Source organism: Malus sylvestris, chromosome 10, assembly GCF_916048215.2.
Source record: "Malus sylvestris chromosome 10, drMalSylv7.2, whole genome shotgun sequence".
NCBI classification, from domain to species: Eukaryota; Viridiplantae; Streptophyta; class Magnoliopsida; order Rosales; family Rosaceae; genus Malus; species Malus sylvestris.
In genome coordinates, this window is record NC_062269.1 from 20,022,269 (window position 1) to 20,094,357 (window position 72,089).

The 72,089-nt window shown below is 39.5% G+C and overlaps 4 protein-coding genes, 1 long non-coding RNA gene and 2 pseudogenes across 5 annotated transcripts; 4 read left to right on the forward strand and 3 right to left on the reverse strand.

The window, feature by feature from the left end:
- Positions 1-1,367: 1,367 nt before the first annotated feature.
- Positions 1,368-16,465, reverse strand: LOC126587849 (uncharacterized; annotated as a pseudogene).
- On the forward strand, positions 12,760-14,811 carry LOC126587846 (uncharacterized). Its single transcript, XM_050252931.1, has 4 exons — positions 12,760-13,935; positions 14,017-14,091; positions 14,181-14,240; positions 14,357-14,811. Exons 1-4 carry the CDS (start codon positions 13,757-13,759, stop codon positions 14,469-14,471), a joined length of 429 nt encoding a protein of 142 aa, XP_050108888.1. The 5' UTR covers positions 12,760-13,756; the 3' UTR covers positions 14,472-14,811.
- A 1,963-nt stretch (positions 16,466-18,428) lies between the features above and the next one.
- LOC126587845 (uncharacterized) lies at positions 18,429-19,249 on the reverse strand. Its single transcript, XM_050252930.1, has one exon. It carries the CDS (start codon positions 19,137-19,139, stop codon positions 18,621-18,623), a length of 519 nt encoding a protein of 172 aa, XP_050108887.1. The 5' UTR covers positions 19,140-19,249; the 3' UTR covers positions 18,429-18,620.
- Positions 19,250-21,835: 2,586 nt separating this feature from the next.
- Positions 21,836-23,312, forward strand: LOC126586945 (uncharacterized). Its single transcript, XR_007610937.1, has 2 exons — positions 21,836-21,999; positions 23,083-23,312. It is a non-coding gene; the product is annotated as an uncharacterized LOC126586945 (long non-coding RNA).
- Positions 23,313-41,448: 18,136 nt separating this feature from the next.
- On the reverse strand, positions 41,449-42,225 carry LOC126586881 (uncharacterized). The gene has a single exon (XM_050251847.1). The coding sequence runs from the start codon at positions 42,169-42,171 to the stop codon at positions 41,653-41,655; it is 519 nt and encodes a 172-aa protein (XP_050107804.1). The 5' UTR covers positions 42,172-42,225; the 3' UTR covers positions 41,449-41,652.
- A 13,192-nt stretch (positions 42,226-55,417) lies between these two features.
- LOC126587130 (F-box/FBD/LRR-repeat protein At1g13570-like) lies at positions 55,418-57,536 on the forward strand. Its single transcript, XM_050252107.1, has 5 exons — positions 55,418-55,469; positions 55,581-55,664; positions 55,883-56,703; positions 56,815-56,970; positions 57,096-57,536. Exons 3-5 carry the CDS (start codon positions 55,921-55,923, stop codon positions 57,366-57,368), a joined length of 1,212 nt encoding a protein of 403 aa, XP_050108064.1. The 5' UTR covers positions 55,418-55,469; positions 55,581-55,664; positions 55,883-55,920; the 3' UTR covers positions 57,369-57,536.
- A 613-nt stretch (positions 57,537-58,149) lies between these two features.
- LOC126584303 (F-box/FBD/LRR-repeat protein At1g13570-like) lies at positions 58,150-58,681 on the forward strand (annotated as a pseudogene).
- The last annotated feature ends 13,408 nt before the right edge of the window (positions 58,682-72,089 follow it).

Genomic DNA, 72,089 nt, shown 5'->3' on the forward strand with positions numbered 1-72,089 from the left:
TGGTTTTGTTACAACTCACATTATTTGAGAAAACCTTACAGATGATTCATGGTAGGTTTTCTCCTAACGATTCCAAAATCATAAAGGAGTGGTGCGGTCTTTTCGTCATGGCGCCGTTGCAATAGTTTGAGGAATTCATACCCATGTTTTCTTGTCGTTTGTCATTTCTAGGTCTCCAGGTGATGGTACGTACAATATTTATCTTGTGTGTCTTAATGGTGTTGGGTTTGACTTGTAAGGTTTAGGCTTTGTAAGCTTATTTTTCATGTTAGTTAAGTGTGGGTGTTCTGTGAATAAGGAATCATACTTATGAGGAGTTAGTTTTATATGCTATGTTACTTTCTTTTTTTTTTGCGTGTGGTTTTGGTGTATGTCTGCTTGGCAAAGAGTTATGAGGACCTTTTCGTGATATAGCTTATTTGCCAAAGGAGCGATGTCTTTTGCAAAGTTCATCAAAATTGATGCAAGATTTTGTGTTTGTGAGCATTATTTTTCTGTTGCGTTGGATGTGATTACGTGAGTGAGAACCCAGCTTATTGCTTAAGCCTTAACGACTTGTTGGATGTTTTCAATGAGTCAATTCAAAGTCCAACCTTTTTTCTTAGTGGTTGACTTCCATTTTAGAAAAACCATGGCAAAAGAAATTAATATAATCAGGTTCAGGAAAATTTAAATCCATAAATTTCATTTCCAAATAGCGATTGGCAATGAAAGAAAAAATAAACAATGGGTTGGATGGAGAGAACATTGGTTCAATTCCCCTCACACCGCCTCTTTCCTAAGCAAAACCAACATTTCTTCTCCTAACAGCATAACTTCTGCTTCTCGGATACAAAACAGCCTTCACATCCACTTCATCTTCTCGAAAAGAACAAGCCGTCTCGTCATCAATTCTTCCCATCTTTAACCCAACACTGTAACCCCTCATCCCCATTCCATTCATGGTGTCTGTGGGTTGTATAACAATTGGTCTTCTATGCACATCTGAACTCTCTACTGATGCAGCCTTATTATTCTCTCTCTCTGCACTACTACCCTTCGACAATTCTGTTCTGAGAACCTGCCTCAAGTCCTCATCGCTGTTAGAACTCGAAGAATTGCCACTGAAGCTCCTTGGCAAATGTGGAACTTGTGATGCAGTGTAACCACCCACACCGCAACAACTTTAACCCACCTTTCCGGCACAATCCTCCAGACCCCTCATGTAAAAATTCATGGCCTTGGTTAAGGTCCTAATGGGTGCAAAAATAATTTACATCAACCTGCTTTGCTTCTTTGCTTTGCTCGTCGTCATAACTTTGATCTGGATTTTGTATATTGGGGTTTGGCTGAAAACAAGAAAAGAGAATGGAAAATGTTGTTGTGAGCTGATGAAGGAGAGTTCCTGATACGCGTGGATATATAAAGGTGTTAGGGGATCTGAGTTTTGGACTTGTTTCAGTTGAATATTAGAGTGCGGAATGAATAAGATTACAAAATAATAAGAATATTATTAAACAAACGAGAATGCCGAAACAGCTACAAAACCCTAAGAGGCTACATTGTGACTGACTTATTCTCAAACTAAATTACAAGCAAAATCCTAAAACTAACAAGCTAAACCCAAATACTAAAATAAACCTAAATACTATTATTTTTCAACACCTCCCGTCAAATTCATGGTAGTACACGACATGAGTTTGCCAAAGTAGAAGTGGATGCAAGCTTTGTTATGCTAACTTCCGATGCCAATTTCAATACGAAATTCCATTGGTGCAAGTGCAAGATTCCAAATTCCAATGCCGATGCCGATTTCAATACCGATGTCAATACCGATGCCGATGCCAACTTTCGAACAAACAAACAAAAAATCCAACCAAATTTTTTTTCCCTTTGCCCACATGGGCTTCAAACAAGCAACCAATTTTTTCTTGTTTCTTCCTTTTTTTTAACTCCCCTTTTTTTCTTTCTTTTTTCATTCCATTCTACTTTTTCCTCTTTTTTCCTTTGCAGCAATACAGACTTGCGGATATTCCTGCAGACTGCGGCGTTCAAAGGTGTAGAAGCAGAGTCACGGGACAAAAAATGAACAAACAATTTTTTTATTCTAGCAAACAATTAATACCAACTAACAATCTGAACACGAACGACAACGGAAACAAGCAAACCGATACCAACCCGAAGCTGATTAAATCCCAAAGGATCAAACCTTGCTTTGATACCAAGTTGAATATCAGAGTGCGCAACGAACAAGATTACAAAATAATAAGAATATTATTAAATAAACAAGAATGCCGAAACGGCTACAAAACCCTAAGAGACTACATTATGACTGACTTATTCTCAAACTAAATTACAAGCAATATTTATAGAGAACTAAACTTAAGAAATCATAACTCGGATGGGCTAGGCCCAAATTCTAAACTAACAAGTAAAACCTAAATACTAAAAATAAACCTAAATACTAATATTTTCCAACAGTTTCTTGGAAGTAGGCAGGACAACTGTAGAAGTAATCCATACGGACGGCAAGGCGAAGAGAAGAGAAATCACTAATAGTGACGGGTGGACTTCTTCAACATTCTAAATCTAATGGGACATGTGAAAGGTACTAAAATATTTGTACGGTATATTTTTATTGATCGGAATATGTGTAGTTTATATATATATATACACACACACATACATACATTCACATACATATAAAAAACGATATAATCTATATTAAGAGGAAGAGGGGTGGATTTAGCTTCACAATGAGCTAATAATAATATGGTTCAAAGTCGCCTTTGACGAGAATCGAATATAAAACTTCTCACTTACAAGTGAAGAAGAATGTCATTAAATAACATGAGCAAAGCATATAATATACGTATAGTATATATTAGAATGGTGTTAAATGAAAACAACATTAGCAAAGCATATGATACAATAAATTAATCATAGTTGGGTAAAGGTGACCCTCCCAATTTCCCAAAGTTGAGGTTTGGCCTTTTTCTATTGTTCTGCTAGTATTTTGTGATGTTTTTGTTTCTCTGACACAAAATCTTTTGTTTTATAAGTCATATGGAAAGAGGTCTTCACCGGATCTCTTCTATCAAGGGCACCAAATAACGGTCCATCTGTTTTGATCTCTTAAAAGTTGTGATAATTTTTTGTCGTTGAATGAAATTTGAAAGGCCCAAATCACTTGATCTAGTGACCTTGGAAGAAGAGATCCGAAGATGATCTCTTTCCTAAGTCATACCTTCATTGGGTATAGGAAACCATAATGTGAAAATTATGCACAAAAAACAAATATGAAGTATCAATTAGTATTAGTATTTGATCTAGGACATTTTCGAAGCAGGTTTTATTATTATTATTATTTTTAAAAGTTTGAATCTCACTCATTAATAAGGTACTTTTAGTGTTAAATCTGCTTATGAGTTGTTCTTTCCTTCTGAGAGTTTCCCTAAATCTCTTTGGCTTCCACTTTGGAAGTTCCACACGTACCACCAAAATTAAAGGTCTTTACTTGGTTGGTCACTCGAGATAATATTCTAACTAACCAACATTTAAGAGAAATATGAATTTGGATACTAGTTGTTCTATATACAGTGGTCCTGTTGAAAATTTAATTCATCTTTTGAATGAGTGCTCTAGTAATATCCTCTTTACTTTCAATTTAGACGTAGAAGGATGGATTGCTACTAACATACATTGTAAAACTCCCAGTCACTAAGGGTTGGAATGGTGTAATCTTTTTTGGTTTGCGTGTTGGCATATTTAGATGTGGAGAAATTGTATTGTCTGTAAGAACAACCCAAGTTCATATTAGCATGCTCTGCTAGGTCACGATCAAATATAATGAGAAAACTTACCTGCTGCAGCCATGGTGGTTGTTAATCGTACACAAGAGGTCTGAAGAAGACATGGTTAGTTGCACAAGGAATCCTTCTACTCACTCAAGACCCTTATATTCTTATGGTGATAGAACCTTATGTCGAAGAATGTCCTCTTGGTGAGCAGGGAACTCCTACATGTATAGAAACAACGGCTGCCAAGACCCATCTATCGTGGGTGAGTTGGTTATTGTCCCGTTGTATCAAGTTCAGTGGAAAAAGGGTTAGTGGAAGGCAGTTGCATCCCAAACATTTCGAATGTGTTTCCTGAATTATAGGACGTTAGTTTTCCACGTATCAAACTCTTATTGAAGTTGTATTATCCACATGTAATTCCACCTTTATCACAAGTAGTTAAGTCCACATAGGATTCTTACATTCTCCCACATGGACGCTAACTAGTTGTGGTTTTGAAATTTCATGTACTACATAACTTCATTCCTTAGTGATCACTTGAGTTCTACGCAACTAGCATCTTATACACATTGACCAGTAATCATTTGGAGTTCGAATCTCAGGAAATAATGCATACAATAATGTTGCATTCACCCTGAAACCACAATCCACAAATTCATACCGTATAATGCTAATGATGACATACATTTATACACATTCTAAACATGGTTCTTGATGCATACCCCATTTCGTTCCCATTTATCCAGTTTACCTTTATTGATTGAAAGTGGTTTGCCATCTTCAATCACTGGATTCCTTTTCCTTTTTCCTACATAATAGAACTCAATCAAATGTTCTTTGGAACAAAGATCAGACATTTTATTGCAAGTCATAAATTAAAACCTCATACATTCAGCAATGACAAACTTAAAGCAAGTAAACTGAGCAAAAGTAAACACATATCAGGTTGTTACTCCCACACTTCAACGGAACCCAAATTGTCATGCACTCCAGAACCACTAGTATTTAAACCCAAACTGTATGATGCTTCCTTATACCATAAATGGATTTATCGTGCCTTTATTTAATCATACAAAACTCAGGTTTCTTCATGTATCGTCTTTGGACAGACACTTCGAACAATAGATTTCAATTTGCTGTCAATCATCTTTATGAATCAAATATATAATAATGATGAAGTATCACAACATTATCAAGCACTGAAATTGATTAATGCGTACAATACATTCATTGCATTTAGTTGACAGAATAAGAAACATGGTTCAACAAGAGCAACAGGAATACAAATACTTATGCATGTCAGATGTCGATCTCACTCCCACATTTCCACTTGATATGTTACCTTATTGTATAACAACCATGTAAAGGATTAAGAAAACAACCAAGATTTCAAGTCTTTGGACAAGAAAACAGTCAACTTAATTTTCTTAAAAATTTATATCCTGAAAACATGTCAAACCATTCATACATTCCTCTCTTTGGAAAAGAATATTGACACGTTATGAGTTTTAAAACCATAATTTACATAATCTAGTACCTAAAATCTTTTACACAAGTATGCACTATAAAATCTTGCTAAGAAGTTCTCGTGAAGAAGTAAATGTTTGTGCAAAAAATATTATCATAAAAGACTTTATTGTTATGATTGCAACCATCCGAAGAAGTCAAGAAACATTAGGCAAAGAAGTCATCCATCACAAAATGATTATTTAGTCAAAACCATCTAAGCAATCTTTAACTCAAAATTACCTCAAAACTCAAGCGGCCGTAAAAACAAGTGCATTTAGTCATGCATGTTTATGTCACACTTTTGAGCAAGAGACATAAACTGCCTTAAATAAATTAATGAGTGTGAAGCCCAATTTTCTTTCACTAACCATTTAAGCAATCTTTGATTATTTACTTTCATCACTAGTATTCATAGTTATAGGATCAACCTATGTGAAAACAAATCCAATAAAGCAATGCGAATTGCTGGAAAACACTTTGGAGCACTTGCATAGACAGTTCATTCCAAAACAAAAAATATTAGACAAAATTTCAGATTTGAATGCAGACCAGATGAAGTCAAATGTATATTTATAGATTTATCACTCTGACTCATGAATTGTTTCCTGCCCGCACTCCTTTTACACTATATCACTGTTAAGGAAGTCCAGAATTGGTAAATTAGTATCAAACAAAACAAATGAAACGACTTTCGCAGAGCAAGGAAACAATGACTTTTCTGGGAACTTGGTTAATACGGTACCATTGTATTCAACAGTCATATCTTTCACATAAGCAAAATGGATACGTATAATTATTATCATGTATATTTACACACATGCATACAGCATACATAAATGTATCTAACACTTGCATAATATTAGTATGTGACCCATGAAATCCCAAACAACATCGACTAAAGCTAATAACCAAAGCCACATCCAAATAATCAGATAAAGGCATCACTTACTTCATGAATGGTTTCGGCACAAGCATGCAGTATCACCTCTTCCACCATCCTATATGCTGGCTAACATAGAACAGCACCCAGACCAAAATTTCCATAAAATCTCACTTTGGTGAAGATTTAATAAACATTTGTCCAATGGTTAAATAACATAATTATTTGTTCCAGATGTTGCAGCCTTAGTTGTTTTCCGTTGGGATCATTCCTGTACAAGACTTACCAAGAAAAGCATTATGTGAAAAATTATAATCGCAAACAATTATAATCACAACCAAGAAGAGTATTAGCCAGAAACCATTGAAGCCATGTACATTAGTCCACCAAGCTGGTACCATTCGGAATATCAGAGGCAACCCAGTAATCTTCTAGACCAATATCCTCACCTTGGTCTCCATCCCCACGACACCACACTCCACGGAGAGAGTCATAGACAGACTCAAACAGGGCAGTCGAATCCAAACTAGGACTAAGAGGAGCTTAAGTCCCACTATTCAAAACTGAGTTGTAACATTGCAGCGATAACGAACGTGGCTATACAGTGATTTAAAACTTCTAACAATTTATACATCCCCCTTCTTTGGAAAGGAATGTCAACATTTCATGAGTTTTAAGCCACATAGACTTTACTGCAGTCGACCAATATTCATATCATTTTGTAGCCATATTCAAGTTCAACATAAATCCCATACTCCACTCCCCTTTGCTTTAACATACATACACAACATCGAGTTCAAAATGTATGCAAAGAGTGCAGCATCAAACAACACAGATTTATGTTACACCTTTGGGCAAGAAACATAAACTGTCAAATATGCATTATGCAAATACCGAAACAAATTTAAAGCTCTGTTTCCAAGCTCCCACTTATCAGAGTGCTCCACCATTGTCAAGCTTTTGTTTAGCTTCAATGGAATGCTTATGATACCAAGCTCATTCAGTCTGAATCTTTCATCAGTCCACAATATTTCAATATACCGCATACATATATTTGTACATATACACAATAACTGAAATAAAACCTCAACCATTAACATGGTAAAATTCACCAGCACATAAGTCCATGCTTTATTTAAAGCATAAGGCAAAATAAAATGAAAGAACAACCCTTACTTTCATACAGCAGTTGAGTCAAATGATTCAACCACACCCATGTTTGCAGCGTTATTATTGAATATCCCTACTGCCCAACTCGTCAACCAAGCTCATCAACTTTTGGCTTCATCAAATCAGTACACTTTTTACTCCCACACGACAGCACCAATTCCAAAACAGAGTTCATGGGAGCAGCCCACGGGTACAAGGCAGCAGGTGCAGTTCAAGACAGCAACCCCCTTCAACCAATGGCCTGTGTTCAATTAACCACTGTGCAAACACAAATGTCCCAGAAAAACAGAGAACTCACAAACATTAATTGAAGAATTATAGTGCCCAGGATCAAAATATAATCAACGACAATAGTAATTAAAAGAATCGAATTTGTTTAACATTCCATTAGATACAATGTCCAAATTCACAAATCAAACCATTCAAAATATTCCCTCTTAAGCTCAATGATAAATGGACTCCAAAATCCAAAATGATCAGATCAACTTTGGAGCTTTTATTGAAAGCAGTTAAAGCCCGATGATTTCTCTCAGTAACGATTCTAATCAATGCTATACTTTATATGTGTTCTCCTAGTAAAGACCATAATCATAATCTCTCAAATAAACATTGATATGAGATCACCCCCTGAAGGAACCCTCCAGTTCAAAATTTCATGAAGATTCACAGACAATGATTCCATGTTAACGTTACCATGACAGTACTTCAACTCAAAAAACCTGAAATTCACTTTCGACTTGAAAAAGGTTTATCAATTATGAGAACCACAACTCCAAGATCGGAATAAAATCAACACTTGCCACCATAAACCAAAAATCATCATAAACCCTCAAAAGAGTTTATCGAAAAGAATGGAGCAGATAGCATACATGTAGGTATGTTCTCAGCCATATATTACATATATTAGCAGTGATAAATCTCAAGGTTGAGGATATGTTTGATATCACGGTACGTTATTCGAAGAAGAGTTCTATTCGGAGAGAATTGATGTCTTGTTATGCATATTGGTTGTAACATGAATATCAAATAGATATCAAGAAACTGATTTCAATCAAATACCGATCATCGTTTGTGAAACTGAAGCAACCATGACTACCAATTCCTGAATGACAAAAGGACAATGCTACAGTGGTCTAATCTTCAAACCATATATTCCTTTTCCTGCAGTGAATAAAACTTTGGCAGCAGCATATGGCATTAGAACAATTAATCATGCTATAGAAAAACTGCAACAATCATCATACGAATTTCATACGTGCATAAAGCATTGGGATTTCTTATTAATTCATCGGACCTAGGGCTTACTAACATGGCTCTGATACCAAATGTAAGAACAACCCAAGTTCATATTAGCATGCTCTGCTAGGTCACGATCAAATATAATGAGAAAACTTACCTGCTGCAGCCATGGTGGTTGTTAATCGTACACAAGAGGTCTGAAGAAGACATGGTTAGTTGCACAAGGAATCCTTCTACTCACTCAAGACCCTTATATTCTTATGGTGATAGAACCCTATGTCGAAGAATGTCCTCTTGGTGAGCAGGGAACTCCTACATGTATAGAAACAACGGCTGCCAAGACCCATCTATCGTGGGTGAGTTGGTTATTGTCCCGTTGTATCAAGTTTAGTGGAAAAAGGGTTAGTGGAAGGCAGTTGCATCCCAAACATTTCGAATGTGTTTCCTGAATTATAGGACGTTAGTTTTCCACGTATCAAACTCTTATTGAAGTTGTATTATCCACATGTAATTCCACCTTTATCACAAGTAGTTAAGTCCACATAGGATTCTTACATTGTCTTCAATCCATCCTATCAAGCTTCCTTGGACATTGTAAACACTATTTTAAAGTATGCTTGGGAGTGGACTGATGCTAATAAGGTTTGTCATTCTAAGCCTCGCAAAATTCTTGAAAAGTTGGCTTGGATTTCTCCAAACGAGGAATGGTTGAAATTGAATATTGATGGTTCTCGCAAAGGGAAAAACCATGCTATTGGTTCAGGAGGAGTACTTAGTGATCATCAAGGCTCTTGGATTGGGGGTTTTTCAACTTATATGGAAGTAGGAGAAGTCCTTGACTTTGAACTGTAGGATCTCTTTCTAGGTTTGAAAATGGCTTTGGAAAAGGGTGCTAGGAGAATACTTGTGGAATTTGACTCTACTATTTTAGTGTCACTCATCAAATGTACTAGGCATGAGTTGCATCCCTTGGCTTCTTTGTTATATGGCTGTAATCACTTGGTTACTCAATTTGATCAATGTGATTTAAGTCATATTTATAGGGAAAGGAATATGGGTGATGATGGTTTGGCAAAGTTAAGTTTTTCTTTAGACTTCGGCTATGTTATGTTGGATGACCATCCTCCTTTAGTTGGTGGCTTACTTCTAGATGATATTTCTGGGGTTGCTAGGACTCAAGCTATTTGTGTAAGCCTTTTGGGCTGATGTTTTTCCTTGTTTAGTGGTTTTGCTTGGGCTTTGGGTCCCTTTGTATCAAAAAATAAAAATAAAATACTTACAATAACAGTGTAATCAAAAGCTTCATCTAATTAACTACTTCTTAGTTTCTAACGAAAAATAATCTTTTTTAGTGTGACTATCACATTGTAGGGCCAGCAACAAACCGAGCCAAACAGATTTTCACTTTGCTCAAGTTCGACTTACTTAATTTAATTTCCAAACATTAGCCTTGCTTGGCTTCCTTCTTCTATTAGCCGAGCTTTAAAATTTATAGCTCAACAACGAACTTAAGTTGTATCGAGCTATTTATTATAAATAAGATGGTCTGGTACTATAACACAAATTTGCAATTTGGCAACACATTTTACTAATAGAATATATAATATACAAACAATATAACAAAAACAAATTCATATATAGTACTTAAGGACGATCACATAAGTTTTCTTTTATTTATATATTTTATAGGGGATATAGTATATCAAGCTACATGTTACGACGAAAGGTCAATTGAAGATGGACGTGGATCCTCTCCTGAGCTATTGCCAGGGGATCCTAGGGATCAATTGATCCCAGCCCTTCAAAGTGATCCTATGGCCAAGAAAGGTCAAGAAGCCTTCAAATTATTTCATGCAACCCAAGGGAATTTTGTTTGCCTTCTACCATTCCCGCTCAATATCCACTTCTCTCTCCTCTCTCTCTCTCTCTCTCTCTCTCTCTCTCTCTCTCTCTCTCTCTCTCTCTCTCTCTCTCTCTCTCTCTTCTTGTTTGCGCCTTATATTCCCGCTCCCCTAATCTCCAGCTTCCTTCCTTCGAAAAAATCCAATTCCTGCATCTCCTCTCCTTCCTCCCAAAAGTACCATAATAAGCTCAAGTTCTCTCCCGTTCTGGTACTTTGAGCATTTCTCATCACATCATTTTTTCTAGGTTGTCTCTGTCTTCGAGTTTGATCAGCAGCCATGAACGCCCTCGCCGCACCAAGCCGCAATTTCAAATAATAAAGGTTAGGTTTCCATTATTGAATTTCCTTTTCATGATATTTTTGCAATTAGATTGGATTTGCTGCATGTTTATGTCTGAAAAAGAGGAGATGTTGTTCTAGATCTCATGTTTACTATGCTTTAGCTGCAATATCGCTAGCGGATTGCATGATTGATGTCAGTAATCTGTATTGCATTGCAGTAATGATTTGTTTTGTTTGGTATTAAGTGGTATAATGTCCCCTAGCAGGAAGTAGTAAGATTTAGTTTTTCATGGGGTTTATTATGCTTTACATGTAGTGCTTATCCTCCTTCATTAGAAATGTAAGATAGGTTGACGATGTGGTTTTCTTCTCTAATTTTGTGGTTCTTGTGATGTCATGTGAAATTAGAGAATTGGTGAATCATAACCATCCTCTTGGGACCGTTTTCATGTATATTTTATCCGCGCTCTCCCCTTAACTTTTCTTTAATCACCGACTGTCTCAAAGACTAATACAACATATACAACTAGTTTCAAGTGTATCCTTGGCCACTCATTAATTTTGTCCTTCTGCAAGCGTTGCTTCATTTTCTATATTGGGACTCACTGCCTGACATAGAAGAGCTTACTGGAATTAACTCCAATGGGGCTTCCACTTTGATGGCTCAGCATCTGCTTGCAGCAGCAGATCGATATGGGTTAGACCTGCTTAGGTTGATATGAGAGGCAAATCTCTGCCAGGGTTTCGCTATAAACAATGTGGCAATGACAATAGCTTTGGCAGAACAACATCACTGCTCCCAGCTAAAATAATAAGAAATCATCGTCTTGCTTTGGTCTATTAACATCAACGGGTTGCCACTGGTCTTCAATAATAAAGGTTAGGCTTCCATTATTGAATTTCCTTTTCATGATATTTTTGCAATTATATTGGATTTGCTGCATGTTTATGTCTGAAAAAGAGGGGATGTTGCATTGATTCTGTAGAAAATTTGGTTTTTTTCATTGAGCTGAAGTTGTCTGAATCTTGGTATATTTTTGTGGTAGGATTTGATAGTGAATGATATAATGGATAAACCGCATGATGGCGTAGAAGGTACTTTGGAATTGAAACCTACAAAAAATATGGAGTTTGATACTGACCAACTAGCATATGATTTCTACAACAAGTATGGTGGAATTATGGGGTTTAGTATTAGAAAAGAAAGTGTTGGCAAGAATAAAAAGACTGGTGAACTCACTTCAAGAATCTTTTCTTGTGCTAAAGAAGGGTTTCGAGCTGTAGATAAGCGAAATGATATGATTAAAAGACCAAGAGCAGAGACGAGGACTGGATGTGGTGCTCATATGGGTGTTAGGTTGGATAGGCATACGGGAAAGTTTTATGTTTATACTTTTGTTGAACAACATAATCATCCCCTGGTAAAGAAATAATATGCTCATATGTTACCATTCCAACGGAAAATGACAGCCTCACAAGCCACTGAAGTAGACTTAGCTGAAGAATCGGGGATTCCACTAAGGTTGGCTTATGAGTTAATAAGCAAACAAGCAGGTGGAAGAGAGTCTTTGGGATATATTAAGCAGGATCAAAAAAATTATCTTCGAACTGTGAGGCAAAAGAAAATGGCATATGGAGAAGTTGGAGTCTTGCTACAATACTTTTCCAAACAAATATTGGAAAACCCATCATTCTTCTATGAACTACACTTGGACAAAGAGGAGCAAATAACTAACATTTTTTGGGCAGATGCTAAAATGATAATTGATTATATCCATTTTGGTGATGTTGTAAGTTTTGATACAACTTACAAAGTCAACGATTTGGATCGACCATTTGCAGTGTTTGTTGGCTTTAATCATCACAAGGAGATCGTTGTATTTGGAGCAGCTTTAATGTATGATGAGACCGCTGCTTCATTTAGTTGGTTATTTAAGACATTTTTGAAGGCAATGTCTAGCAAGGCTCCAAGAAATATTTTTACCGATCAAGATCCTGCGATGGCTAAGGCTATTTTAGAAGTGATGCCTCAAACTTACCATAGACTTTGTTTATGGCATCTGATGCAGAATGCTTGTAAAAATCTAAATACTTTGTTTAGAGGTGAGGAAGGAGTTCACAATGCTTTAACAAAATTTGTTGACCACATTGAGGAGGAAAGTGAGTTTGTAGCTGCTTAGTATTCTATGCTTGATGAGTATGACGCACATGAGAATGATTGGTTGGCCACCACATTTAAGATTAGAAAGAAATGGGCATATGCATATGTGAGATCGGCATGGTCTATAGGAATATGAAGCACACAAATCAGTGAAAGTTATAATGCAAGATTGAAAAATTATTTGAAGTCAGATCTCAATATTGTTCAATTTTTCACAAACTTTGAGAGGGTTCTTACCGATAATAGGTACAAGGAGTGGGAAGTAGAGTATGACCTACAATTCAGAATTGCACATGTCAAATTTGATATCAAAATGTTGAAACAAGCTAGAGAAGTTTACACGAAAGCGCTATTCAAATTGTTTCAAGATCAATTTGAAGAATCTATTGAATTGTCAATAACAAATTGTGTTGCTGATGGGGATGACTTTGTATACACGGTTGAACTAGATGATAAGTCCAAGAAGTGTAAGGTGAAAAGGCAAGGTATATCTACTGTTTCTTGCAACTGTAGACTATTTGAGATGAAAGGTATTTTGTGCAGTCATGCTATTAAAGTCCTTAGAGAAGCCATGCTTATCAAGGAAATTCCTGAACAATATATACTGAACAGGTGGACTAAAGAAGCAAAAGTTGAGAGTGTGGTAGATATGTGTGGGCGTGAGATTGAAGTGGAGCCTAAATTGCAGCAAGCTTTTAGATATAAGTCCTTGTGTTCTATATTCACTAGATTATCAATAAGGGCATCTGAAAATGTAAAGGCATACCAACTGGTGATTAAGAAAGTAAATAAATTGGCAAAAATGGTTGAAGACCTATTGCATCTAGAAGTGAATGATGATGTGCATGAGAATATGCATACCAACTGTAATAGACAAATGGCCAGTTGCTTGGAGAATGTTGATGTTGCCATTCCAAAAGGGCTTAAGAAGAAAGAAAAATTTCATCGAGGAAGACAAAGAATTAGGAGTGCTTTGGAAAAAGCCTTACCAAGAAAAAAGAAGTCTGATCAGGTACTTAAACTCATTTAATTCTTTATCATGCCTATGTGCTTAATATATGTAATTAAACTTCTAATCGTTGACATGTTTTAGGTTACAATTCCACAACATACTAGTGGTACCAATGTCTTTAGTCCTTATCCACTGCCACCCTCCCATTCATCAAAGGTGAAGTACTTTTGAATGTTTTTTTAATCTTCATAGCAAGGCTTGATTAGTTGACAAATATAAACTCGAAATTGGTATGTGATATACAGGTCCCAGTTCACATGTTTGGTAATAATACCTATATGCCAATTCCATATCATCATGTTTAGGTTTGTCATCTATTTGCAAGTTGCACTCTCTATTTGATATGTGTCATATATATATATATATATATATATATATATATATATTTATTTATTTATCTCATTATGGTTGTTGAATGTAGTTACAACCACATAATACGCATATGTCGAACGCAATGCCTTGTGAAGAATCTCAGCCGTCAAGTTCCCAACCTTTTCTTCATCAAAATATCATTGGAAATAGTCATGCTTAAATAGATGGCTACTGTTTTGGGTTTTTTGGTCATCACTAGATTTTTTTGGGTAGATTCCAGATGTATAGCTATTGTTTTTTGGGTAGGATTCTCATATGTGTAGCTATTGTTTTTTGGTCATCATTGGATTTCCTGATGTGCAGCTATTGTTTTTTGGGTTAGTTTAGTGAACTAAGAAATCCAAATGTATTAGGAACTCACTAGAGAATGCATGAGTTAGGGCATGTAAAGCTAGAGGTTTTTTGTAAACCATAACTTGTTATGTAAGTCTACCTCAATTGGTTATGTAAATGTCTACCTAACGTTCATCTTTTACTTCTTGAAGTGAAACCATATCACATGCATATTTCCTTAGAGCTATGTCTATTTAGATAAGAATAGAGTACAATTCCACAACATACTGGTGGTACCAATTTCTTTTACTTCTCATTGATTCATTCTTCAAATAATGTGCTCCAACAGAGTCAGTTACACCAAAAAAAAAAAAAAGAGTACTCTGTACAAGCAATAAAACAGAGTACTTCATGGTGTTAAGGTTATGGGCAGAAGGATCTGCTGAATGGCAAGTTCTAGATTCAAAATTCGGCAAAACTTATATACTTTTCCTGCAGCAGCTATTCGTACTTCAGCCTCATTATCCCGTTGAAGCTGAACATATGAAGGCACTAGGTCCAACCTAATATATACCAACATTACCACACTCATCAATTAATTAAGAATTCAAGAAAATAGGTAGAGAGAGATCGGACAATTGATTCACATTTAAATAATTACAACATCCTAATCCAAGTAATACAGTATTCACAATAAAAGCCAAGCCACAAAATAAACTAACTACCTTGTAGCTTCTGGACCAACAATGTCACACAACTCGTATAATTGATTCGCGACCATGTCCCAAACACGCCAAGACTTATCCTGGAGAGAAATACAGATAAGTCATAGAACATCACACCACTCTCCGACAACAAGTCTCTGTATTCAAAATGATGTATGGAGAGAAATACAGAAAAGTCATTCCAATACACTGAGGTAGAGCATTCCCATAGGGATAACGTGAACAAAATATAAGTTATAGTGGATTTTGTGAATAATTACATTTTATGAATTGGAAAGAAAATAAAAGAGATAACGAAACTTTTGAATTGTGAACCTACTACCACGGCATATTATAGACACTCTACAACCCAATCCGCCAGGTCAAACCACAAGATCATGTGTCCAGAGTGAAAGCGTAATGAGAAGGCAAACAACTACAATTATAATGGAATAGGATCAAATCATCGATTAAAACGGCGATCGGGTACAAGGCTTCATCAACCATAGCCATCTTTTTCTACAAATTATGCCTCTAACTGAAATCAAAACACAAATTTCCAAAAAACTTCAAAAAAAATCCACTTCTGCATCAAATACATGTAACAATTTTCGATTGATTTCGACTTTTTCCCTGACTTTTACTCCCTAATTGAAACAAATTCCATAAATTCCTCTACTTGAAGAAAGAGCTACGGACCCTAAATTCAATAAAGCTGAAGATCATGAAAGGATTCGATTCCAAATTCCAAAACCTACATTCCAATTCAACTAAATTCTCACAAAAAAACCAAATTTCCAGCCACACATATCAATCGTTACCTGTCTAGACCCCAATTGCTATTGCTGCTGCTGATGTTGTTGATGCTGCACCGAATCAAAACCCAGTTGCGGCGTCGACACTGCCGAGGACGATGAAGATGGCGAAGCAGCATATGACGTCGATCCGGTATGGCCAGCCGGGCCCACTCCCTGGCTGGGCCCGCTTCCTCCTCCGCCACTAGATTGCATGCAGGAATTGGAATTTTTTTTTCGGAGGAAGGAAACTGGAGATTAGGGGAGCGGGAATAGGGGGCGCAAACAAGCAGATTGAGAAAGAGAGAGGGAAGAGAGAGAGAGAGAGAGGAGAGAGAAGTGGATTATGAGCGGGGGATTTGGATAAAAGGCAAACAAAATTGCCTTGGGTTGCGTGAAATAATTTGAAGGCTTCTTGGCTTTTCTTGGCCATAGGATCAATTTGAAGGGCTGGGATTAATTGATCCCTAGGATCACCTGGCAATAGCTTAGGAGAGGATCCACATCCATTGAAGATAATTAGAACTGGTTTTGTGGAGCCTAAAATAATCTCAAAAATTCTAGAGGCGACACGTGGACTTTTAATCAAGAAAGACAAGATTGCCCTCAATAAATGGGCAGACTTCTCAGATGCTCCCACGCGCAGCTCACATCCTGGAGATCTTAGCATCTGAACACAACTGCCCACAGCTCACCTGCCCTTGGCAAGGAATTAAAGATAATGATTAATTACCCAAATCCTATCTTTAATACATTTATAATTGAAGATTGACTCAAATCAAGTAAATAATATTAATTTAAATAAATTAAGGATAATTACACCATTATTTTAAGATATTATTTCCTATTTAATATCTTGGGAATATTTAGAGAATATATCTCCATTAAACACTATATGGCCGGCCCTAGCTGTATAAATACCCCATATTCTACAAATTTTGAGAGTTTTGGCAACCCGAAAAAAGCCCTAAACACTTTACTCTCTCAGAGAAACTAACTTAGGCATCAGAGATCCATTGACCTAAACCCCCTTCCCACCTCGTGGGCGCGTGAGGCTTAGGTCTTTGATCAAATGTATTGATTGTTTTGCAGGTGCATTTTTGTCAAGACTGAAGACGGCGAAAATTTGCATCAACAAGTTTGGTATTGAGGTGCTTTTATAAAAAGTGGGTATAAAAAAAGCTGAGCTCATAAATGTGTTTGATAAATACTTAAAAACACCTTATTTTCACAGTTTTGGGTGAAAAAAAAATACCGAAAATGTGAAGCAGCAAAAATGAGCTTATTTTCACAGCACAGCAGAATCAGTTTTTTTTTTTTTTTAGAGCACAACAATACCAAACCAATCCTTAATCTAAACTTAGAATAAAATATAAACTTAATTCTTTAAAACCAAAATCTCAACCATTATTTGAGTTTTAACGATAAGGACAAAATAAATAGTAAAATGAATAGTACCAGAATTGATTTTTTAGTGTAAGAATGTGGTTTTTCATTCAAGTGAATAGTACTGTGAACTTTTCATTAAAGTTCCTTCTTTTTTTTTCATCCCAAGAAAAGTTATTTAATAGAATCTAGTTTGAGCTCTTTCGTAAAAGTTGTTCACGAGCTTTACAAGCCCAACATATCAACATTCAAGCTTGGTTTGTTTTATAACCAGCGGAATATAGGTTCGGCTTGTTCTTACACGAGAGGAGATTTGACAAGCCAAACACAAGTCAAACTCAATCTAAACCCAAGCTCTTTCCAGCCGATTTACATGCAATAATCAATTTACTCATGTTATAACACGAGCATAAATGTCCATTTTTTTTTATAATATATCATAGATATCATATTAAAATATATCTTAATTTAATAACATATCAATCATGTCGTCTACTAAAATTATAACACATTGATTAATAATACTAGGTGACAACATAACTGTTTCGCTCAATAACTTCTAATAGGAGAGGCCCTTAGAAAAACGTACATAGGGGAGGAAGGCTTGGCCCAATTGGTTCGATCCCCTCCTATTATATATCAGACTCAGACTCAGACTCAAGTTAACGATTAAAATATAATGTTACTAGTACTATAATTTAGTAGTATTCTTGTTTATTTGTAAACAGAAATCTTAAGTTTGAATCTAGGAAGTGACGAGTTCGTAACAAATATTCTAATCCTTTGTATGTAATTATATATTTGTATAAAAATAAATAATTAATTAAAAATACATATTGACCCAACAAAAAGATAATTATATATATATAGAAAGTGCAATTCCGTTGCATCTTGCTAAAGTAGGGTCAGGCCGAATTAGGCATCATTTTCGGACAATTGACTAACATCTTGGCAAATATCAATCCAAACGAAAATAATATAATTAGGATTAGAAAGTATAAATTTATGGCCAATAAGGGTAAATTAAATCTAACACTGTAAATTACATTTTCGAAAATAAATTGGCATAAAAAATCAAACAAAGAATTGGAATGAACTCATGTGTTTTTTACATCAAATAAAATAATATTCCAGAAATCAGTCCTTGGTTGGCTAATTATGCAAACCCAACATTTCTTCTCCGAACAGCATAACTTCTGCTTCTCGGATACAAATCAGCTTTCACATCGACTTCATCTTCCCTAAAAGAACAAGCCTTCTCCTCATCAATTCTTCCCATCTTCAACCCAACACTGTAACTCCTCATTCCCATTCCATTCATAGTGTTTGAGGGTTGCCCAACTATTGGTCTTCTGTGCACATCTGAACTCCCAACAGACTTAATATTATTGTTCACTCTCTCTTTCTCTGCATTACTTCTCTTCGACGACGCCGTTCTGAGAAGCTGACTCAAGTCCTCATCGTCGTTAGAACTCGAAGAGTTGACGCTGAAGCTCCTGGGCAAAACTTGTGAAGCAGTGTAACCACTCACACCACCGCCACCATAACCCACCTTGCCGGCACAGTCTTCCAGGCCCCTCATGTAAAAGTTTCTTGCCTTTGTTAAGATCCTAATGGGTGCACAAACGATGTACATCAACTTGCTTTGCTTCTTTGCTTGGCTAGAGGTCCTCATTTGTAATTTTGAAGGATTTTGTATTGCGTATATATGGGATGAACAAAGAAGAGAAAAGAGATTTGAGAGGTTTGGAATTGTGAGGTGATGAGGGAGAGTTTGTAATGTGTACGAATATATAAAGGTGTGGGGGATTTGAGGGACTTGGGTTTTGGACTTGTTTCTTGGAACTAGCCAGTAGGCATTAGAAAGTCTAACTGGGACGGCTAGCCAAAAGAGAAAAAACATTAATTGTTAATTGCGACGTGTGGACTATATCAAAATTCAAATGGGGCATGTGAAGGGTTCAAATAAGTGTATAATATATTAGAGTGGACTAGTACAACTAAGTTTACTGGTCTTTTGTATTTTATTCTCATCCCCCTTTATCACAACATTCTCTTTAGGAGTAAAAGGGAAAACTTGTTGAACTTAAAACTGCTTAGCTTGCGTGATGCGCAGGGTAAATGGCTAATTAGCTAACTATGTCTTTCTAGTGAATGTGGGCGTACCAATTTGCCACCGAACTCGATCGGCAAGTAGAATAAATGTGGTGATGGTGTAGATCCGATATATGAGCGATCATGGCCAAATAAGAAACACGTCTCGGCCTTTGGGTTCTAAAATCTATGCACAGGCCCTTTAAGTGAAAGGGATCCCCATCTTCTTTTTAAATGGGGATTAGTTGTGGAACTCACTCCACATCGAATTTCAACAATCCTAACGGTCTATTTTGTAAATCTCGATTCATAGATTATCTTTGCAAAAATTCTATTTAATTTGAAACCATTTGTCTTTTTAACTATCACAATGCAATTTATATGTTTTCTTAGAACAAAGTCTTTGTGAATTAATTTTTTTTAACTCAAATAGATGCCTCAAATATTTTCGGTTTTGCTAATCTTTTGCAAGGATGATCCATGAGGTGTAACGTGAAAAATAGATAGTTGGCATCGTTAAAGTTCGATATAGTGTGGGCCTCACAACTAATCCCCATTTTTATTATTAAATAAATAAATAAAAATAGGGTTCCCTTCCCTTAAAGGCCTCCCATATATTTATAATCGTTATTCACCGAACCCATTACCTTGAGAATACAAAAGTTGCATTGTGTGAGTTGCATTTTGTCGGAAAGTTCAAAAGTTTTGAATCAAAATCAATGAGAATTCAATGGTGCTTGTGGGAGATATCTAAGATGAGCCAACATCATCAATACTTTAAATTCAATGCTTTAATTTTTATACTCTACAAGATCCGTTCATTGAATCATTTTATCAAATATTCCAAGTTTATCATCTCTTTCCAAGAGTCTTATAGTCAAGAAATTGGTGGATATTTAATGACGAAATTAGTATCTACTAAATTATAGTGCGTTAACAAATACATTGTTTATATTGACGAAGATGGAAATAACCGTTAACTGAAATCCATTATCCAATGGGTATGGTTATGGATAAACTTCGTTGGTTAATTTATGGTTATGAATATAATTAATTTTCGTGGTTATGGAGATATACATAGCATTTTCGTCCCAAACCGAACCGTTGCCAATCCTAGTCTAGCAGTATTAGTCTTTACTTAGAAGTGAGAGACCTTAAGTTTGAATCTCGAAAGTAACAAGTTCATAATCAATTTTTCTTCCAAACCCTTTGTATGGAAATATATCTTTGTATAAAAAATTTAATAATTAAAAATATATTTGACTCAAGAAATATTTTTTTTTGTATAAAAAAAGTCTAACTAATTAAAACAGGGGAAGAAAAGGAAGGGCAAGATAATTTACAGAGTCAATTCCATTGCATATGGCTAGTAGGGTCAGGCCGACAGGCAGATCGTAGCTCATTGCTTGACGACTTGTTCAATGCTGTCAATAAATAAAATCCACCTTCTTGTTCCCTACTTTGATGCCACTAATAACGAACCATATCATTTTCGGACAATTGACTAACATCTTGGCAAAACCAATCCAAATGTAATATAATTGAGTGAGCTACATTTACTACGTATTTGTACTATCTTTTGTATCATTTATCTAATAGAAGTATGGTCCACCAACATTTGTGAGTTTCATTTCTATTAGATAAATGATACAAATGATGGTACAAATAATTAGTAAGCACTAGCAAAACCACCTTAAGGGCTACCCAAGTAGCTTTCGGTGAAATTTAATGTAGCCCACCATATATATGATTAGTCACTAATCTTAGTTCTCTCAATTTAATTATATAAAACTATATAATACTGTTTACAAACCATATCTTTTTCTTACATCATTTTTCTCATCGTTTCTTGTACACAAGGTTCTAAAAAACGTTAAGCTCTAGTCAGGTGGTGGATTGGGGCCTAAGTGGTTAGGCGGGGCTTAGGCGACCTAGGCGGATTTACATAAATTTATAATATATTATAAAATATGAGTATATGTGTATAATTTTAGGATTTAGGACTTTTTTTTTTTGTTAATTTGGTAACATTTACTCACCCCATTATATTAATCAATGTTGGACTTTGCTTTTCATTTGAAAAACAATTGGACATATGGGTGGGCATAAAACCCGCAAACTGCATCGAATCGTATGAAAAAAAAAAAACCGAAAAGAATCGTGTTGACTAGAAAAGTTTGAAAAATTAGTTTCACCAAGTTGCAAAGCAGTGGATCCCATCCCAATTAAGGCTCACCCACCTCACCCTCACCTCACTCACGGCTTCACATCCCCCATTTCACTCTTTTAGACTTTCATTCTTTTTTCACTCAGCCAACCACCTCACTCACAGCCTCTCATCAGCGATTCCTCAGGCAGCCCACAACCTCAGCTCTTTGCGACAGCCCTCGTCATCCCTCCTTCACGAAAGCTCACGACTCTTTGTCTTTCGTCCTTTCTCGGTATTTTCTCTATCTTTTAGCATATTTGAGATTAGGAATATGGTTCAGTTTTACTGGTTTTCCATTTTCTCTTGGGCTAAATTAAATTTACTCTTGTTTTGCTGTCGTACTACTGTATTCTTGTGAGGTTAGCTCGTGTTGAGTGATGTGCGGCCTAAATTGTAATAGTATCACTTAAAACTACCATCTGTTGGTAATCAATAAGAGCATCTATTATTTCTGCCAAGAATTAAAGGGTAGGGCTGGACATTAGGTAGATTGGGCGGGGGGTTTACCCTCAACCCGTAGGCCGAGCCAACATGCTCGGAATACCAACAAAGATGCATAGAAAACTAGGAATCTTAGAAGAAATTTAATGGAGTGGATATGGAGGATGCAACGGAGAGAACTGAAGTTAGGGATTATGGAGAAAGAAAGCGGCTTATGATATTTTAGAAATCAAAATGCTAAGGTGTGGTAAAGACCACAAAGTTCTAACTTGCATCCAGTAAGAGCATACCATGTGGCATGTGTTAAAGATAAAAGCTTGTTTTAATGCTATGCGGGTGGGGTTGCGTTTTTATAAACCGACGTTGGTAACACAACGTTAAAGAGAATCAAAATCACATGGGCTGTTAAGGACAATGCCCACACCTTATGCGTGAATGTATATTCCTATAATTTAGTATATGTGTGAATGGATTTGTTGTTTGTATTGAAAATTGGATTGAAACTTAAAAGGGGAGGGAAGGGAGAGGGGTGGGTTGGTGTTTTACAATGATGAGAGAATACAAGGTGTTGATGTATGTGCTTACTTTCTTATTTTTTAATGAGTTCTTGATTTTTATATGTTCTGGTAAAAAGGAATGGCGGCACATTTAGTATTGAAGCTTCATAAACTATTTAGTCCTAACTTATCACCTTTTACTACTGATGGATGTATGTAACTTTAGTTTTTTAGCACCTTCCTTACTAATTTGAATTGTAAGCTTGTTGTTTGATGTATGTTGTTTGCTTGCTCTCTGAAATAAGAAATTGTTTGATTTTGCTTGCTCTCTGAAATAAGTTGTTTGATTTGATTATATGTTGTTTGATTGTGTACAGGAGCTGCTGTTTGAAAAAGAATCTGCCACTGCCAAGGACATTTGGATTTTTGTTTTTGCTTGTTGTTGTTGCCAATATCGAGAGACCAATGCATATTTCCTTTAATGCTATTTGAATATTTCTTTTTGCTTGCTATTGTTGCTGTTGCTGCCAATATCAGGAGACTAATGCTGCTTTGAGTTCTTGATTTTTTTGTACGTTGACTGACCAATGCATATTTCTTTTAATTGTCTCTTTTTGTTGACTTGGTGTGACCAAAGACATTTGCATTAAAAAGTATATGTGTTGTATGCAACTTCATATAATTAGTTTTAGAAGATGTATTTGAATGCATGATGATTTGGTGTTCAAATAATTTAGTATTCAGAACCGTAAACCGGTAAGAACCAAATCGGAACCGGTGTAGACCGAACTGTACGGTTCTAGTAATAATTTTAAGTGGAACCGAATCGTTGATATTTTTCGGCTTAGGAGTGGAACCGCACCGAACTGCATTGTGCCCACCCCTAATTGGACCTGGTTTCCCCATTAAAAATTAAATTTATTCCCTTATGTTTTAGTCATGAAAAATTACACATGTGGCAAAGTCAAACAAAAATCCCTCTTTCTACTTAATTTTTCATTCTTCCCGTGAGCAGGAGGATCTTCGCCGAATCCTCTTTGTGAGGATCATGGGGATCCTCCAATCACATTCGTTCATCGTACATCATGCGGTCAAAAATTATTGTAAACTTCTTTATTTAAAATTGAATATAAACAATACCTGACAAAAACTGGTTGCACGATGTACGATGAACGTATGTGATTAGGGGATCCGTCTCTTTCCGTGAACCCATGACACAAAAACTCAAAATGTGAAATCCCGTCCCCGGAATTTCACTATTCATTATGTATCTCATAATTTAAGTTCGTATTTCACGTTTACATCATTGTTATTACTTAATTTTAATTCTGTAAATTTTGGGAATTAAATCAAATAGTTATCGAGTTTGAATTTTTGTAATCAATCTTTATCTTTCGTTGACTTTTCAAAGTTTTAACTAGTGTTTTTAAATAGATCTCGAACCCACGAACGCATAGGTGAAAGCCGTTTGCAAGTCCGAGTTATAATGGTATAGTTACAAACGTTTGAAGTTGTGAACTATAGATTGTGGGAATTATTTAATTCCCACATGTGGGTTAAAGGTTAAGTTAGATTAAAAAGGGGAAGGTTTCTGAAAAAAAGAGGGGAGAAAGGGAGATAGGCTGTTGCTAACCCGTTTTGGAGGTGAATTGGACCCGTTAACCCACAAATTTGACCCGCTTGTATCTCCTTCATCCAATCTCCGTTTTGGGTGATCTTAGTGTCCATGGAAAGCTCTTGGCGAGCCCTACATCTTTGTAGTGTTAGATTTCCCATCTTATTATCCATTTTTCCAGTTCGAGGTAGCAAAGTTCTGTGGGTTTCCGGCGATTTTGTCATTTTTCCGGTGATTTCGGCAACCATTTCTCAAGTGAGATATTAAACTTCATGTATTCTTCATAATCTTCAAGTTGGTATACTTGGTTTGTGCTTTCGTATTCGTTTTAGAATTGGGTGTTTAGAACCCTAGAAAGCCGATTTTCTCCGATGAATTTGGATGGTTTCCGGTTAGAATTTGTCGTTGGCCTAGTTGTGAATAATGTTTCCCTTGTTGAGCTCTAGTTACCACGTAAATTTGAGCCTTTTTGGTTAAGGTTGAAAATTTGGGTTTTCAAACCCTTCACCATAACTACCATCGCGTGTGGTGGTGCGTGAGACCGTTCACGAGTGTTGTCTAAGTACCAAATACCTTCTAGTGACCCTATGAACCTATGTCTAGCTCGGTTTCCCGAAATTCAATTGTTTGGTGTGGTGATCAAATTGGACCACCACTTGTTTGTGTGATTGATGACAATCCAATCGTTAGATCGTCGTACAGTTTTGTTAGCACCATAGTTATTAGTTGTTGGACCTTTGAGAACTTTTGGATTGGAAATCCGATGTGCGGATCTTCTGGATTGAATAACCTTAGATTGTTGACCTTAATGGACCTACCTTATCGACGGTTGATGTTCTTGTCAATGTGCTCTACTCTAGAGTGTCGTTTACCTCTAGTTTGTTGTTGAGGCTTGATGGAGCTTAGTTGGCTCATCACGATGACGTGTCGTTCCCAGTTGACGTGTGTCTCAATACATGTATTAGTGGCACCATATTGAGTTATACTTGTTTATTAAATGTGCTTTCTATTGAATTGTTATTTTTATTTTTAGCATCAATCTATGTTTATTAATTGTGAATCGACTATAGCTTGGAAACGTATATGAAAAGTGGTTATATATGTATGATGTGTATGATTGTTGTTATGACAATGTGATCCTAGAATCTTATTGGTTGTATTCTGTAGAACTTATATGATTGTGTGACATATTAGTTGGTGGCCATGAGAAGTTGATGGTGCAGGTGACTACGTTGAAACTCATAGGGGTTGAGTTGTGTGTTAAATTGATTGCACCATGTAGCAGAGGTACATGGATGGTCTTGCTTGGTATATCCACGATGGGGGACTATACACATTATAGGAATGATCATGCTTGGTATATTCGCGATGGGTGATTACTACCTAGAGCTACAAAATACAATCCTGCTTGGTATAACTGCGATGGGGGACTGCTAGGGGTGATCATGCTTGGTATATCCGCAATGGGTGATCATTGCCTATGTTATTAGATTATGCATATGGTTCTGCTTGGTATATCCGCGATGGGGGACTATATGTATTCAGGAGTGATCATGCTTGGTATATCCGCGATGGGTGATCACTGCCTGCACGATGAGATTATGCCTATGGTTCTATTTGGTATATCCAAGATGGGGGATCATACGCATTTTAGAGATGTTGATGATTAGTTGTACTTGGTATATTTCGATAGGCAATCATAATTTAGTTTAGATTCCGTTGAGAGATGGTCCGGAATCCCTCATACTTTGCAATTTCGTTGAGTGATGGTCTGGAATCGTATCCAGCTTGGGTTTCATTTAGTGGTTGTAATGCATTGTACTTTGCGATTCCGTCGAGTGATGGTCCGGAATCGTATCTACTCGGATTCCATTGAGAGATGGTCCGGAATCCCTCATACTTCGCGATTCCGTTGAGTGATGGTCTGGGATCGTATCCACCTCGGGTTTCATTGAGTTTGGATTGAGATAGCTTCAAGGACGTAGGCTTCGGCCGAGCTGCATCCCTCTAGCCCTAGTTTTTAATGTACATATGAACGATGGATTTTGAGAATCTTGTGCTTTGAATTAGAAAGGTCATTGGATATCTGGGTGACTCATTCGAAGTTGTCAGTGACTTGATTATGATTTCATAAAGCATGATTCTATACTTGATGTTTATAGATTGTGATCGATGACACTAATTTTACATGCGAGAAACCGATTGATAAGTTTGGTTCTGTTAAGTGATCCAGAACCCAATGTGGTTGGATTCCGTTGAGTGGTCCGGAATCCCTACTCTTGCTCATTTCCATAAGTTAGACTTGTACCCTAGATTCGAGTGAATGAGAATTACCCACAATAGATCTTGTGAATATAAATTAGAATTATCAAGTTATTACTTGAAATCAGGCAGGGAAATATGTAGAAGTCCTTTATTAATTTTGTGCATTGAGGTATGATTTGATTGACCGATTGACATAATTAAATGTTAATATCGTGCCTCCTTGATATCATGGAATGGGTTACTTGAGATGATTGTGGAAGGACGTTGAATATGATTGTTATTAATACGACTAGATCAGTGATCAATGCGACTAGAGGATACTATTGTGCCTTGTTGATTTTTTGATATATTACATGATATGAATAGCAATTTTATGTTGAAATATAATGATTTATATGATGGATGAAATAGAAACCTTGATTGTCATGCGGGTTGTTATGTAGTTTGAATCGAATAATTCATGCTTGTCAAGTCCAAATGTTTGATTGAGGAATGTTATGCATTTTGGTTTGAACAGAATGTGTTATATGTCGAGTTATAGCGAAGATGAACTACAAATGGCTTGATCCCTATTGAGGGTACGTAGGCAATCTAATGAGGAGGTTAGATGCAGCCATAAAGTATACGAAAATTTGCTATGTGAATCGATTCTCGAGTTGTGATTTGTCATATTCCGGAGGCGGGGTATGTTTGAGATACGGGTATTTGGTGGCGTCACGTGTCGATCCTGGACGTATGTCTGGTTCGGGGCGTGACACAAAACCTCTCTCTCTCTCTCTCTCTTGAAACCTTTGGCAAGCAACCATAGTTTGCGATGCAGATGTGAGATGCGAGATGCAATGTGGGAGTTGGAAATTTGAAGTTGCAGATGCGATGAGAGTTTGAGGTGGCGAGAGTTGTAGAGCCTTCGGTGGTAGGGAGAGTTATGAAGCACCTTGTGCAATGGCAAGAATTTCAGAACGCCTAGAGGGCCACCTAGCGATGTTTAGGGCGCCTAGGTCCCCGCCGATTTTTCAAACGATCTATCCCAAATCGCATGAGGCTTCCACCATGGCCGCCTAGAGCAATTTTTAGAACACTGCTTGTACGTATATGTTTCAAGTTTGGATTTGTTTGAATTTTAACACTTATTTTTTTAATAATGAAAAAATTATTTGGCTCACTTTGTGAAAATTTCCTTAAGCTAATTGATAATATGAAAAATATAGTATCAAATTTCTTTGTTTATAAAAGATTGAACTCTTTAAGCTAGCACGCTGTTGACCTTAGAAACTACCAAGCCTACGTGGCGCGCAGGTCGAGTAATCTATAAGCTAACTACGTCCTTCGGTGAATGCGGGGCGTGCCAACTCATCGGCCGAGCTCGACCGAGGAGTAAATTTTGTTGATGTTGCGTTGGGTGCGCGGCTGACTTCTGCGTCTTGCGATTGCGGCCGAGAAAGAAACGCGTCTCGGTCTCTTGGGCTCTCGAACCTGAAGACAAGGTTACTATTCTTACGAAGTTCAGTATCAAATTCGGCTCCCAATGTGCCGAATGTAATAATTGTAACACCTCACTTTGCCGAGAAGGCTGATGAGATGACCTCGACCAATAAGGATTCGAAAATCCTTCTCGACCGAGACTTGGATAGGTAATCAACCATCCTCGCCGTAGTGCTGTTGATGCCAACGGAAGATGCTGCGAGACCAGTTGATTCTACGGTGACAGAGCTATCTATACCGACTTAAGATATCACCGGTTGCTTTCACAGTGCTGTTGATGCCAACGGAAGATGTGTCAGCGAAAAAGAAAGAAAAAATCTCAAGTTGTTAAGTTTGCGCATGGCAGTTTTGTATTGATTTGCAGGGGTCTTGAATGATGCGCAACCTCTTCTATTTATAGCAATGGCTCCCCCCAAGGTCGAGTTAAAACCTACTCGGACTAGGTCTTCTTCTCCTGATCAGCACCAACTCGACCAGTCCTACTTTCACTAGGACTGTGAACCTAGTCCTTAACAGAACCAGATTCACTTCCAGGTCCTGCCGAAACTCCTTATTGCACTAGGACTCGACTTCTTGCGTTATGACCTAGCCGACCTAGGTTTGAAGGCCCACGTACTGAACAATCCATGGTATTCTTGTCGCAAGGCCTTCCGGGCCGAGAATGATTCTATACTCGGCCCAAACTATTATTTTGGGCCCAAACATTGCCCCCTCGCTTCTGAGGTCCTCGGCCTGAATTCGTTGGCCGAGGTTCGGCCTTGAAGAAGCGAATGTAATCCTCAAAACCCTAGTGCTTTATTTCCAAGGCGCATTTATTGAGCACGATTGCACGATCTTGATCCTGCTAACCAACTCACCACGTGGCGTCTTCTAACACGACCAACCCCAATAATGACGTCTAAGGCGTGCGGCCACCTGAACCGTCGTGCCATCATGACCTTATGGCTGAACCTAGCCACTCTACCTCAATCTACGAGCCGCTTGTCATCGTGCAGACGTCGAAACGTCTTTCGCCATTAATCTCGCCATCACACGCAATCGTGCGCCCCCAAAACCTGAGACCCTCGGTCTTCTCTTATCATCGTGCAGACGTCGAAACGTCTTTCGCCATTAATCTCGCCACCACACGCAATCGTGCGCCCCCAAAACCTGAGACCCTCGGTCTTCTTAACTGCATTTCCTAAATGTTCATCATGATTAGCGATTCCTTCGGTCGATTTTACCCTTTGTTTTTGAAATTCGAACGATTGCCCTTCCTTCCAAAATCCTATAAATACTGAGAATCCCTCATTCATACTTTACGCTTTCAAAATCTCTCTGAAATTTCTTGCCCTTGTTTTCCAGCGTAGTTCTTTTTCCAGGTCTTCGTCTCCAAATCCCCCAACTCAGAAAAAAAACCTTTTCCACCGTACCTTTTAAATTTCCTACAATGGCCTCCTTCATCTCTAAGCTCTCAAGGGAATGTGATCAATGTCAAAAGATTCTTGATCGAAGCTCCATCAAAACCATACGGTTTGAAAGTGACATGAGCACTTCTCACCAAATCTTGGGTCCTCTTTTCAAAGCGGCAGTACCGTCGGCCATTACTGGACTTCTCCAGGAACACTGCCTATCACCTTTGCTCAAAGGGTTTGAATGGTCGAGATGGGATGCGGCGAAACCTCAAGGCTCCTGGCCTTCGACCACTACAACCTGGGCAGCTTGGGTTGTTCGAATGGAAAAGCTCTTCGGCGAGCAATGGAAGGCCCTTGGCATCTACGACGCTATCCTCCTCTCATCTATGGATGTCGTTCTCGACAAGGAGCTTCTCCTAGCCGCCCTGTGCTTCTGGTGTTCGGCCACCAACACCATGGTTCTCCCCTTTGGTCCCATCGGCCCCACCATTCTTGATGTCACTGCCATCTTGGGCACCTCGGCAACTGGACTCTCCGTCGATGCGGCCCTCTCTGGGTACTCGTCGAATCTCGACTTAAAGACGCTTTTTAATCGACGGGCTTTTGAGACGTTGAGCCGTGAGGGTCAAATCCCGTCGAAAGAAGACGTTCAGAAACTCCACAAGAACTTCTTCAATTACAACACCCTCTATCTCCATTTCACCGGCCGAGGAGAAGAGGCCCTGCGAGAAGGGGAACATGAAGCTTTCCTCTTCTATTGGTACAACAAGTACATTTGTTGTACCAAGTCGAACAAATGCTTGGTCGAGAACATGCCGGTAGCCGAGGCCCTGACTAGTGGTCACGTCCTGTCACTTAGCTCCAACATTCTTGCCCATCTCCTCCGCTGCCTGGCCGAGACGACCCTTCACAAGATCGACCCACACCAGAATGGTTCCCTCTGGGTCTTCCAACTCTGGTTGCAAGTTTACTTCGCCTCCCTTTGGCCGGCCATCGCTGATTTCTCGCCAACGGAAGCGCTCGGACCTCAGCTGGCCTCCCGACCGACACCCCCTCACCAAGCCGAAGAGGTATTTAAGTACCTTTTCACCCTTGATGACCTTTCCAACGACGAATTCCTGATATGTCGTCGTCGAGACTATCCTTCCTCCATCAGGCTACCCACATCCATGTGGGGCATAGACGAAGATGCCGACCTTCGTCAGTCCTGGGGGTCGTTCGTGCTCACTCGCGACCTTCCTCTCGGCTGCGATGGGAAACGAGCGGGTTGGGAAGTGTACCATCCTAACTTCCTTGCTCGATAACTCGGCTACCTCCAAAGCTGCTTGATCCCCCTTCTCTCCTCCCAAACCGTCCTAAGCCGTGGACGTGAACCTGGTTCCTCAGAGAAGGAATGCAATATCGCCACGAGGGTGTTCCAAGAGCAATGCCAGAATTTTCGCTTTCGACCAGCCACCCCAGAAACCCTTTGCACCGACACCTTCTGCGATTGGTGAGAGGAGTATACCCAGGAGTTCTTTGGTGCTCCGGTCGAAGGTGTGTTGAACAAATGCTTCGGTGATTGACCTAAGAAAACCTCGGCCCCCCAAGCTCAAGGTAACTGTTCATTTCTCCCCTTTTTCTTTCAACTTTGCACATTGATTTGCCCTGCTGATTTGCTTTTACTCTCTCAGGTAGTCGGCCATTGAGGAAGGTGGAGGTAGTCGCTGCGGCTGCGGCCGAGAAAAAATCAGCCATTGCTAAGAAGGCTAAGACTGCTAGTCGAGCCGTACTGAACAAACGGCTTCGCCAAGAGGCCGAGCCGGCTATCGAACCTCCGCCGCTTACCAAGCGGGTCAAAAAGCTGGCAAAGAAGGGAGCACGGGAGATCCACGTCATCTCCAGTCAAACCACGGGGGCGACGACTCCCAGTGTTTCCCCTTCTCCTGCCGTCGACCAACCCTTGGTCAAGAAACAGCCAACTCCGCCCGCAGAAACAGTCCAAGCCCGGCCTGTTTCTCGGGTCGGGGCACCTGTTGTAGCTCCATCGGTCGAGACTGTGCCTATCCTAGAAAAGGCAGTCCCTGCGACCGAGGGGACTTCTCTCGTACATCCAAAACCTTCGATTTTCATCCTGGAAGAGAGCGAGGAGAGCGATGAAATTCCATTGGTGAGTCGCCCTCATCCCCACCGTCGACCTCTAGCTGCGTCCAAGGCGGCTGTTCCAGTCGGTCCTTCCACGGTCGATCTTGGCAAACGACCGGTCGGAGAGCCAACAATGGCAGCGGAAACGTCTGTTCCTCCGCAGGACCAAAACCTCAATCCCGCACTCGAAGCGGCTGTCTTGGTCGGCCCTTCCACGGCTGACCGTGGTAAGCGACCTGCTGAAGAGCCAGAGGCGACGGCGGAGACGCCCGTTCATCCTCAGGACCAGGACCTCAATATTCATTCCCAGGAAGCCACTTCGGCCTTCGTAAGTACCTTCCACCGTTTTTCCTTAATAACTTTTCTGCTTTAGAATTCCAAATGAGGAAAATACTAAATGTTAGGTGCCTATACACTCTTTTCATAAAAAATTCTACGCGCCGAAGGGCGTTATCTATATTTCTTGGTCGCCTCAGTGGCCATCGAACGTAGATAACCTCCATCGGCCGCGTGAACTGAGAAGCAGTTTAAGACACTGGGCTCGGCCATTGAGTTCTTTAGGTTCGAGCAACGATCCTAGAGGCCGAGGTCTCCTCTCGGCAGGTTAAAAAACAAAACCTTATTGCTATCCTTTTCATGATTTATTTTGAGCTTAACCTGATTTGTGTGTGCAGGCTTCGTGGGAGGTCGAATTCAAAGCCCTCCTCTCCAGCATAACTGCAGGGTCTGGTCATTCGGCCGCTGCGACTGAAGCTGCCGATTCAACCGCTCTAACTCAGTTGCGAGAAGTCTTGTCGCTTTCGGCGTCGCAAGTACTTGAGCGCAACAGTCTTGACTTGCTTGGCGCGTGTCTGAACGATCTCGGAGCTGACGGTCGTCTGAGCGGAGATGCTATCGTTCGGGCATCATCTGCACTGGAGCGGGTTCGGGAGACATTCAGTATCTTCCAGACCGCTCTAAAGGCCGAACAAGACCTGCAAGCTGCCACGGCCGTCCAAAACGCTATCCGTCCGAAAATCGATGCTTTAAAAGAAAAAGGTGAAGCATTGGCCGAGCTCGACCGTCAAATGGCCGAACTAGCGAAACGTAGGTCGACCATTGCTTCCGAGCTTGCTAAGGGCTTCGAGTCGGGCGGAGAAGATTGCCTAACCGAGTATGCGGCCAACACAAAACGGGTTGAGCGGTTAAAGCTGGATAAGAGGAACCGGCAAGCCGAGGTTATTATGGCGAGGTGCGGTGGTTGGAGTTGAAGGCCTTACTCGGCACTCTTCTACCCTCTTCACCTTGAATGTACATGAATGTAAACCGATTGACTTACTCATTTTGTACATGCTTAACAATCTTAATGAATTGGTTTTCTATTCCCGCATTTCCCATGTGACCGGATAGTATTTCTTTAAAAACTTCCCATTGATGGGTAATCTGTGCACTACACTGGTCCGGTCTTTAAGATGATACGCCCCTTTTCCGTATACTTTATGTACAACGAACGGCCCCTCTCAATTTGGCGACCACTTGCCGAACCTAGGGTCTTTTAGTCCTACGGGTAACACCGTTTGCCAAACCAATTCACCCTTGCTGAATGTTTTCTGATGCACCTTTTGATTATAGGCTCGCTCGGCAATCCGTTTTTGTGCCACCAGTAAGTTATAAGCCTCAAGTCGTGCTTCTTCCAAATCTTCTAATTCCTGTCTCATGGACTGATTATATTCGGCGCTAAACAAACTACTTTGTTCAATTAATCGTAACGAATTTATGCTTAACTCGACTGGTAACATTGCATCGTGTCCGTAGGTTAATGCATACGGGGTTGTCACAGTCGCCGATCTAGGCGACGTTCGATATGCCCATAATGCCTCGTTCAACTTCAAGTGCCACATGCCGGGTCTTTCTTTTATTATTTTTTCGAGGATGCCGATCAACACTTTATTACTTGCCTCGGCTTGCCATTCGCTTGTGGATAATACGGTGTAGACTGTTCGAGCCGAATTTTTAAATTTGTCGTATACTCTTTAAACCTTTCAGCTGTGAAGATTGTTCCATTGTCAGTTATGATCGTTTCTGGTACGCCAAATCTGGTCACAATGTGTTCCTCCACAAAGTCGCAAACTTCTTTAGATGTTAGCTCGGCATATGATTTTGCTTCGACCCACTTAGTAAAGTAATTGGTTGCGACTATTATCCATGCGTGTTTGGCAGCTCCGGAGGATGGAGTGATTTTTTCGATTACGTCCATAGCCCATACTCTAAACGGCCATGGTTTAATGACCGAATGCAACGATTCGGTCGGGACCTTTTGTATAGGCCCGTGGATTTGGCACTGTACGCATCCTCGTGCAAACTCGATACAATCCTTTAGTATTTTTGGCCAAAAATAACCGTGTCGTCGAAGTAGCCATCGCATTTTTCATCCGGATTGATGAGCTCCGCAAACCCCTTCATGAACTTCTGTGACCGCCCGAGCACCCTCTTGGGGGCCGAGGCATAGCAGTAGCAATCCATCCTCCCCTTTTCGGTATAACTCGTTTTGGTACGTGACATAGTTCGTGGCGTGGACTCGTGTCTTGCGACTATGTTTTCCATTGGGATTGTCAAGGTACTTCATAATGGGCTTTCTCCAATCATCTGGTGTTGCCTCGACGGTGCAAACCACTATAATATCTTGTCGGTCTAGCAACGAAGGTAAAGACATGACTCGAGTGCGTATTACATCGTCGCGCCGGAGGATTTGCTGGTTGACCAAGGCCGGGTATAATTGTCGCAACACCGGTATTTCTCGGCCTAGCTTGCCCCCCAGGAGTTGTGCTCCAGAGGCAATTTGAGCCAACTCATCTGCGTCGGTATTATGGATCCGGGAAATATGTTCGAACGTAATACCGTCGAAGGACTCGGCCAAATAGCTGGCAACCATGTGGTAGGGTGCCAGGGTACAACTCATGCAGCGGAAAGACCCATTAAGTTGGTTAATCACAAGCTCAGAGTCGCCGAGGACGAGGGCACAGGTGGCCCGCAAGTCATGAAGGAGGCCAAGGCCGACGATTAGGGCTTCATATTCGGCCTGATTATTGGTGCAGTCAAAATCCAACTTAAGCGAAAAATACCAACGATCGTGATTAGGAGATTGAATGACGACTCTAACGCCGACCAAAGATGAAGTACTGGATCCGTCAAAATACATCGTCCAATAGTTGTCGCGTGTTTCAACCATGCCGATTTCGACATCAGTGTCCCCAAAACCATAGGGGGAAGGGTGGTGAGCAAGGAAATCGGCCAATGTTTGGCCTTTGACAGCTTTCTGGGGCACGTATTGTAGGCTAAACTCGGACAACGCCATCGTCCATTTCCCAATTTTCCTTTTTACGATTGGCCGGGTAAGCATGTATCGGATAACGTCGGTCTAGGCAATGACTTGTGTAACCGACGGAAGCATGTAATGCCGGAGTTTGGAGGCGGCGAAGAACACGGCAAGACAGAGCTTCTCAACGGCGGAATAATTGATCTCTGGTGGATTAAGATTTCGGCTGAGGTAAAAAATAGCCTGCTCTCGCCCGGCATCATTGTCTTGGGCAAGGAGGCAGCCGATGGACTCTTCAGCCGCCGAGATATATAGTTTGAGGGGTTTACCGCGCCGAGGTGGAACAAGGACAGGTGGTGTTGTGAGGGAGACTTTGATTTGTGTGAACGCCGCCTGATGCTCGTTCATCCACACAAATGTATCCGAGTCTTTAAGTCTCAAAAGTGTCGAAAACGCTTTCATTTTCCCTGCCGAGTTAGCTATAAATCGGCGGAGAAAATTTATCTTGCCGAGTAAGGACTGCAGCTATTTCTTCGTAGTCGATGGTGGAGCACTGATGATTGCATGTGCTTTATTTTCGTCCACTTCAATCCCACGGTGATGTACCAGGAAACCGAGAAAATTACCGGCCGACACACCGAATGCACATTTGGCAGGATTCATTTTGAGATTGTGTTGGCGCATACGAAGGAAAGCCTGTCGGAGATCATCCACATGAGTCCGCCGTTGTTTGGATTTAATTACAACATTGTCAATATAGACTTCGACGATGGTTCCAATTAAGTCATTAAATATGGTGTTCATTGCCCGTTGGTATGTGGCGCCGGCATTTTTGAGGCCGAATGGCATAACAACCCATTCGTAAGTGCCGAGTGCCCCCGGGCAGGGGAAAACAGTTTTGTGCACATCGACTTCGGTAATGAAAATTTGGTTGTACCCGGCATGTCCATCCATAAAGGATAAGATCTCATGATTCGCCGCGACATCGATTAATAGATCTGAAATCGGCATTGTATACTTATCTTTGGGAGTTGCCAGATTCATATTTCTAAAATCGATGCAGATGCGCAGTGCACCATTCTTCTTTAAGACAGGAACGATATTTGCCAACCATTCCACATATCAAGCTGTCCGAATGAACCCGGCTTTCAAAAGTTGAACCAGTTCGTCCTTGATGCCGAGTTGTACTTCGGTCGAGAATCGACGAGGTGGTTGCCGAAAAGGTTTGCATCCGGGCTTAATACGTAATTCATGCTCGACAAGAGTGCGATCTAAGCAGGGCATTTCATGGTAGCTCCAAGCAAAACAATCTTTGAACTCTGTAAGCAAGGCACGAAGTTCATCCTTCAGTTGTTGGGGAAGTAATGCACTAATAAACAAAGGCCGTGGGTCGTCGGCCGTCCCAACATTAATCTCTTCCAGGGGGTCCTTAACTTGGGGCTGATGATCTTCGAGCTCGGCCGGGGCGGCTCGAACTTTGTCAAGGGATAAGACAGGACCATTATTTCCTTCGACAAGGAACTCGACGAGGTATAGTATACCAATGGGCCAGCAGTCGTTCCATAGTAGATGAAACCGCGGCCCTTCGTTCCTCCCGATCGGTGTCAAACATCGGCTTTGGGGAGAAAGTTGGCTAATCCGAGTCTCGCCGAATCCTGGTGGACAGTCTCGGGGCCAACCTCGATAGCTTTCTGAACAGAAATCCGAGTCGACCGTCCTTCATCATTGAAGCCTTGCAAAGTAATATAGCCGACGTGGTCATCATAGTACCGTGCTTGGATCATGTTGGTTTCGAAAGGTTGGCTATCGGCCGGGTGAACAGTGACCGATTAGCCGTCCCAAAAAATGAGCACTTGATACAATGAAGAAGGAATACAGCTGGTTTGGTGAATCCAATCTCGACCGAGTAGTGCATTATACTCAGTTTTAGAATCGACCACGAAAAAGGCGGTCATATGAATGCGACCGGCAATATTCACTGTTAGCGGAAGGACGCCTTTGGTTTGGGATTTGACACTAACGAAGCTACTCATTGTGATCCCCGACAGAATAAGTTCGTCATTAGAGCGACGTAAGGCCTTCATGATGTTCATAGGCATGATATTGATGGTAGCTCCACAGTCGACAAAGACTTTAGAAACTGGATATCCCTCGATATGGGCCGTCACATACAATGGCTTTAAATGATGGAGGTTGGCCGATGGTGAACGAGGAAATAATTCGGCCAAAGTTGCTTTGATATTGTCATCTTTTGTTGTAAAGTCAACTTCAGCAACGGATACGAAATCAACATGGCCGGCTTCCTCGGCGACTACATCACCATCGAGGAAATTTAGCTGAGCTGTGCTGGATTGAAAAGCAGCGGGTAATACATGGACCATACTGATTTCCATGTTATCCAAGACGGATGGGCCCATCGGGTTAGGATCCTCCTCGTTAACCTCATCTTTCGTCTGGTCGGCGACTACAGCTTCCGTTGTTGTCAGAGTTGGACAAAGAGACTCTTCTGCTCCTTCTTCAAGGGTTTGATCCTGTGTTGTTGCTTCGGCAGCTTGTTGGTTCTGCATGAGTGCCTCAAGTGAGGTTGAAGTCGACAATGTGCTTGGGATCAAGATCCGAGCTTGCTCTTGGTAGTGTATCCGGGCATCCCTGATATCGAGATAAGTATCCAATCGCGCAACACATGCTATTTCATCAGTCGTAAGGCCGAAGAGAGAAACAGCCGAAAATACTTCGAAGTGATATCGTAAATACTGAAGGTCCTTCATTGAGAACGGAAGGTCGGATGCATCGATATCAATGTATAGGTCGACTTCAAATCCAAGGACACGAGCTTCTCGTATGTGCTGGAATCTTGCTTTCAATCCTGGGTCTGAGGTCTTCTGAATGATTCGCTCGGCATCAAGACAAATCAGGACTAAATTAATTGTATCCTGACATGCCTTCGGCAAGCCATACAGATCATTGGCCGAATGTTTCTTATGGAATTCTCGCATGTACTCCAAAGCCTCCCCGAGGAACGGTGGGTGCAAGTTCCGTCGAATTTTAATCAAAGGTTCTTGTATGGCCGGCGGGGCTAATTTGCTTTCGGCCTCTTGCCTGAAATGCTCGAGGCGTGCCTTCATCTCCCCCGGCCGAAGAAGAAGTTTGATCCGTTTATCAGCCTCTTCGAACGTGGTTTCAATATCTCGGTTGACCAGCCGTTTCCCTTGAACCAACTCTGTCATAATAGCTGGAGGTGGTCGTTCATCATCAGTAACAATTGTGTCCTTCGGCCGCCATTAAGGAGCCGAAGTTTCTTGGGCCGCTTGTCGGCGGGCCATGCAATCTATCCTTTGGTGCCGGCGTTTCTGGGATTTTGTCAGTGCAGTGTAAACGCCTTTTGAAGAATGATATGTATACCAACGTTGATCGCTAGGTTTGGGAGGTTTGAAAATCTTTTGGCTCCGCGATGACTCCGAACTGCTAGAATTACGTTTATAGTAGTCCTCGTCGTAAAATGAAGCATTAAAATCAAGACGCCGCTTGACTGAGAGTGCCTCTTCCATCCTCACTTTGGGACCGAGCCTATCAAAAACCCCTTGATGTTGGCCTACGTCGGCAACCTTCTGCTGGGTTGCGGCTGTAGGTCGTTCCGTTATAAGCGAATAGGGCTTCTCCTCTGGCTCACTGCCGACCTTTGCTCTACATTTACTGCACAAAACCGCTGTCCCACTGTCTTCATCGGTGGTATAATATATCATAGGTTTGACAATAGCGGGTCCCGTTAAAGCTGTAGGCGGTTTGTTTGAACGAAAATCGACCATGAAACGCGGCCGAGAATTCTGATTCCGAAAGCGTTGCGTCGCAACATCTTTGGCCTTCCCTTTCCCTTTATCTTTAGGGAGGCACGCATCGACCATATTTACTGTTGCCGTGGGGAACGGGTCAGTATCAACACTCATCTTCTTCTCTGGAAATTTCAGTTTGCCATTATCAATCCAGCTTTGGACGTTGTCTCGAAACACGACACAATTGTTTGTCGTGTGTTTGCTTGAATTGTGGTATTTGCAATATATCTTCCCTTTAAGCTCTTCGGCCTTGGGAATGTTGTGCCCAGGTCGAAGTTTGATGATCCTTGCTGATAATAGTTGATAAAAAATTGCATCGGCTTTTGTAATATCAAAAGTATAAACTTTCGATGGTTTCGGTGCTCCTTCAGTAGCTGAGCGGGTTTTGACTTCCTTAGAATCAACTTGAGTCAGTGCCTTGCAGACGTATGGCTTGTCTATCACTATCTCAGCTGCATCCACACTAACGCATTCATCCTCGGTTGATGCATAACTGACAGTAGGATTCTTGTAAATCGTCCCCCGAGATGGAGCTTTCGAAATCTTTTCCTCGCGGAGCAAATAATCATACTGCTCGACATGCTCGGCTAATTCGTACATATCCTGAAAGTTTGCCCCCAAGAATTTCTTTTTGTATTCGACGTCAAGACCGTTCAGAGCAAGTCTGACGAATTCAACTTCGGGGAGAGGCACTCAGTACCAATTTCTAGCTGATTTGAATCTAGTAAGATAATCCATTGGTGACTCGTCGGACGCTTGAGCCATCCTTGCTAGTGAGGATACTAACATTTCCATTCCCGGCCGATAAAACTGCTCATGAAATTTCTCGACCAACTCCTCCCAACTCTGGACGGAGTTCGGTGGGAGGTTAATATACCAAGCCAACGCTGAGCCGGTCAACGAAAAATTGAAAAGTCATAACTTGTGAAAGTCACTATTAACGTCTCCGCACTATGCGGTGAAACGAGCTACATGTTCCAACGAGGATAAGGATGATTCTCCGGCAAAAAGGCTAAAATCCGGGATCTTGAAACCTCTAGGGTATTCGACCTGTTCCACGTAAGCTGGGTACGGGTATATAAACTTAGGGAACTTCGGCCCTTTCTTCATGGCCGAATCGATCATCCGTTTAACTTCGGTCATATCGACGGGCGTTACTTCCACTCTTTGGTCGGATCCGTCTGACCTACATTCGACCCTCCTCCTCTTTCCAATTGAAGCGGCCTGAGCCGAGCAGGAATTGGCTCGGCCGGTGCACTTGATAACAGATTATTCCTCGGCGGCAAATGCTGGGCAAGATCAAAAATTCTACCATCGCTGACCTTACTAACCAGTATTTCGAGTAATCTGGTTTGTGCTTCACTGGAATTGCGTATCACGTCATGAAGCTTATCGATTCCTCGACTCAATGTCTGTTCAACTGTCCGAGATTGCTCGTCAAGCCGTTTTCGAAGAAACGACCTTGTGGGTGGATCGGATCCTTCGCCACCATCTTCATCACAATCTTCTATTACTCCTTCATTGAGAACGCAAGTGTTCCTGTCTGGAATTTCAAGACTGCGAACCTGACTGCCGAGATTGACTTCCCTCTCTTGGCGAGTTGCGCTCGTGGACTCAGGTGTCACGGCGCTGATGGGATTCTGCGCTTGTGGCACATGGTGTCCTGCGTTCTGATTTGGTAGATCGGCTGTCGACTTTCCCATAGCTGTTTTCTTTTTTACCGATCGTGTTTCAATTGGCATGAACTTCGTAGTCTAGCACTGGGTCCCACTGGGCGTGCCAAAATGTTGACCCTAGAAACTACCAAGCCTACGTGGCGCGCAGGCCGAGTAATCTATAAGCTAACTACGTCCTTCGGTGAATGCGGGGCGTGCCAACTCGTCGGCCGAGCTCGGTCGAGGAGTAAATTTTTTTGATGTTACGTTGGGTGCGCGGCTGACTTCTGCGTCTTGCGATTGCGGCTGAGAAAGGAACGCGTCTCGGTCTCTTGGGCTCTCGAACCTGAAGACAAGGTTACTATTCTTACGAAGTTCAGTATCAAATTCGGCTCTCAATGTGCCGAATGTAATAACTGTAACACCTCACTTTGCCGAGAAGGCTGATGAGATGACCTCGACCAATAAGGATTCGAAAATCCTTCTCGACCGAGACTTGGATAGGTAATCAACCGTCCTCGCCGTAATGATGTTGATGCCAACAGAAGATGCTGCGAGACCAGCTGATTCTACGGTGACAGAGCTATCTATGCCGACTTAAGATATCACCGGTTGCTTTCACAGTGCTGTTGATGCCAACGGAAGATGTGTCAGCGAAAAAGAAAGAAAAAATCTCAAGTTGTTGAGTTTGCGCAGGGCAGTTTTGTATTGATTTGCAGGGGTCTTGAATGATGCGCAACCTCTTCTATTTATAGCAATGGCTCCCCCCAAGGTCGAGTTAAAACCTACTCTGACTAGGTCTTCTTCTCCTGATCAGCACCAACTCGACCAGTCCTACTTTCACTAGGACTGTGAACCTAGTCCTTAACCGAACCGGATTCACTTCCGGGTCCTGCCGAGACTCCTTATTGCACTAGGACTCGACTTCTTGCGTTATGACCTAGCCGACCTAGGTTTGGAGGCCCACGTACTGAACGATCCATGGTATTCTTGTCGCAAGGCCTTCCGGGCCGAGAATGATTCTATACTCGGCCCAAACTATTATTTTGGGCCCAAACACACGCCTAGTGAAAAATTCCTAGCTTCGCCTGTTGAGTAGCATTTTTAAATATAATTAGGAATTAGAAAGTACAAATTTGCGGCCAATAAGGGTAATTCAAATTAACTCTAACACTGTATCGAAAATAATTTGGCATCCAAAAAATCAAACAAAGAATTTGAACGAATTCATTTTGTTTTTACATCCAAATAAAAAAATATTTCAGAAATCAGTTCTTGGCTGGCTAATTATGCAAACCCAACATTTCTTCTCCGAACAGCATGGCTTCTGCTTCTCGGATACAAATCAGCATTCACATCCACTTTATCTTCCCTAAAAGAACAAGCTGTCTCCTCATCAATTCTTCCCATCTTCAACCCAACACTGTAACTCCTCAACCCCATTCCATTCATAGTGTTTGTGGGTTGTCTAACTATTGGTCTTCTGTGCAAATCTGATCTCCCAACAGACTTAATATTATTGTTCTCTCTCTCTTTCTCTGCATTACTTCTCTTGGACGACGCCGTTCTTAGAAGCTGACTCAAGTCCTCATCGTCGTTAGAACTCGAAGAATTGACGCTGAAGCTCCTGGGCAAAACTTGTGAAGCAGTGTAACCACTCACACCACCGCCACCATAACCCACCTTGCCGGCATAATCTTCCAGGCCCCTCGCGTAAAAGTTTCTTGCCTTGGTTAAGATCCTAACGGGTGCACAAATAATGTGCATGAACTTGCTTTGCTTCTTTGCTTTGCTAGAGGTCCTCATTTCTAATTTTAATGGATTTTGTATATTGGGTATATATCGTTTTGAGTTGTGAGGTGATGAGGGAGAGTTTTTAATGTGTACGTATATATAAAGGTGTGGGGGACTTGGGGGACTTGGGGTTTGGAATTGTTCCTTGGAAGTAGGCGCTGGAAGAAGCAGTCTAATTGGGAGACGGCTAGCCAAAAGAGAAAAAACATTCATCGTCAATTGCGACGTGTGGACCATATCGAAATTCAAATGGGGCATGTGAAAGGTTCAAATATATGTATAAATATATTAAAGTAGACTTATACCAAGTTTACTAGTCTTTTGTTTTTTTGGAGTATCTCTATAGGAGATGTCAAAATCCTAGGTTGTATGCCATTATGCATATTTGACATAAAAAATCTCTCAAACTGAAATGTTATTTGCTAACTGAATTTGAAGATTTGGTGATTTAGAGTTAAATTTGACATCAATTTTTAATTCATTTATGGTGGATCCCTTATTTTATTCACATTTCAACCAATAAAAATTTTGTTTCAACATTTTTTTAATAATTACAACCATTTAAAGCTCTATTTAAATAATAGGCTTAATTGGATTAAAGGTGATTGGCTAGTTGGAAAATAGTCTATGTGATAAAAAAATAAAAATAAAAATTAGTATTTAAGCCCTAGGGAAGTTTGTTGGATTTAGGCCAAAAATTGAAAATTTTGTCAACTCTCTACTAATTGTTAGTACAGGAGGCTCACACGTGAATCTAAAAAGATAAAGTTAACCTCACATACTAACAATTAACGGAGAGTTATGTTTGCCTAATATGTGTGGCTCACGTGCTAATAATTAACAGAGAGTTAACAAAATTTTCAAATTTTTGGCATAAATCCTAACAAACTTCACCACAGAGGCTTAAATCTTAGTTTATTTATTTATTTATTTTACCACATGGTTATCTTCCAACTACCATATCACCACGGGAACTAATAATCCAATTAGGCCTAAATAATAAAATAACATTTCACAATTTGGATGGAGAAGTACAAAATTTGACATAAGACTTGAGATTGTCACATCAGCCATCACTTGTAATTTGACTTTAATAATTTGATATTTCTTTTGGAGATGATCTTATTTTGTTATCCCCTTCTACCACAACACTCTCTTTTGGAGTAAAAAAGAGCACCTTAATTTATAAGCCATAAACATCATTAGTATAATAAAAATGTGCTGATTATTCACAAACAAGTATCAAGTATGAATTAGCTCTTCAAGCACATCGTTTCTCAATGTTGAAAGAGGTTAACGAATTTAAGTTATGTTTTTTATTTTCAGACAAGAAGCGATATCTACAAAATTTATATCAACCATTAGATATTTGAGTTTATTGTTTGCATATTTACCAGAAAAGTATACGATAATGATAGCAATTAGAAGATTATGAGTCAGAGATATGGTGGCATTACATCATATTATTAGGCATGGCTAAGTTGACCAAGTTTGCGCCTAAATTGGCTTGATTTGGAAGGTTGCTACTTTTTAAAATAAGTGTGTTTGAATCAAAACTTGAACTTTGGGCTCAGGAAAGGGGCTGGCCCAAAGGGATGCCTAGAGGAGAGCCCAGCCTAAGCCCAGCCAAAGCCCAGAAAGCAGAAAAGGGGCTTTTCTGACTTGGTGCAGCTCATGAAGACCACTTGCTCACCTACCCAAAAGCCAAGTGGTATAGACTGACCAGCTATACAGCCCATAAAGTACTTTATAATGGCAAAACAAGTAATATAGCTGATGAGTCACTGCCTCTCAAGTTGCATTCGGGCAAGGCTGCTGCTACAAGAGGCCAAGCTGAGTTGTCTATAAAAGAAGAAAGATAAATCAGGATTAAGGACACTCAAACAAACAAACAAAGACACTCAAACAAACAAACAAAGACACTCAATCAAACAAACAAATGCAAGCACAAACTCTGCTCAAAGCCAGATTTGCCTTCAAAACGAAGCTGTAGTCAGCCCAAGCCTTCATCCCTCTCGGGACAAGCCTTCATCCCCTGCGAGATAAACCTTCACTCAAACCTTTGTTATAGCTCTGCTACCTTGTTCAACCTTGCTGTAGTATCGATTCATCTTTTGTAATCTCTCTCTCTCTCTAAAAGCTCTCAGACCCTTGATAAGCCACAAAGATAGGAACCTGCAAGACGACCAGGCTTGCCCGACCTTTTTTGTGTTTTTGTCTTTTCATTCATTAGCCTAGCAATATGTTGTATACTTCCAGTTGTATTCAAATTATTTCTAGCAAGATGATTATTAAAAGAATCTCTGGGTGCTTGGATCCGATTTGAATATATCTTCAGTGTTCAAACCAGATCCAAGTCCTAAGCCCTCAGGCATGCAAATCTGATCAGTTAAAAGTCCTTGGCCTCAAGGCATAAAAAAGAACCTTATGTGGACTTAATCCATCCACGACAATCCTTGATAAACGAGAAGTCCGAAGTTACTTGAGGCGCAAGTAATCGACCTACCTCTTAGTCTTATTTCTATTATATTATGATTATCATAAAACGCTTAAAGCATGGAATGGATTCTGATAGGAAGCCTCAAGGCCTACACCTAAGGCCCTACAAAGGCACCTGTCATAACTAACACGGTTTCTCGGGTATATACATATATACAACTAAAACTCGACATCCATTTCACATCTGCCATACTGAAGATGGCAGTGGCACGCTTGAGCACCTAAAAGTTAACCTTGATTGTGAGTCTCAAGGCCTACACCTAAGGCCCCATAAAGGCACCTCTCAAAGTTAACTATGTCCTTTTCTTTCAGCCTTGCCCGACGAGCCTTGCCCGAAAAGTCTTGCCTAATAAGACTTGCCCGACGAGACTTGCCCGACAAAGCCTGACAGTGAAGCAGCCCAACAGTAGCCCTCAACCGGCGCCAACCTCCTGGGGAGCTGTGTGCTCGTCGGCCAGGAAACATCCTCGACGGAAATTCCTGACGCGAACAAAGTGAATCTGGGTTTCGCAATGGGTATGGATCAGTGACACCATATTTTGACACAAATTTTGACACATAATTTGTGTTTTACAATGGATACAGATTAGGGACACCACATTTTTAACACATTTTTTTTTTCTTTTAGTAAACATTTTTTGGCACATATTGACACAAATCTTAAATCATTAAATTTAAGAAAAACTAATGAAAATGGTCTGAAAACTTTGAATTTTAACGATAAGAACAATATAAAGGGTAAAGTGAATAATACCATGATTGAATTTTTAATGTAAAAATGTGGTTTTTTATTAAAATGAACAGTACCGAAAGTTTTCTTAAATTTATACACTTTAACGGTTGAGATGCAATATAATTAATCCAATTAATTATCTTTTTTAAATAATTATATATTTGGTAACAAAATTCTAAAAGCCTTTTAATCAAATTTATTAATCTCTCTCCTATCTCATTAATTCTCCTCTCTTTTCCCGTTTGACTATTTATTTTCCCTTATCCTGTTCATCGTTCTTCCCTTATACTCATATCCCTCTCTCATTCAACTCCATCGTCCTCCCCATCTATCTTGTTTTCTCAGTTTCATTTTTTTGTTGTTGTAATTCTTCCGCATCTTGATGGTCGTATCTTAATTCATAAGTCAAACCTTTGTGCTTTGCAGCTGTAGCCTATGACCTATGACTACAATTGATTATTATCCTCTGCAGCCTATGGCTAATACTTAGTTGATTGCAGAACACTAACTCAATATGAATACAGCCAATAATTGTACTTAATTATCCTGGTTCATGATGCCAGGTATGATTGAAGCGTCGCACGTGGCCGCTGGCGGCCACGACTCGCCGGAATTTTTACCTAACGCCAAATAGCTCAAATTATACCAAAATGAAGCTTGAGGGGTAGAGTAAGATTTATAACTTCTTCTGGGTCCAATTCCGTGGGAAAACGCCTGAAAACGCTCATGGATTGCCGAAAAACCATAGAAAGGGTGATCGTCGATTCAACTTCATCGATGCTCCAACGCCTCGAACATTGCTTGGGCTTTGTTCCTGGGCTGGTGGTGAGTCAGATGGTGGTGGTAGGTGACGTCGGAAAGCGCTGCAACGGCGGCATCGTCGCTGTGAGCTCGAGGAAGACGACGACTCTGTTCGTAGTGAAACTGTGATCAAACTCGCTAGAGTTTCGGTGGAAATGATATTTGGGGTGAGCTGAGTTGTTTCCTGGTGGTGACTGGCTTTAATTCGCTAGAAAAAAACGTCGGAGCGGCGTCGGAACAGCTTGCAGAAACCGGGTCATCTGAGTGACCCGGTCTCAATCGAGTCGGCTGTCAGTTTTCCAGAACGGGGATTGGTCCCCCTTCCAATTTACGTTTTTGTCCTTATCTTACGTAGCTCGTAATTCCTTCGTTATAGCTCCGTTTCGGGAACAGTATTCGCCTATGTGCTCGTAGAATCGAGCGCTACTAAAAACCATTAAGTGTAACCCCGAAAGGTGTACGGATTTTAAATTACTATTACGAAAACTCAAACTTTGTAACTAATTAACTAAAACTCTAAAATTAACAAAAATAAAATCGCGCAAATACAATATATGAAAATTAAATAGTGAAATCCGGGGACGGGATTTCACACTTCCTCTCAACACATTCATTATGTGATGGAGTGTGAGGTGAGTACAACTATATTAATGTGATATACCATGAGTTAAGAGAAAAGAATTGAATGGAGAACTTATGAACTTACCCCTTGAATCAGACCTCAAAATCTTTATTTTCTTTCCAATCATGTTTACTGCATAAGCTTTGAAGTTTACAAAAATGAAAAATACTTCAGACTTAGCTTTCAGAGGGAACAACCAAGTATACTTATTGAACTCGTCCACAAACAACACATAAAATTTGTAACCACCAACAATAGTGACTGGAGCTGGTCCCTAAACATCAGAGTGAATCAACTCTAAACTAGCAAAGATAGTATTAGTACTAGAGGACAAAGACAATTTGTGATTTTTACCTATAGCACAATCTGAGCAAAATAAATTAGTAAACTTGTCACCACTGTGAGCAAGCTTATCCTTATGTAAAATCTTTCAAAACATAGCTGTACAAAGATGGCCAAACCTCTTGTGCCATAGCTGCAAGGAAACTTTAGTACTGATAAGAGGATAATGTGTAGAGGATACTAAGGAAAGACCTTGAAAAGGATAGAAACCATGTCTATCTGGCCCTCGAAAAAGTATCCTCCCCATAGAACGATCCTTAATTTCAGAAACATTAGAATCAAGGGTAAAAACTGTAATTATCTTTTAGAAATTGATAGGCAGAAGAGTAGATTGAATTTCATCATGGGAACATGAAGAACATTATTCAATCTATAGGCAATATCTAGTGTTTTAACCAGAGAAGTACCAGTATGATGAATAGACATACCTTGTCCATCACCAATATACACCTTGTCTTCACCATAATATGGAATTGGGGAAGAAATGGCTAAGATATCATTGGTTATATGAGACGTGGGTCCATAAATCATCAACCAAGTAGAAGGAGATTGCTTGGAAGTAGTATAAGCATACATAGCAGCCAATTTTGCAGGTGGAATTTTACTACCAAAAAAAGAATGATTCATGTGTTCATAATAGTCAATAGCTTCATGATTATAAGAATGACATATTTGACAAGGAATTCTTCCACGATTGTTTCGATTAAAACCACCAAAGTTGCGATAAAAATTGACAGAATCATTGCCAGAGTTATTTCTAAAGTTACCATAACCATTGCCAGAATTGTGAAAATTACCACGAGAATTATTGGAACTCTTATCAAAATTACCACGATTGTTACGCTAAAAGGATCCTTTACAACCATTGTTGTTGTAATACTTTGGAGAAGCATTATAGTTGGATGACTGAGTAGCATAAGTGATGAGTCGATTTTATACTATATATTATTCCCTATTCTTGGTATATTTTGGTTATTATTTTGGTGACATTTTGATACTTTGTTATGTATTTTTAATGTAGGACATGTGAAATTGTTTTTAGCTAAAAATAACCAAATGGTGGAATTTTCGAGTAATTCTAATTGGAACGGCTTCGTGAGCCTGTCAAGAAGATTGTGTCAAAATTTCATAATTTTATCTTGAAGCATCAGATCGTGGCGAATTAATTTATGCACAGCGTGCTGTGTTGGCAGATTGAGTTGCAGAGCTTATTTGTGACTTTTGGGCTGGAAGATGATGAATTTTGGACTTGGGCTCTTCTTGGAACTTGAAGAGGAGGTCATAATCTTTAATTTGAGAGTCTTGGATCTGTTTTGGAGCCCTGAAGTTTCAGAAACGTGGCTATCTGTTTGATGAGCATATTTCCTAGTCATAATAGGAATGTAATTCCTAGTTATCATTTTATTATTTTATTTTCTAGTTTTTAGAAAACCTTTTACTATTAGGGTTTTAATTTGGAGTATATAAAAAAGGCTTTTTAGCTATTAGGGTTTTCTACGCAACATTGAGAGAACTTTTTAGCTATTAGGGTTTTCTACGCAACATTGAGAGAACAGAGGCATTATTTTGGAGAACCTTAGACTTTTTACCTACAAGGTGTTTTCAATCATTTTTCTAGTTAATATATTTTCTTTAGTTTTTATTCCGATTGTTCGTAACTAGTCATTTTGTTAGGGTGAATCCATGAGCCTTAGCAAGAATATGTGACTTTATTAATTTGCTTATGAATGGATGCATGCTTGCTTTGAATTATTAATCACCGTGATTAAACTATCTAATTGTCTTAATGATTCGCGACCATTAGGGTATTTAGATAAGTAATTTGATGTATGTTGGAACATCACCCTGAAATTGAGGAGGGCTTCTTGTGATTAGTAATTGTAAGTTCACTTAAGCCGAACATCATGCTCTTAAGGGTTGCATGGTTTTTCAAAGGGTTTTCATAAAGCTTAGTGAGTCTTGCATGTTTATATTTGATCTGAATATCACAGACGGGTTGCATGTTAGATATACGTTTTCACTTGAACATCATGAGAAAAATATGTATTAGGAAAACCTAACCTTCAAAGCATGTATGTAGAAATTCATAAGTATTTGGTAAAATTGCGTAGGATTGTCAACGGTGACGGCAAAACCCTAGTGTTTAAATTGTTTTCCAAAACCGTTTTCTTTTGCTTTCTTTACTTTGTTGATGTATTTAATTATTTTTATTTAAATTCATTTTTGTTATTTTAAATTCCAAAATCAACCTTTTCGAAACATTGTTCTAAATAATTAGTTAAGGATTAGTTTAAATACAAATTATTCATTCAATCCCTGTGGAAAAATGACATTGCTTGAGCTGCCATACTACGTTAACCTTGTACTCTTGCAAGTATTTTTAAGTGTTTTTATCCCTACTTTTGTAGGTGGTAAAAATCTTATCAATAAGCTTGTGGAAAAGGATAGAAAGATGGTGTAGGGAGTAGAGGGGCTTAAGGATGTTGAGATTGAGCAGCAAAAGCCTAAAATGGTTCTGAAGCAGAAGAGGGCACTCTTTTCTTCTTATGATTCATAAAAACTTCCTCGTTCAACAAAAGACTATGAAGTTCGTCCAATCAGGTAGAAGAAATTTGAAGCACAATAGAGTCAATGAAAGAATCGTACTCATTAAGGAGGCCACTAAGAGTAACAGCAATGAGGTCATGATCAGAGACCAGAGCACCGACAGCCATTAGAGCATCAGAAATGCCTTTGATGCGTTGCAGGTATTCAGAAATGGCGAGATCACCTTTGTTTACAGAATGAAGACGAGAGCGGAGTTGATGGATGTGAGCTGTAGAATGGAGAGGTAGGTGATACCATATAAGAAAGAAGCCTTGTATATTTCTTTCTTAATGAATAAGGAATTACAACTCAGTATATATACATTGCCAAGTAAAGCTTATAACTAAATACACCTAATTAACTCACTAAGACTAAGATTAGTTACAAAACAGTTATAACAAACATGCAGCTGTACAAGCTGACAAGTAGACAAGTAAAATATACAAGTGTGAGTTGTCCCTTAAGGGAGGGCAGCAGCATAGGAGGGAAGTGGGTAGGGCTGGTTTGGTATGGGATACTAAACCAAAAATGGGATCCTGAATCCCGAACTGACAATTTTTCGATTAGGAATCAAAGACCGATCTTGAACCGAAATTTCGGTATTCTTGAATTTTGAGATTCTCAAAATATTTTTGGTATTTCGGGACGGATCGGTATTCTCGAAATGCAGTAAAAACTTTGTATATAGCTAAGATCTGTCCATATAATTAAAGCATAAATAAAAAGGGACTTCAAGCACACAAACTGATTTGAGCATATACCTAACACTAACTGCGGTGGAATTTTTTTTTTTTTTGAGCAAAGTCGCTAACAACAATCCAATTTAAACACTCAAGAGTATCCTACTTCAAGAATTTCTTTATTGTCTTTATTGTAAATGTTGATATATTTAAGTAATTACGGTCAATGAAACCAAACGAGTGACAACCGTCCCCCAAAGTCTGATCCGACTTTCGCGAAACACACTTTATACATATTGACAACAATAGATGAAGCTTCATTTTGACACGAATTGCAGAATACTCTTGTAATGGAAAACTTTAACTCACAACTCTCTACTACTATATTCAGTTTATCTTAAACACTTATGACTTAACCATTCGAAGCCCTTTGGCAAATTGATCTTATAGTGTTTTTTTTTTTTTTTTTTTGGGTAAAAGTAGTAGATTTATTACCGAAACACACGAAAATTTACAATGGTTGAGGTCCAATTACAAGAAAAGCCCAAAAGAAAATATGGACGCCGAAAACAAAAGCCCAAACCAAAAGTTTGAGCCCAAAAACAGCAAAAGAAACAGAAAACCCTAGATTTCCTGCTACCGCCGCTGATGCATTGCCAAAAAAGCCAAAAATCCAGCCAAACAATGCCACAAAAATGATGGAAAGACGACTCCAACAACCTTCACAAAGCACCACAGATGACGGATCTGTAGCAAACTAAAGGAAGTTGATGAGAGAACTCATCAGCAACAGAGTCATTGAAGGCAACAAAGCAGTTGAAGATAAAACCATGGGAGTGGTGGTGTAAACACCCGAGCCGGAGCAAAATGCACTTCCCGGTCCATGAGAGGTGGTGGTGTGATCACCTGCACCGGAGCTCTACACACATCCCCAGATAATCGCGTCAAAACGCGCTTAAGGTAAGTAGCTACAAATCCGAAATCAAATGGGTTTGAGGAAAGCCAAGGAGGTGGAGGATGAGAAAGATGGTGAAAAGAAATCGGAATTGATGGCATATGATTTGGAAAATTAAAGCATAGACTGGTGACTATCAACAGAAAGATTGCAAAGAAAACTAAACCCGAGAGCCACCGATCCATACCTTGGCAAGGGCCGGTGGAGGAGATAAAGTTTGAAGAAGACTCAGCACACAGGCTAAAAGGGCTCTGACGGAGGGTGGAGAGAAAGACTCTCACAGTGGGAGAGAAAGTGCTTCATCCCAAAATGTGAGGACATTTTTGTATCTCCAAAACATTTGCAATCATCCCAAAATTGTAAGCTCCCTATATATCCTGCTTATCAGATTTGTACGATCAGATTTGTACGATCTTATTGTTGATAATAAAACTAAAGGACTAGATATAGACAAAAGTTGAAATGGGTCAACCTACGAAGATCGATGAGAAGGAAAATTATAGCATATATATATATATAGGGATAGGATCAAAAGATAAATTTTTTGACAAATATCTTTACACTCTATATTAGTTCTTGGATCTCTTTACATCTAATGGTCCCGAATGAAAGTTAAAACTAATATTATGGAGCAAAAAATAATCAAGAAAATCACGAAGGCGACATATGAACTTTTGGGTAAAGAAAACAAAATCAATTGATTAATTACCAAACTAATCGCAAGATATTATTTTACATAATATCTTGCAATCAATCCAACAAATCAACCAAATGTGGTCGGTCCCAATTCTCCTAATAGGGCTAGCCACACTCCTATATATAGCCACTCATTTTCTCCAAAATCTAAGTCCAATTCTCTCCCAAAAATTTTCTAAACACTTTCTTTCAAATTCTAACTTTCCCACTATTGCCCCATTATTAAAGAAGTCCATTTTTTTCAATCAGTGAAGATGACCCGATGAACCTTAAATTACATCACATTAAATTCTTAAGCAGACAAGAAAACTTTTCAATGGCTTGTTAATTAGCTTTCATCCAAGGCATTGTAGATCTCGAAGAGATTTGATGTTTTTGTGTTATTAGGGCTCAAAGTCTGTTAGTTTGTTTTCACGACTACAGCTAGGTAGGGTTTTTTCCTTTTTTAATTTTCCAGATTTTATGTTTTTCAGTTTTATTTTTATCATTAATATTAGTTAAAATCCACATAAGTATCCATGTCATTTAATGAATAGATAAGAACCCTTGGATGTTATAAAATCTAAGGGCTACAAAGAAATGTAAAAATATTTGGAAAACTATTTGTCCCTTAATCCTATCCCATATATATATTCAGTTCGGTTTGGGATTCCTAAACCATTGAATAGGTAATATCGAATGTGGTACCGAATAGTTGGGGATCAGTTCGATTTGACGTCCCAAAAATTATGGGAATTTCAATTTGGGACTTTTTTTGACACACCCCGACCGAGATCGAGGCATGCTGGTTGTCACATGAGGTTGACGTAGCCATATGCACAGTGCGGAAGCAATAAGGATAAGAAATATACTAATAATTAAAACCGAAAGCTGCTAAAGAGCACTAATAAACAGGAAGTGTTAGGAGTGAGATGCAAGAGTAAATACTCCTAATTAGAGCATAGAAAGTCTAGGTGCATTCCAGTAGGACAAGTACTCACTATACAGTACCAGAAGATGTCCTACAAATATTTTATTATGTCAGAACCGCCGAAATCCTCGCACACCACCAACAACAAGACAACCTAAAACCTGGAGGGGCGCAAAACAGAAAATGTGAGTGGGCAAAAACAAATGTTTTCAAAATCATTTAATTTCTCAAAAGTTATAACCCCTCGCCGTAAAACATGTATAATTTCCCAAAAAATAGAATATAAACATATGCATAAATGTATATATAAATATCTCAATTCAAATGATGCTTCACATAACCATATTCATAAGTATGCCAGGCCAAAACATAAAATAGTGTAAGTAACTCAAGTGAGAATAAATTCATGGAAAATAACATATTAGCCGGAACCCCTGCATAAGTCTGTATGGCTGAATTCATAGCTCATTATAGTCACTACAATGACCTATACGACACTACACTGCACACGAGTTGGAACCACTAAAATGGTCTGTACGACAAGACTGGGTGTAATATAATTATGCTCAACACTACGCTCTCATGATAACTGGGCGATAATTCGCTAGTCACTTACGAGGCGGAACCACCTATGATGGTTTGTACGATAAGATTGTGCACCTAAATTGGACCCAAAGCGAGCATATGATGCGGGAGGTGACATTATATACAGGCCTATGTCATATCTTTGGCTAAATCACAATCACCCTAGGTGCAGGTTCATGAGCTCAAAGTTGCTCAATCACATATCACATCATCGATAATTCACATAACAAACATAACTCACCTGGTAACCTGAGCGTCCACAACACCACAATTATATATTATGCATCATATTCTAACTCATGATTTAAGCATAAATCAATAGGCATGGCATTTTCAAAGCATAAATCATTTAAATGCATTTTCTGGGAAAAACATCAACCGTATACGTATATACTTAAAACCAAACGCCTACTCATTGGTATGTCGAAGGGTCGTATCCCCCAAGTCGCCCTTGATTGCGCTCGTCCTTGAGATAAGTCTCCTCTATATGCGAAATAACTATAAAAGCGTTCATTTAAAGAACATAACCAATACTAGCTAATAACTTCTCATAAATTGATCAAATGGGATGTTTGAATATACCAACGTGATCTACACAACCTCACAAACATCCTCATATTTTTAAAATAATTTTTGGACGTCCCACACGCCGCCACGCCCTGGCAAGGGCGCGGTAACACGCGCGGCCACGCGCAGGGACCCTAACGGATTCCCCTAACCCCGTTAGGAATATTCCGTTAAATAGTAACAGAAAGTGTTAATTCTACCTGACGGCGTCAGAATATTTTGTCAACTTTGACGGAATATTCTATCTTTTTCTTCGGTTTGCCTCGCTGGTCGCCGTTTGTCGGAAACTGGAAAAATCACGAAAACCTTCATATCTTGTCCAAATCTCAACCAAATTCCACGAAACTTGAACAAATTTGAAGCTTAGGACAAGTAGAACAAAACCTTAGCTTTCAAAAGTCCTAAAACCAACGAAACTTGCCGGAAAATCCTTCGATATTCCGGCTAAACCTGCAACTCGTTGAAACTCAACTTTCCGACGTCCAAATCACTTCATTTTTCTTCTTCGAGCTTCGTGAAGACAATCTAAAGCTTCCTATGCCCTTAAAAACTCCTAAAAACCTCACATTAATTAGTGCATGAATAGTGCATGAAATCTGGGGTTCGAGTTCTCGGGATATTTGAAGGTTTTAAGATCTAAAAATGTTATAAATCAACTCAGAGACTTGCAAGGAGTTCGAATTTTACCTTCTTGACATCGATCCGTGCATGAAAAGGTTGGTTTGACGTTTGTCCGTACGTTTTGTACGGAAATGGTAGGAAGGCCGAGAGAAAGAGAGAGAGAGAGAGAGCACGGGGTGCTTTTTGTGTGTGTGTGTGTGTCCTCTCTTGGTCATCCACCAAAACAACCAAAAGTTTAATTTTTACTTGAGTCCAAAACTTAGGAACTCAACATAACAACCTACATCCCAAAAGCATGTCACACACGCATCACAATCTCAACATCCAAGGGTAAAATCGTCAGTTCATACCGTCAAAATTAAATATTTCGGGACGGGCTGTGACATTTTTGGTTTGGGATCGAATTTTTTCGGTTTAGTTCAGAATTTTCAGGAATTTTTTCCATCGTTAGAGGTGGGTTAAAAAACCATTTGCCCCGTTTATGATGTGATACATTTTTAATCATTAATTTATGTTTAGATGGTCAGGATGTGAAGCGGAGTGCAGTGGGGCAGAGGAGAAAACAGGCCGAGAGAATTGTATACAGTAACAAAAGGTGGGAATCGAATGTGAAAGAGAAGAGTCACATTTAATTGTCAATTCCTAACTATCAAGTTAAGAATAACAATGTGAAACGGAATCAAATTCAAGACCCCAATCGGTTCCTTTCTCAAGTGGTTATTCCTACCTTGACCTTTAATTGTTAATTCCTAACTTGACCAAATTCAAGACTCCAATCGATTCTTATTCCACATATATAAACTTTGTTTTACAATTTTATGCAGAACCATTTCCATTTGCAGCGATCTTCTGAAAGGAAGCTTACGCAGTTAGTTCACCGTATATCTCCAGTTAGTTTCTGGACAAAGGTAAGTTGTTTTGCTTTAGTTTTTGTACGTATGCAATTTGCATTAGACAAACTCCGTCCCATTGTTATTGATGCAGGTGAGACATTTTCTGATTACTTCCATTAAATCGTTTCCTGTGAAAGTGGAAATCTGAACTCGTTTTGCCACTATATACAACTCTCTCTACACACTCTCTCTCACATGGTCTAAACGATTTAATTTTTCTTTGAATATCTTAGATACAAAAAGAACCGCGAAGTTCCGTTCGGAAAGAAAGATGGCGTTGGATAGAATAAGCAACTTACCAAGCAATGTTGTAGAAAATATTTTGTCCCGTTTGTTGATTAAGGAAGCAGTGAGGACAAGTGTTTTATCAAGTAACTGGAGGTACAAGACGGCTATGCTTCCACATCTTGTGTTTGATGATCGGTGTTATTCAAATAAAAACCTTACAACTTTTGAGAATATTGTTAATCAAGTACTCCTACTTCACATTGGACCCATAAACACATTCAAGCTTTCCCATCGAGATCGTCTTGCCACTAGTGATATCGATCGATGGATTCTTCATCTCTCGAGAAATTCTATCAAAGAGTTGATACTTGACATTTGGAAAGGGGATCCCTACAAGGTGCCTTCATGTTTGTTTTCTTGTCAAGATTTAGTTCATTTGGAGTTATACAACTGTTTGCTAAAACCTCCTTCCACATTCAAAGGCTTCAAGAGTTTGAAGAGCCTTGATATTCGGTTGATTACTCTGGCCCCAGATGTGTTTGATAAAATGATTGTTTGCAGTCCTCTGCTTGAGAAGTTGACTGTAGTGTACATTGATGGTTTAACACGTCTCAAGATTGGTGCACCAAATCTCCAATATCTTAAGGTTAATGGTGATTTCGAGAATGTTTGCCTTGAAAGTACTTTAAATCTTGTTGAAGTTTCCATTGCCTTGGATGGTAGCTATGACCAGAGACTGGTTCCTGGCATTTGTAGCAATTTGGTAAAGTTTTTTGTTCACCTGCCTCATATTCGACGGCTAAAGATTAAGAGTTTCGTTTTACAGGTAATGGTTTGTGTGTTTTCGTAATTTTGTTTAATATCCCTTACATGTGCTTGTGAATTTGAGCGTATTAATTCACTGATCCTGTTTCCTTCTGCATCTTTTCTTCTCCAGTATTTAGCTATTGGTGATTTGCCGGAGAAGTTTCCTGAACCATTATTATCTCTGAATTATCTCTCTCTCATTATACGCTTTAAGCATTTGAAGGAGCTGTTAACTGCTCTTTTCCTTCTAAGAAATTCTCCTTCTCTAAAAGTACTAAGCATTCTGGTGAGTTTAATTCTTTTGTTGATTCATTTTCTACCCTTGAAAACCAACTCTACGCTAAAGCTTTATAGTTTGTAGAGCTGTTTAGCCTTAAAGTTTAAGATTCTAATCCTATTAGCATTGTGTAGGCAGAGGAGGATCAGGCTGTACTTGTGGAAGAAGCAAAGTATTCGTTAGATGACAACGAGAATTGCCAGTTGACCCAACTACGAATTGTGACAATAATCGGAGTTTCTGGTGTTGAAACAGAACTAGATTTTATCAGATTTCTGCTTTCAAATGCTCCTGTGCTTAAGAGGATGACTGTTAAACCTGCTTCTGTGAATGGTGAACTAGTGACGAAGTTGCTCCGGTTTAGGCGTGCCTCAGCTTTTGCAGAGATAATCTACATGGACCCATGATTCATCCATGATATACTATTGAAACTAATTACTTCATTCGCTTGCACAAATAAATGTAATGTCTACTGTTTGCTTCCTATTTTTCCTTTCTGGTAAACAATGTAATGTCTTCTCTCCTCTTTGGCACAAAACGTATACAAAAATTGATCCAGTGCTTGTTATTTACAATGGTTTATCGTCGTGCTTGCAAGACGAAGATCACATGTTCATTGATGGTTTGTAGCCTCTGACCTCTAAAACACAATATTTTATGACACTCTGACCTCTAATACTAACAATCTTCTTCTTTTTTATATCCAAGACAGATATCATATGAAAATAACAAAAACAACAAAGCCTTATATCCCACTAAATGTTGTCGGCTGTATGAATCCCAGAACGCTAGTGCGATCGGTTTTGCACCAAGTCTACTGTTAGCTCTAAGTACTCTATGTCTTTGAAGTCTTCGTCCAAGTCTTCCTAGGTTTTCCTCCACCATTTTTCCCCAAGCGTCTGTGTCTCATATGAAAATAATTAGTAAAAGTTTACAAAATGCGAGAAATATTAAAAGTAATATAGACGGTTTGGTTCAGTTATATATATATATATATATATATATATATATATATATATATATATATATTATATTATATTATATCTACACACTCAAACATCCGGGGTCACAGTTTAAATGATCTTGACTCCACTGGCCATGGCCATTATATTAGATTATGGACATCTCTTTACTACTTGAATATCTTAGAAATAAAGAAAACCATTAAAGTCCTGTTCGAAATGAAAGATGGAATTGGATAGAATTAGCAACATACCGAGTGATATAAAAGGACAAAATTTGTCACTTAAGCTTATTAAGGAGGCAGTGAAGACAAGTGTTTTGTCAAGCAAATGGAGGTTCAACTCGGCTATGATTCCACATCTTGTGTTTGATTACTTCTCGACTTCCGAGCATGCATCCATTGAGAGCATTGTATATCAAGTACTCTTACTTCGGATTGGTTCCGTACACACATTCAAGCTTTCTCATCCAGGTTTTGTAGCCAATAATTCTTTTGATCGAGGGATTCGTCATCTATCAAGAAATCGTATCAAAGAGTTGGTACTTGAAATCGAGGAAGCTTATGCTTACAACATGACTTCATGTTTGTGTTCTTGTCAAGATTTGGTTCATTTAGAGTTATTTAATTGGTTGCTAGATGCTCCTTCCTCCTTCAAAGGCTTCGGGAGTTTGAAGAGCCTTTTGTCTTCATGAAGTTACCATGGCTCGAAATGTGTTTGATAATCTCATTGTTTGATGCCCTCTACTTGTTTGGTGAAGAACTTAGCTATGTTCCCGCTAGTCCTAGCTGTTTGGTCAAGTTTTTAACTTGTTCACCTGCCCCATATTCAAAGGTCAAAGTGCGAAGCCTATACCAACTGAGAAACAAAACTACTCCGCGAGCCAACAATGTTTGTTTTCACGCGAACAGAATTCCTTTCAATTTACATAACGATGCCACTCGCAAAATTTTGGTTAATTATTTTTCTCTGAAATTTTTCTGTGCTTGTGGATTTAGGGTTTTTCTCATGGTGGAATTTGGGTTTAATTCAGCTCCTTTTTTTCTTTTTTTTAATAATAAAAAAAAAAGCTTCCATTGATTAATTATCAGTTAAACTTTATGGATATGCACCCACATCTCCCCCGTTGACAGCTCCCTCCCTCGTTCGTCGTGTCTGTGTGTGCAGTCGCCCACCATTACAAAATCATCACGGAATGTCCAAGGAAATTATGAGTAAACCACACGCTGCATGTCTCTCTTTGACACAAACCTAGTCAGGAAACGTCGGTCCCCTAAATCGCGGATAGAAACCCCATCCTCCCCCGCCACAGCGAAGTGAAAACACCTCCGCATTCACAGTCCTCTCAGTTAGCACTTCTGCTAACAAAATATACTGAAACCCTAACAGTGCTCCCTCCACGTCCTTTCTGGCGATTACCACTCCCTCCTTCTCTCTATCAGTGAGATGAAGTTTATCCCCCAAAGTCTGACTTAGTTCCTCCATAATCCCTGTCGTATCCGAGTCCTCCATTGAAACCCCACATCATGCAGCCGCTACTACGCGCAACCTTCGTGTTCACCCGTACCAGCATATTCGAAGTCCAGTTATGCCATCGTCAAAACCCTAATTTTCAAAACCCAAATCGCCAGTTTCGTGAGCTCCGACTTTCTCGGACATAACCTCCTTACGAGGACTATCTTACACCAAATTTAGCTCACTTTCTACGGGGTATCTTTCAAGATGATGATTCATCTCAAGGCTACATCCCAAGTCCACCACCAAGTCAAGATGGTGGATATCATTATTAAGTTTATGTAGTGAATTCGGGGTTTGCTTTAGGAACCCAAATGTGAGTAGCTTCAGGACTACGAAAGATGTCAATAGTTCGAAAAAAGAAGAAGAAATAATATGTTGAATTGTTAATGCCAAAAAAATGAACTTCATGCTAATAATTTTGAATAGACTGTCATGCCCTGATCCCGACATACGTCCAGCATCGACACGTGATGTCACCAAATACCCGTATATCTATCATACCTCGCCTCCTAAATATATACAAAGTATCCTTCAAGATCCAGATGCACAATAATTTTTCGTATACTTTATGGTTGCATCTAACCTCTTCGTTAGACTGCCTACGTATCCTCAATAGGGATCAAGCCATTCGTAATTCATCTTATCACAAAATCATACGTTTATCCACTAAGTTCAAGCAGAAAAGCATAGCATTAATCAATCATTTATCATAACCTGACAACATGTAATACATGGACTCAGGCTACATAACCAATCCCCATGAAAACATGATTTCTCTCCCACCAACATATAAATCATTATGTCTCATCATGATATTGCAATTCACAACACACATCATATTTAAGAGCCGACGAAACATAAAACCATTCACAAGCCACATTAATTAATTAATTTGATCAAAGTAATAACAATCATTCCCATATCTTCTAAATTCATACCTTATGAAATCATAATCGAATCATAGAAAATCTCGAAGGAGTCATTCAGACGTCCAACATCTTTTCTAACTCAATTCACAAGACTCTCGAAACCATTGACACAAATATATAAAAAAATAAGGCTAAAGTGACACAGTTAGGCCAAGCCTACTTCTCCAATTAATGGGATTTTAGGCCACTCCATGAAATTCAACAACCTCGAGTTCCGGACCACTCCACGGAACCAAACCAAATATGATTGCCTATAAAATGTACCAAGTACAACTAATCATCATCACCTCTAGAATGCGTATGGTCCCCCATCATGGATATACCAAGCAGAACCATAGGCATAATATCATCGTGTAGGCAATGATCACCCATCGTGGATATACCAAGCATGATCACCCCTGAATACATATGGTCCCCCATCGCGGATATACCAAGCAGGACCACATCCATGTACCACTACTATGTGGTGCAATCTCATCATCACACATTAAACATAATTATACGCATACATGTTATCGATTCCACATATCAACCAGCATCTAGTCATATGGAACACAACGCAAGGAATTCCCTTAATTACTATTTCTACTAAAAATCTAATAAAGTACCTAACTCATCTCCATCTCAAGCTAGGTAGTAATGCCAAGTTCAAATAGGTATTCAATTGGCAATCATATCCAAATAATTATCAAACAATAATTAAATCTCATAATTGTCATAACATTCATCATAATTATCAATCGCATTATTAAAAAGATAATTAAACATATATATATATATATATATATCACAAACATCATCAGTGTACAAGCCAAATCCTATTTAATAAGCATAGGTCTATGGCTAAATATATAAAATCACATTTATAAAACCAAGTCGTAATCACAATTGATATTAATATAAGAATTTAAGGTAATCACCATAGCCCATATATTCAAGTCACTCTCTAACCAATGTAGGCCCACTAGGCCTCACTGCGTCTCCCGTAGTACTAATTTTAGTATTTAGAACGTTTCGAGACATGTTGACCAAAAGTCAACTCTCGATCAAAGGTAGGGTTCACAATTCTACATAACTTGATCCATAAGATCCGCATGTTGGATTTTGGATCTGTAACTTTCTAAAATTCACATTATTCCTCTAAAACAACTACTAAAATTTCATCACGATCTGACAGTCGTATCTTCGCCAATTTCAAAATTCAAGTGGTGGGCGACATTTAATTTTACAAACTTAAAAATCTAATTAGGGAAGATCCGTACATCGGATTCCCGATCCATAAGTTTCTATGATCCACAAATGTTATTCTCTATCAAGCATTGAGGTTTGGTGACGATCCAACGGTCGGATCGTTAAATCATATTTTTGACCTAACCACGTATTGTAATGAAATTAGGGTCAATGATCAATCCATGTCAAACGAATATCAAATACAAAGTCAGGAAATCTAATTGAACTTAGAAATTCATCGTCAGCCCACTGGCCATGTAACATCCCACATCGCCCAGGGGAGCGATCCTTAAATGTGTATTCCCATCCCTACCTAGCACGAGGCCTTTTGGGAGCTCACTGGCTTCGGGTTCCGTCGGAACTCCGAAGTTAAGCGAGAAGGGGGCTAGAGCACTCCCAGGATGGGTGACCCACTGGGAAGTTGCTCGTGAGTTCCCAGAAACAAAACCGTGAGGGCGTGGTCGGGGCCCAAAGCGGACAATATCGTGCTACGGTGGTGGAGCGGGCCCGGGAAGTGATCCGCCCCGGGCCGGGATGTGACAATTTGGTATCAGAGCCTAACCCTGGCCGTGGTGTGCCGACAAGGACGTCGGGCCCCTAAGGGGGGTGGATTGTAACATCCCACATCGCCCAGGGGAGCGATCCTTAAATGTGTATTCCCATCCCTACCTAGCACGAGGCCTTTTGGGAGCTCACTGGCTTCGGGTTCCGTCGGAACTCCGAAGTTAAGCGAGAAGGGGGCTAGAGCACTCCCAGGATGGGTGACCCACTGGGAAGTTGCTCGTGAGTTCCCAGAAACAAAACCGTGAGGGCGTGGTCGGGGCCCAAAGCGGACAATATCGTGCTACGGTGGTGGAGCGGGCCCGGGAAGTGATCCACCCCGGGCCGGGATGTGACAGGCCACATGCCGCCGCACGCACCACTGCAGGTGGCAGTCGACCACCCGGACTTGCTGGAAAATTCAATTGTTTTAAAAAATTATGAAATTTTACAGGAAAGTATATCTCAATGAGGGGAACAATTTTCATACCTGTGACCAAGGCCAATTTTCCCGGGAAACACCTCGATTTTACACAAACCCGCCGGAACCCTAGAAAAGGGTGTGCTTCGATTCGGAATCCATACGAGCTCCGATGCCTCCACCACTGCTTGGGCTTTGTTCCTGGGATTGGGAGGAGTCTTTTGGTGGTGGTCATCGATAGTGAAGCTTGCGGGAGCCACCGAAAAAAGGATAAAACCGTCCAGACACCCGTGGGTTTGTGGTTTTGAACTGAAAACAAAAAGGGAAATAAATTGAGAAATCTAACACTACAGTGATGTAGGGCTCATTAAGGGCTTTCCATGGACATCAAGATCACCCAAACGGAGTTTGTATGAAGGAGATATGAGCGGTTCAATTTTGAAGGTTCGCAGGTCAAAATGACCCATTTCGGGTATCCCTCCTTTCTCCCTCCTCTTTTCTCTCCCGCACTCTCTCCTTTCTCCCCTCTCCCTTGCTGCCACTTGGTAGCTTCTAAACTTTTAATTATTTATTTTCCAACAACTAAAACGTCTTTAACTTCTTTGTTATAGATCCGTTTCACGAACGGTTTGCGCCTACGCGTTCGTGAGATTGAGCTCTATCCAAAGATAAAAATTGTGACCTTGAACAGTCTACAAATTATAAATAATTAATTTCCAAACTCTAAACTTCGTAACTAGTTTAATTAAAGTATAACTTCAAATAACTTAATATAAATTCTCAAAAAAATAATATAAAAACTCAAGAATACAAACACGTGAATTATAATAGTGAAATCCGGGAGCATGATTTCACATAGACTATTGGTCACTTAAATTAATTCAATAGATTGAGACTATTCGGGATCGATCGTGGAAGCAAATAATGACTTTCAGATCATATTAGCTTTGGTTGGCTTCGAACCAGGCTAGTTACGAAAATATAGCTTAATAGGGCTTCAGCCGGAACACCCCTAAATATTTGGGTGTGGCTAAGAAGCAACAGGTGCCAATTCGTGGCATGGGGTCAAAAAAATTATCGCAACCTAGCAAGGATTGCTGGCTGCAATGACACACGACCCTGCAAGAAAGCTGCAGGCTAGGTGGGCCCAGGGTAGGTTTTTGCAGGCAGCCCAGCACACATGCAAGGTGCAAGCATGCAGAACCAGGTAAAAAGCAAGCCCAACAATGGAGAACGCTGCTGAAAGGTGGGCCAAGGTGGGGACGAAGCCTAGCAGAGATGCTGGCTTCTAGGATGTGGGCTGGAAAACTGCAGGCCCAGCAGAAAAGAAAACCCAGTCCTTCGGTTTGGTTGCCTTGCTTGCAACAAGCAATGCCCTGAGGACAGCTTGGGTCTAAACGCCAAACGGCATTGTCTAGGGGCCACAAGCTTGAGCTGCTGGCTCGGCCCGGCAGCGCGGCTCAGCCGCGTTTATTGAAAAAAAATATCATTATTTTTTCGCTTCTAGGGGTTTTCAAAACCAAAAAATTCATGCTTGTTGTGACCTATATTTAATAGAGAGGTGCGGCAAAGGGAAGAGAGAGAGATTGGAGAATAGGCTTGAGGAATTGTGTGTTAACTCCCTAGTCCTTGTGCCTTTATTTATAGTAATAAGGAGGAGAAAAACTTGCTCTCCAAGTAATACAAAGTCTATTAGGAAAGATCTTTTAGATCCCAAAGGATTCCTACGTTATCTCTACTTAAAATTTACACAATCACATATTGATAAGAACATATGTCACAACACTCCCCTTTGAGTGTGCAAATACTCAAGTAGATGGCGCATCAGATCTTCAGGCAAATATAGAAGCAGTTGATGAAGTCATCTAGTCTAGTTGGCACAAGTAGCGAATGTGAGTCTCAAAACTAGTGGAAGAATGCATAGGTGGTAAAACTCATAAAACCTCGCTATGGAAAAACCCAAGGTGGGAGAAAAACTCATAGGCTAAGGAGAAAAGTGAGATGTTGCATTAAGTCAAAACTATACGTCTTCTGGACGTAAGCAGAAAAGCTCACAAGGGTATGACCAGCCCAGGATGGGTGCCTCGTTAAAACCTAGTTAGGTAGCAAAAACCCAGTGGGAAAAATGCTCTTAATCGTAGGGAAAAATAGTACATTAAGGTCAAGTGAGTATGCTTTTGGATACTCCCCCTGAGTTTGACAAAACTTCCAAATGAAACTACAAGCATCGCAAATGAGAAAGCTACGCATACCAATTCCTTAGACAAGCTTCTGGAAGGTAAACTTCGGCAGTGGCTCCGTTTAGATGTCGACAAGGTTGTCTGGGATTGGACTGTTTGACTTCAATCTTTTGATGTTGATGCTGATGTAGACATAATATGCTTGGTGTTGACTTGTTGGATGTATCATGATTTGGTCGATACATACAACATTGTCTTCATGGATTGTTGTTGGGATTCAACGATGGATGAAAATCGCAAGGATTTTGAATATGCTCAACAAGAGTTCTCGACCACATCTTTTATGTGATGAGACATAGTGAGTCTTGGAACGATTCAAAGGTTTTGCAACAAAAGGTTTATCTGGTTGACCTTTAAAATATTGCGGTGTTCCTTAATGGCAAAGACATAACCATTTGGGAATGTACCTTGTGCGGTCAGACAGATGGTCTGATTTAGCGAATCCCACAAAGTAGGCATCATTCTGAAGGCCAAGGGGGTGCGAACTATTTTGAGATGCATAGGGATAGATAAGCCCCAATCCATAGTAACGGAAAAATGTCTTTAACACCAAATTGGGTGGTGAAGTGTTAGGCACAGTGCTGCTTTATGCCAAAAGATTATCAACACATAAGATGTCTGATCTAGTGCATTTGAGCTAAGTACAACAAACGCCCATGGTATTTAGATATGGCTACCTCACGTTCCAATATGGAACCTTATGCTCCATACCCTCCGTAAAGGTCTCATTTGCATCTAGCATACAGACGATTAGGGTATACTTGGACGTAACACCTTCTGGGTCTAGTTCGAGTGGTGGACTAGAATACCATTAGAACTAGCTCAAAGCTTTAGGTCAAGGTAATGTCCATTTTTCCCAAGATCATTCATTTTAAAGTTCGACATGTGAGTTAATATTCTCAACTTTAGCAATTTCGGATACCACATCCACCCGGATAGTTCTGCATCCGTAAAGCGATGGCCTCTTGAAAACCAAGAGGGTGTTTTTGTGGTCTAGAACTATTTGAATAAGTACATGTAAGTCCTTTGGAAACTCCATGTAGGTTCGTATCACGATCCCAAGGATACTACAACCATGTTTGTAATGTTGCAATCAATCACATGGCGTGTAAGAGAAACCTTGCACCACAAGGTGTCATATTACACTATTTCATTCATCTCATGCGTCATCAATTGATTCTTCTAGTTGACTAATCAGTTCTACATTGACATTAATCAACGAAATGTGGTTCATTATTGTCGTTTTTCATTCACATCGGTAGTTACCATATAAATGAAATATCATTTAAGATAATCTCATTCCAATTCCATATCTCATCCAAACTAGTATACTGGACCAAGAACTTCAGGTCTCGAGAGTAATCCGGATTTAATCTCATGAGATGAAAAGGTTTGAGACAACGATCGAGGGGCGGATTTGTTCGTGTTATATTCCTCCATTTTTTGGGAAGTGAATCCTCGAACCGAGTGATCTGCCACACTTCTGGCACTAGATAGATTGGCTAGCCGCCAATGTATGAGGGTCAGCCACAATTATGGCGTTCCTGCTTTCGGGACGAAGGTCCATTGTACATTTGGTACATATCTTTACAGGCACATTTGCAGCTGGTATATGTGATCTCGTCATTTTTACTAGATTAGAGGAAGTGTTTGGTTATACTTTGACGATCTAGATTGGCATAGATATGAGACATAGTGGGGACGTTCACGATAATTTGCATCGTTCTTTTAGGAACGCTGATGTTCTTATCTCCCCCTAACAACAGGAAGACCGTCACATAAAAGTGACAATTCGCAAAATGAACGGTAAAGAGATCGCCTGGCAAAGGTTCTTAGTAACGATATTAGAAGGAGAATCATAGCCGACATAACTTTCCATCATTCCCTGAGGACCCCTTTGTTCTTTTGTACGTAAAGGCGGTGCAAAATGGCACATAGACCACACAACGAAAGACGCACAGATGAGATATGTCGGGTTCGTATCTGGTAGCCAACTGACACATGTTTTATAAGGTTAGGTCGAGACAGGCCTCAGGCGGACCAATATGGTTGCTTGCAATATTGCATGGCCTCAAACAGAGATCGGGAACTTTGGTACGTATGACCAATTGATTGCGCTACCATTTGAAGGCGTTTAATGAATGCTTTTGTCGGGTCATTCTGGGTATAAACATGGGATTGGATGTTCAACTTTAAAACCCAACCGACATGTAATATCCATCGAAAGTTAAGTTTTTGATGTGAATTCTGCAACTTATCAAATCAAATAAATTTGATCAGATAATAGGGTGGTGATCCCTGAGCTTGTTAATCTAAGCCACCAATGTGGATAATGCAACTTGTGGACAACAACCACACGTGTGACAAACATGTAGAAGCATCAACCGATACTATAAAGTATCTAAATAGTCCGCAGAATGGTTGAATTAGTCCACAAATGTCCTCTTTGAATCCTTTGTAGAAAGATGGAGGGTGCTAAGGTATGATATGCGTCCAAGTATGATGTCTTTACTTCTGGTAAAAGAATGTCCAAAACGGCACATAACGGATCATCCTAGATATCCCAAACATGCATCTATAACGAAAATTCCTTTAGAATTGCGGGCTTCTAGTCGGCCACATAGTGGGTCTGAATGGGTGTAATCCACTCTTTAAGCGTTCCATCTTCCCTAGAATATTCATTTGGTTATATTCGTAGGAAGTGCAATATGGTAATATGCAAAGGAATTTTACTCCATTTTGCTACATTGGTTTCAATATGGTAATAGTGCTCTAGAATATCCTTAAAACTCAAAAAGGGCGTTCTTCCGGAACGAATGAGTATAAGGCTTCCCTTTATGGTAAATTAGTACCATTTGACAATATAGGACATTGCCATGCCCCACAAATAGGTTGGATAAGCCTAAAAGGTTGTTAGATGATGATTAGGTATGAAGTTAGCATAGAGCCAGACAAGCTAACTTCCCCACAAAACATACCTAAGCATGAGTTAATTGCAGTCACATGTGATAATTTTGTTAATTAACTCTTATTCGAGAATAATAGTGACATCCAAATACCAATCTTAAATCCGAGAATAAAATAAATTATTCATAAATTAAACCAAATATACAAGGGGGTTCGCCCAATACGGCCTTCCATGTCAAATTTCGCTCTTCCAAGTGTGTTAGGGGGAGCAAAATTAGTCTCACAGATGGACTACAGGAATGGTACTCCTTAACAACTTTGGTAGAGGCACATACAAGTGCATAACCAATTATCTATTTCGTCAAAACGGAGTTAGATTATGCAAGGTTGAGGTTAGGAAATACTATCCTTTATTCTTGAAGTGTTAGGTGCCAAGGATCATGCTTCCGGCATGATACCACCTCTTGGCAGGCCTAATTCTACCATATGTTGTAAAACAAACCCGAAATGAGATTGTGAGAGAGAGAGACAGACCCAGACTTGGGTTCGGTAGACTCTGGCTGAAGTTGGAGCGGTCTTTCTCCCACAAGTGTAATACTAATCAGATTTGAGAATTTGGTAAACTTTCGCTCTATATACTACTACTTGAGGAGAAATTTAGATATAGAAGGACTAGAAGATTTTCTTCCAGTCAAAATTTGATCGGATTTAAACTTTAGAATTGTACCTATTCATGGACGTAAAGGTTTCCATCATGTTTTGCTTAGGGCAAGAATTTGTCTTTTCATGATTAGAAACAATCTATAGCTAGTCAAAGAGCCATAGAGTCCTCGGGAGTGAGATACTTCCAGAGGCTTATTCAGCTCTTCCACACCAGAACTGGCTACAATGATTTCGCAACTAGTCGTAGTCACATAGGGTGTCATGTCTTGTATCCACATAAAGTAGTTTCTTATTCAAAACTTCCAAATAAGTGAAATTGAACTTGTTACGGTTCGACAATACACTGAATGGTGGAAACAAGAATGTGATTGGTGTTTTAGGAAATAAAATTTCCATAAACATCAAAGTTAGAACATTCAAGTTCTAAGACATGATTTGGTTTAAACAGATTTAAGCATGGAGAATTTCGAGTCTCAACATGAGTGTTGCGCTTTTAAAAACTTCAGGTTTCTATGGCACTTTTCCGAAACTTCGGGTTCGGAAGTATGAACTTCAAGTTCATAATACCTGCAAACAAATAAACTTCAAGTTCATAATACCTGCAAACAAACGCAAAATATACAAAAATATGCAACAAGAAAATATGCAAATATGTATAGAGAGTTGAATATCAGAGTGCGGAACAAATAAGACTATAAAATAATAAGAATTTTATTGAACAAACTGAGAATGCCGAGACGGCTACAAAAACCCTAGAGACTACATTGTGACTAACTTACTCTCAAACTAAATTACAAGCTCTATTTATAGAGCAATAAACCTAAGAAACCCTAATGCGTAAATGCCAAAAATACCCTACTACAAAATCAAATCAAATCTCTAATTAATTTCCTAAATAAACCTAATAAATTCCAACACCCCCCGTCAAACTCATGGCGGTATACGACATGAGTTTGCCAACAGACGATGTGGATGCAAGCTTTGTTATGCTAACTTCTGATGCCAATTCAATACGAAATTCCATCGGTGCAAGTGCAAGATTCCAATGCCAGTGCCAGTGCAAGATTCCAATGCCAGTGCAAGATTCCAATTCCAATGCCAGTACCAGTGCAAATGTCGATGCCGATGCCAAACAAATAAACAAAAAATCCAACCAAATATTTTTTTTCCTTTTACCCGCATGGGTCTTAAACTAACAGCAAAACAAAAAAATCCAAACAATTTTTGTTTTCTCTTTTTTTCCTTCCTTCTTCCTTCCTTTTTTTCCTTCTGGCGAACCACCAACATCAGTCTTTTTTTTTTTTCTTTTCTCCTTCCCTTCAACCTTTGTTTCTGGGCATTGGTTTTCACCAGAACAAACATGCAAAACACGCATGTCTCAAACAAACAGCCAATTTTTTTTCCTTTCCTTCTTCCAAGCATACAAACTTATTCGCAATGCAGCTGCAAACGGTCGGATTTGTGCAGGGATTCAGATGGTGGTTGTGCAAGGCAGAGACAAAGTTGATCCAAGTGGTTCTCGGGTCTAGGCTTCATAAAAAATCACGAAGGTGGTCGATCTGGTGCAAAACGGTGCGGGATGCAGATCAGGTGTAGAAGTATAGGACAAGAACAAACGACGAACAATATGAACAACGAATCTAAACTGAAAAAACACAGCGGAAGACGGCAATCTACAAACAAATTGATATCAAACTGATACCTAACAAACAGACAAACAAAACTGATTCAAACAAATTGACACTAATCAAGAACAGATTAAATCCCGAAGGATCAAACCTGCTCTGATACCAAGTTGAATATCAGAGTGCGGAACAAATAAGACTATAAAATAATAAGAATTTTATTGAACAAATTGAGAATGCCGAGACGGCTACAAAAACCCTAGAGACTATATTGTGACTAACTTACTCTCAAACTAAATTACAAGCTCTATTTATAGAGCAATAAACCTAAGAAACCCTAATGCGTAAATGCCAAAAATACCCTATTACAAAATCAAATCAAATCTCTAATTAATTTCCTAAATAAACCTAATAAATTCCAACATAGAGTTTATAATTTAATTATTTGGACTTTGGGCCAAAATTAAAAGTTGGGAGAAAAATTTAAAAACCCATAAGGCCTAAAAAATAGGCAATGAAAAATGAGTGGCCCAAGAAAAATTGGACCAAAAATTAAAAAGGCGGTTGCATGCCCAAATTAGCATGAGCCCATATAGAGGCGCTAATCTAGTGTTTCGTAGTGCACTGAGACACCATGGCCCTACAGGCTTGTGTAAAGTGGGCCGAGCATGGAAAGGCAGCAGGCTACTACATACAGGCCCAAAAAAAAAACAAAAAAAAAAATTGTTTTGCTGCGGATTGTAACAAGCAAGGCCTAAACGGGCTTGTGATATGCAATGAGAGCGAGCCCAGTAGGGCTCGGGTTTGGACCAAAAAACATCCCAGCAACGCTGGGTGTTCATCAAGATTTGAGGACCGACATCGTCGCTTCAAGCAGCCGTGTTATGGTCAGGGAGTGGTGCGTGAGACGGTGGTTCATGTGAGAACCATCGTTTGGTGGCTGAGGGATAGCCTAAACCTCCCGAAACAAAGAACTCCATGGGATTGAAATCGAAATTTTGAACTTTAGGTGAGATTTCAAAGAAATCTCAGCCACAAACTCCATCGACGATGACTGCAGGTCATCAAAATTAGCCTGGGCTACACCAAATTGGTGGTCGAGGCGGTGGTTCACTGGTCCGAGTTGAAGGATAGGGACAACGCCATGTGGTTTCACGTTTCTAGGTTCAACCAACGGTTGCAGGCCTTCTTAGCTCACGGTGCATAGGGGAGCTCAGCGGCTTTGGTGCTGCATCTCGGTGGATTTCCAACAAACCCTAGCTTTTTTTTATTTTTTTTTATTTTAGTTTTTTATAAATTCAATTAGATTCAATTACATATAATAATTCATAGTAATATCACAATATCAATTCACATAATTCGGTAGGATTATGATTATAATGCATACACAATTTATGTAGAATCTAAAATTCGAAAAACGTAAAGTTTGGCCATGGATTATGGTGAATGTTCATGCTATCAGGGCTGTTAAAATATCGAGTTAAAAACCGTTGTTTTAGAAGAACCTGATTGCGTGACGATATTGATGAATTGGTTTAATGCTGAAAATTATTGCTTCAATTTCAGCTTTCCATCTCCAAAGCTTGTATCACGTTCAACATAAGAAAAATAAATAAATTGAATCAATAGAAGTATATGAATTAAAAAAATCAAAATTTAATCAATTAAACATACTCCCTTGATTGAAGATGAATAAATTCTCTCTAGCATAGCGTGAAGAGCGTGCTGATAATGTGTTGTGGCCTATATTTAATAGAGAGGTGTGGCCAAGGGAAGAGAGAAAGATTGGAGAATAGGCTTGAGGAATTGTGTGTTAATTCCCCAATCCTTGTGCCTTTTTTTATAGTAATAAGGAGGAGAGAAACTTGGTCTCCAAGTAATACAAAGTCTATTAGGAAAGATCTTTTAGATCCCAAAGGATTCCTACTTTATCTCTACTTAGGATTTACACAATCACTTATTGATAAGCACATATGTCACAACAATGCTTCTATTTTCTTTTGTTTCTTTGACTCACAATAATTATATCTAGGAATATTTTGGATGCGGTCCCTAATCCTTAACATTCTTTTATTAAAACCTTAATATTATTC

Coding starts and splice junctions, on each gene's coding strand:
- LOC126587130 (XM_050252107.1), top strand. CDS start 55,921: ATGGCGTTGGATAGAATAAGCAACTTACCAAGCAATGTTGTAGAAAAT. Junction 56,704..56,814: donor TTAAGAGTTTCGTTTTACAG/GTAATGGTTTGT, acceptor TTTCTTCTCCAG/TATTTAGCTATTGGTGATTT. Junction 56,971..57,095: donor TAAAAGTACTAAGCATTCTG/GTGAGTTTAATT, acceptor AGCATTGTGTAG/GCAGAGGAGGATCAGGCTGT.
- LOC126587845 (XM_050252930.1), bottom strand. CDS start 19,139: ATGAGGACCTCTAGCCAAGCAAAGAAGCAAAGCAAGTTGATGTACATC.
- LOC126586881 (XM_050251847.1), bottom strand. CDS start 42,171: ATGAGGACCTCTAGCAAAGCAAAGAAGCAAAGCAAGTTCATGCACATT.
- LOC126587846 (XM_050252931.1), top strand. CDS start 13,757: ATGATGATGTGCATGAGAATATGCATACCAACTGTAATAGACAAATGG. Junction 13,936..14,016: donor GAAAAAAGAAGTCTGATCAG/GTACTTAAACTC, acceptor GACATGTTTTAG/GTTACAATTCCACAACATAC. Junction 14,241..14,356: donor TTCCATATCATCATGTTTAG/GTTTGTCATCTA, acceptor TGTTGAATGTAG/TTACAACCACATAATACGCA.